We start from the raw sequence: 70,693 nt of genomic DNA, 5'->3' as shown, positions 1-70,693 counted from the left end.
CCACCGGCGCAGTCCAATGAGACGTCCAATGGGTACGTCACCGCCTTCAATGACTTTTTTTTCCACTCTTTAAAATTAATGCAAAGTTGAACTCGATATGTTAGTTCAAGGGTTTGGATAAAAAGTTCATTAAAAAAGTAGGAAATTTGTGCTTAGATAAAAGTTTCTAAAACAACGTGCTTTTTGTCTTAGTATAAAACAAAAATATTCTGTTTTTATTTTTTTATAAAAAAATTTTATCCAGGTATTTCCTTGAACGATCACACAGTGCACGACTCACACTCGCCAAGGCCTGCGAATTGTGTCCTGAAGAGGTAAAGTCTTCTGTTTTGTTACTTTATATCTTTTAACACAACATCGGAATATTGACTTTTAATTGCCTCTGTGCTCTCTCAGGACCAAGAAGAACCTGAGGGAGATGTAGAGGGGGAAAATGGGAACTCCGCAGACGAGGCTTCCCCAAATGTTGAACGCTCGAGTCCTAGACGGAATTCTGAAGACCAGTCTTCCCCGGTCACTGAACAGATTCCACCTCTAGATAGTAGTGATACTGTTGATAATGAATCCACCACCAAGGTACCAAATGAGGAGTCTGACTGAGCACTAAGTGTTTTGGATACTTCTGTGAACTGCAGTAGCCATCGCCGGGCTGTTGTATACCGGTTGGTATCCCCATGGCAACTAGCAAGCCACGACTGCGTGGATACAGTGGCATTTGTCACACTCTGACCCAATCTTATCACGGACAAGAGGCACAGCGTCCGTACTTGGACATATTTACTTTGATTGTTACAATACCTTGGAGTCGAAGTGGAAAATGCTAATTTATTTTTTTATTTAATGTAGAGGGCCGTTTACTTTGACTGAACGACTCAGTTTTGTAGTATTTTCAGATGGTGTTTATATGCGATGCTCGATTGTGGTGTAGTTTCAATCCGTTGTCTTCGTGTAGCCCTCTCTCTTTCAGTCTGATGGTGATAGAATAATCACAAGCCCGATCAGCATTCGTTTCTCAAGAAATTCTCAATGTTCTGTAAAAATTTTAAGAGGAAAAAAAATGGAATAATTCTAGAGCCTATAAAAAGTACCAAAATAGAAGTATTGTCACCTGTTCATGTGTTGTTGGTCTATTTACTTTGTGTCCATCTTTTTAGAGGAACTCAAGTCGCGAAATAGTTGGAAAGGGTTTTGGCAGGTTGTATTTTGGGTAAAGAAGCCCTAGTTCTCGCTAGTTTGGCCCACCGTTGTGGCGATTTGCGTTTGGCTGCCCAAACTAATGCCCCTTTTTACTTTTTAGGTATTTAGCCTTTTTAGACGCTTACACCTCAACCGATAGCTAACAATGCCGTAACTTTACAGGTGTCTCGGTTCCCTTCAGCGTCTAGGGAATAGCTCTTCAGCGTCTAGGGAATAGCTCTTCAGCGTCTAGGGAATAGCTCTTCAGCGTCTAGGGAATAGCTCTTCAGCGTCTAGGGAATAGCTCTTCCGTTGGACTTGAATGGAAAATACCTTGCTTTTTTGTTTTTGTTTTTGTTTTTTTTCTTCTACTTTTCTCGTGATCCATGTGTTCCAGACTCTAGTTGAGTTTCGTCTTTGCGAAGCCTATAGATTACACAAAAGTACTTGTATGCAAATTGCAATCTCCAAAGGATAAAAGGGAAAACTGTTCCGGTTTCAATTTCGATTTTTTTTTTTTGCTTGTTTTTATTTTATAATTTCTCTTTTTTTTTATCGTTTACACCTTGTGGATATCACATGATTCATTTACACAGCGTTTGAGGGACTAAAATCACTTGCGAAATTTTTCGCTTCTCATTGTTAAGCATGACAAGATTTATTATGCAAGGTGTCTGGTGCGAGATGGGTGGTTTGGCGAGCTTCGTGGGATTTTCTCTTCGTTTTCGTTCTTCATTTTCTCTTTTTTTGTTTTCTTCTAGTTCATGCTTTGTGCTTAATTTTCAATTTTGCTCAATATTTTTTTGGAAAATTAGAAAATCTGGTTTTCAAGGTGGAATGTCCAACTTGATGAATTGTAAAGTATGGTTTTCTGCAAACAGCAAGTTTCAAACCACATATTGCAGACTTAGCAACGTTAACGTGCCCTAAAAGTCTCTAACAGAGGGTGCAGAGGAATATCTTTGGCCGAGGCAATTTTAACGCATCGCCAAATGTTATTCTGGTTTGTGACCTCCGATCGTGTTTCTCTGCGGAGATTTACACCCTTTACGCCGCGTAACGCAACCAAGATCACCTACAACCAGAAAACATTGAACTCGTTAGACTGATCGCACCATGTAAACAAAAAAAAAAAAGAATAGCCTCTTGATTAAATGTTTTAGCTGCCCAGATCCCAAAGTGATTCGTTGTTAAAGAGCTTAAAATTTACATATTAGAGAACAAAGGTGGTTAGAAATTCAGCGCAGAAAAACTCGTGGTCGTGTCAATCAGCTGACTTTCCCTCCCCATTGTAACTTCTAATTTCTGTGCTTCTTTCTTATATTGCAACATCGCATGATGAGAAACTTTTGCTACGAGCTGACCGACTGACAGTGCATAAAAGGTGCAGGATTGTTTACACGGAAGTGACGCAAGTGTCTTGAAGCCTGAGCCAAGTCAAGTATGCGTACCGTTGGGGGATGGGATATGCACAAAGCTATTGTATAGGATTTACATGTAAATCATAATTTATCAACCTTCGAGGGAGGATGTTGGAGCATGCAATCAAAATGAAGGAGCGAGTTGGATCAGCGAACAAGCTTCGGAATTACGATACGGACGGTTACATACAGCGGGCCGGCTGCATATGCTTCAGAACAGATCATGCAAAGGAAGTCAGTGAATTTGTGTTGCAACTTCTTCGCTAACTCAATAAGCGACACTTATCCTGCCAATGCGAAATACAGCAGATGAATTAAGACACATCTCAATCTTTACAACAGCTCTACATTCTTCGGGAAAGAAGTCTTTCTCTCCCTAAATGGCGTTAAAATGCCAGAAAATTTTGAAATACGTACAACTGCCCGAAATGGAGAACACATTATTTACATGTTAAAGTTCCTAATTATTGCGACATCTTGCACAGTGCGAGTACCAGTAGGATTACTGTCCTTGCTGTTCGTGAATTGGGAACAAGATAATTGGAATTGAGCATTGAAGCAATTTTTGCCTTTGTATTACGTACCACACTGTACGTAGGCCAGTGTAAAACATTCCATAATGCCAAATATAATTGTTTACAGCCAGCGAAAGAAATTGTGTTACTTTGATCAACTTTTGATAAGTAACCCAATGCGGTGCTCGATGTTCTGCTTAACCAAAGGCAAACTAGAGCTTTAAAAAAAAAAAAAAAAAAAGTCTTTTTATAGGATTACACAATTACTGGTGAACCAGTAGTTTCCAGTGTGGTCCTTGCAAACAAATGAAACAAATGGTCTAAATTGAACATAACATCATTAAGAACATCATTAAGAACCCCAACCGGCCGGAGGCAAATCAGTTGGCTATTTACAAGCGTGGCCAAGGATCTGAACACGGGGCTACCGTGAAACAAATCTAGTGGTCAGAGTGGGACTCGAACTCGGGAGCGGCGGATTACGAGTCCGACACTCTAATCACAAAAATCAACGCAAATGCATCGAAAAGATACGTGTTATGATAATGACAATAATGTTCTTCAATATGATCGGGCTGAATTAGCAATCCTTAGTTTGACAGATGCTCTGCTAAAGCTTGTAGCGTCCTAATTGTTGCTCTGTTAAACATCACAGTTTTGTTCAAGCACATTTGCATTGTATAGAGGCGCTATGGCACGAAAAAGTAATTTTCCGACGATTTAATTTGCTCGCACTGTTTCTTTTGGGTATCCAAGTTCTTAACTTGGTCGAGCCTTTGGCGATAATACGACTTCACATGTATTTCTACTTGCTCCCTGCCACTCGTTGTATTCCCAGTGGACCTGTGGGATGAGTGCACGCTTTGTCTCATCTCTCAGTACCCATTACAAGATTGGTCAATTTAGGAATAGAAGAATAAAGCCGTTTTTTTGGCCAATTTTGCCCTTATTATCGATGGGTAGGTGGCACTTGAGATCTTTTGTTTTCTATAATTTCTGCGTTAAAACGTGCAGACAACTGATTGATGCGATTCTAACCGTTCTTTTTATTTTTCGTTGTTTGTCATTTGAAGCCTCTCCACGTAGCTTAAAACCAATTTTTTGAAACCTACAGACACACGGTAGACATGAAATAGATTTCTTACTTACCTCGTCGTCTCCGTCCGTACTGATGAAGTTAGGGCCCAGGCGCACTCAACAAATTGTTGTTTATTTTGCGAAGAAATCTGTCTCCAGGTCAGTGAGACAAGTGCGCCGGTTATCTTTTATCCTTCTAAATTTTGTAAAGCCTTCAAAGGCGCCGTTGTCCTGCTTCGGAGTAGGAAAAATTTTTGGCTGCGTGAAATCTGACTGATATTTCAATTTGAAAGCCACGAATTGAAGGAATACATCAATCAACACAATTTAATCTCACTTTTATATGCGAGTCTTTCAGGCAGAAGGCCTCCAAAATATCTAATTTTTACGCGGCAATCAAACGGTGAAGATGGAAGATTCGTACCTCGGGATGCTGCACGACAATCAGTACTAAGGATGCTCAGAATACAATTACTATGGTTCCCAAGTTTATGTTTAGCTGAATCCCCAAGTCCTAATATTGCTCAAGTTATATATCCATGAGACTGAAATTTGGTGTTTAACAAATATTTCGCCGGTTTTTCAGTGCGCCGGCCTCGATTGACAAATCAAAGATTTGGCGGAGACAAATTTAGTCGAGATTTTTGCTGGAGAAAAACAAATTTTGTCAGCCCAATGCGCTCGTGCCCTAACGGATCCCAGTTTTCTCCCCGTTCTATTTATGGAAATCAGCACTGCCCCAGACTCGGTGTTCAGAGGATTCTCGGCCTACAAAGTTTGAGTCTCTGTTGCGCAAAATTATCTTCAACTCAAAGCTCTCCAAAATGGTACTTCAGTAAGAAAAAAAAAAACAAAAAACAAATCCAACAGTGAGGAAGAAAGGTCATTAGTGATTTAAAAGATTGCCATGGATTGGAACTAGAATGGTGATGGCTTAATTTCACATTGAAGGCCTATAAAAAGTTGTTGGAAAAATAATTTCCCAAGTTCATAAACCATGAAGTGTGATAAGTACAAAGTATTACTGTGGCATTTGCTGGAACGTTATATCAGTTCCTCTTCTATAAAGATTCTCTCATAGACCTCGTTCTCTACACCTCGCCTTCATCTTTATTATTAACCATTGGCCTGACGTGCACGTTTTTTTTTTTTAACAGATTCTGTTGGTAACAAGTAACAGATATCCAGACAAGTGGATAGTGCCAGCGGGAGGAGTAGAAACTGGTGAAAGATTCCAAGATGCAGCTGTTCGAGAGGTTTTTGAAGAAGTGACTCCATTGTCTCTATGTTTCCCATTCAACCCATCAGGGAATTTCATACTTCTGTTCGCACTCATTAATATTTGAAAGGACGAAAAATTTTCAATTATCGATGATTTATTCATGATTTTACTCACGTCCACACGGCCTTAGCTCCTACGCTGGGAATTGGTCATCTGCATGTCGTACTTTGGCATCTAGTAGAGCTAGTAGTTTTGTATCTTAAACGTTCACCCCGCGTTCGGTTAGAAGAGACCTTCCCCAAGGGGATCAGATAAATATTACTTTCTTTATTTACCTTAAAGGTCAGTGTAACTTACGTTTAATGACAGGCTGGAGTACGTGGAAATATTGTGCAATGTCTTGGAGTGTTTCAGGTATTTTAAATGTACGATTTTTATTAGCTTCCATGCTGCCGCCTGTACAAATTTAGTCAGGAAAGAAAAGTGGCACTAAGTATGTCACTCGTGTTTTTGTTATCTGTCAGTAAACAGTTCAAAGGTAACATGGCTGTCATATACTGCAGAAGGTACAGAGACAAACTTTTGCCAGATGTCACTTTGGGTGTGATAGAATAAAGCATAATGTGTTAATTCCCTTAATCGTTTGATCCGATACACACGTTTTCACCTCGTTCCCGGAAATAGAAAATCAGATTTTGTCGCGAGCACATGCCCTCTATTAGCATTGCCATTTTGTACTCATTGTCCACCTAAGATTGTTGTAAATTGAGTGATTTGTTAAAAAATTTTTGTCTCCTGACACTAGAACGAAACCAGCAAGACAAGAACTATGCTTTATGTTCTGCATGTCACAGAAGAGTGTGATTACTGGGATGACGCCGCAAAAGGTATCTTCTGTTATGTTCTGACGTGGATCTGCCCGAAATCTGATGTACAACAAAAATTTAAGAATAGAGCTATTATGCCGACGACAAATCACGAAATCTGAAATGACTAGTAACATTTGGAGATCTATCTGAGAAGCGTATCTGATCTAGTTTGATCGTCTGTGTGATACAGTTCTTCTAAATCAAAATGAAAAGTACATGGGAATGGGTGAGATACTTGAAGAAAGTTAAAAACAACCCGTCTTCTGAAATGAATTATGCCTTTTTGTCATTTCAGGGCGAAGGAGAGGTTGGTTCTCGATACGCAAGGCCTGGGAACTACTCTCTCACAGACCCTGTCAACAGTTGTACCTGCGTGATGTTATGAACATCGATGAACAGAGTCAGTGGCTTTATGACTCACCCATCACCCATCCGATTTACTACGCCACTCGTAATTAACGAATCGCAAAACAACCAACCAAACGCTGAAATTTCGTTGTAACATGAAAGACCCAAGAAAATGCTCTCAAGGCAATGATCATTATATGCGTGACAGAACTTTTTTGGAATCAATCAGAGATCAATCACTGCACTGGATGTAATTTAGTCGCGAACGGTTGAGAAAGATTTGTGAATACTTTTATCATTCAGTGAGGACCTCTGGGAGGTTCTACACTGGATTGAATGTGATTTTCTTCTCGATAAATTATTTAATAGAGTTTGTTTCATCAATACCGCACTAAGCAGATCCGAAAGTACTCAGAATCACTCATAAAATACTGTTGGATTTAACAAGTTAAGGCAAAGTCGGTATAATTTGTACGTAAGCCGTTCCATTTCTTAATAAACTACACGAATCTCCACTTTGTTTGGTTGTCATTCAATCTTTTTAAAAATGAGAAGTTCCTTCAGAAAACATCTGGATAATCCACCATCACTGGTATTTTCTTAGAAGATGAAAATATTAAACATATCTTAGGTTTACTCCCGTATTTAACGTACATGGTCATTGAATCGACTGTAAGTAGGCTTGGTAAGAGCCACGCACAGCACTATCATGATTTATGTTAAGTCAAAGCCTTAGAACAGTTCGTTAAGCGCTAAGTCAAGCAAATCTCCATTTCAAACTCGTCTGATACGAATTGTACGGATAACTAAATGACTGACTTTTGACCCCCTTCAAGGTGGAAGAGGCAGGTATAAGCTGGAATAGAGAACAAGTGGTACAGAATAGTCGTATTCCAAGTCCTACAGGTTCTTATTAGCTCGGTTGCGCAAGCGCTTTAAAGCATACTGAATGTCGATACAAGGAAGCTGAAAACGGCATTTCGATGAAGTTGTAATCAGACTTCCCACGGCCGATAGGCGGTGGTGGTGAGTAGGATCTGGGGGGAAGGAATGCGTTCGATAATATTGATAATAGTCTAAAACAAATCGAGATCCCCCTTCCCGAATTTTGTCTAGTTTTAAAAGTTTGATTTCTCAGTATTCTTGTAAATGTCGTCAAACTGGAAAGTCAGAACTGTGTGCTGCAAATTGGTATCGAGGAAGTCATTAATCTTTGCAAATTCGTAAAATGTTCCAGGGTGGTGTTCAATTGCACAGCACAATATATGACCCAAAATGACTGACTTGCCTGTGCATGGCTCTTGCTTGGGCAAGCAAAGTTCGAGATATTTCGGAGTCACCATCCTCAGCGAAAGTGGAGAGTGAGAATAACCTGCTGCGACATAACAGGGAAAAGAATAGTATCCGGCCATTTCAAGCTTTCACATTGTAACATGCGAGATCTATCCTATAAGTAACCTTTACTTTTCCATCGCTCTAACGCTGTTTAGGTTAGTTTAAAGTCTCCAAAGCTTTCCCGTTATAATTTGTTTGAAGTTAATTTACAATCTTTATTTTCTTCTGCGACATTTCCTCTGACAGTTAAATACTAAAAGGTAACCGGTTACTGACTTTTTAAAATTTGTAATTTATAAAAACACGGTTTTTCCTCTGTTCATACGCGGTTGCCTAAATGTCTCTTTTAGATTTGTTAACTGTGTCTTTTAACATATCCTCGATCCATTTGCGAAACACGCTAACCCGAGTGAACACTGTGTAATGGTTACTTGACGAACAATCCGGGTCACCCCAGCTTACAATTCCCTGTACTACCCACTGCCCAGCGGTATTTTTGCATTGAAATGGCCCACCGCTGTCCCCAAAGCAGCCGCTTGTCTTAGTGCGCCCTGCATCTCCTGCGCAGATCATTTTGCTTGTCACTATCCAGGTTCGGTTATCAGTATGAAGCCCGCCATTTGGTGAGGTATCCAGTTTTGCTGCGCATGCTCCGTTTGAGACAACGGGCATTCGTGCCTGTTGTAGGATCGTAGCTGAATCGCCCTTACCAAACATCTGTCCCCAACCTGAAGAGAGCGAACAGCTTGGGTGTTAGACTAATTAGTCAGGGCAGGAGCCGCAGTATCATTATTTCCTAACAGAGTTGAAGAGAGAAAGCAATCTAACAACTGTCGAAAGCTTGGAATTGGAATAGGACTTCATTCCTTTGAATTGATAACATCAGAGGACTTACTACAAATGTGTCGACGAGAGAGCACAGGTTGCCCAAGCTCTCTATATGAACCACACAAGGAACACAATATGGCATATCGATTTATATTAAGGATTTGTATGGGATTTTCTACAAGATATCCATGGAGGTAGTTAAAGGTGAAAATAGTAAATATAAATGGCTTACCTTAATCCATACGTGCGTTGTTTGCTCCTGGTGTCGTTATTTTACCGATTAAGCTTGATTTAAACCAGGATTCAAAAACATCGCTTAAATCAAGTTAAATCGGTAAAATAACGACACCAGCAGCAAACAACACACATATGGAATAAGGTAAGCCTTTTTCAGTGAATATTTTCACTTTTAACTACCTCCAGGGATATCTAGTAGAAAATCCCATACAAATCCTTATAAATCGATATGCCATATTGTGTTCCTTGTGTGGTTCATATAGAGAGCTTGGGCTACCTGTGGAGAGAGAAGCTTCTCCTTGTTGTAATTTCTCGAACACGGAAGATCAAACCTGTATCAGAAAACAAAGATAACTATTAGAGTATACCTGTTATGTAACATTCCTTCCCTAGCGGCACTTCTTCAAGAAATTCAGGTAAACAGGCCGTATTCACCAAGTCGCCGCGAGAAGCTGGGCGCGAAAGCTGAAAGAGGGCGATGTCGTTCTCGTATGGAACTGGGTGCGAGAATAGACGATGTTTGATAATACGTTTCACCTCAAATTCTTGTTCTGAGCCTTCATCCTTCTTACGATCGATATCCCCAAGGATCACCTTGAACTTTTTGGGATCATCATCAAGTACGCAATGAGCAGCGGTCAGTACCCACTCTGCCCTGATCAGTGACCCTCCACATGTATGGTGATGGTTGAATTCCAAGCGAACCTGCCATGGCCATTCTCCAAGAGAGGCATCATCGCCATTGATAACTCGTGAAGAAGAAACTGAACTGCGACCACAACTGTCCCTACCTACATGTGAATGACAACAATGGATGGTTTGTATTTAAGATTAATCAGCTACGTCATGATATTTTGCAAATGACTTTTTTTAAAGAAAAAAAACAGTCTAGAAATTGATGGAAAAGTACAAAATAGATGACGAGGTTTGTTAAGAATTAAGGTGAAACAAATCAGCCTTCATACAATGACAGGCCGAACCGAAATTGTTTAAACTCATTAGAAATTGTAGCGTACTGAAATAGCATTCCTTTTTTGGCAAAGATGAAGTTCACTCAAGAATTCCGTCGGATTTAAGTCGTTACTAATGCACAATTTAAGAGAAAACAGCAGGGCGTTTTACCATCGTCGAAATGTTGTGCCTGTGGATTGATTTCTCGGATAGGACCATGAGGTGGTGGCATCTTAAAGGTTTTTTGTCCTCCACTGTCTCCCCGCTTTTCCTCTGTAAGAGAGAAATGCACCCGCACAGGTTATTTTTCAAACAGTTGTGCTAAGCTAGATGGAGGCCTCTTCACAAACAAATATTCTCTATACTAATCACCCACCTTATGATGTCTATGATGTTAGAATGTTACTTGATAATGTAAGAACGTAGAGTTTCAATTTTTTTTGCTTTTGATTGAATTGAATTGCTTACGTCAAGACCGTGAAAACTTCCGTGTAAAACTGTGTAACGGCTCGTGTAAAAAGTCTTTTAGTGTGCTAAGGTTCCGCGATTTTAACCCCTTAACTCCTAAGAGTAACTGGCATCTCATTTCCGCTTACAACATCATTCCCAAATCAATCATTAAGGTCAGGAGAAAGAAGGAAATGATCATTTCACTCATTTTCCAGCTTATATGAGAGGTATGTTTTCACTTAGCTTCGGTCCTCTTCTTATAATCTTCGCGGTAATTACATACTGTCAGTTAGAAAACCTAGAACAACTAGTTATGGCCTTAATTCATTTTCATACTTCTCAGCTAAGCTATGGAATACACTGCCTGACTATATCCGCATGAGTGCATTTAAAGACTCTAGAAAGATAATCCAAGGCCGTATCTTTGTATAGTCGCTCCCGCTTATCTTCACTTTTCTGTTAATTTCTATTGATATGTTACATAATTATATTTCTAAATACTGTGTGTTTTAGTATATTTTAGTATAGTTAGTATTTTAGATCTTGTACAGATATATGTATGAATATATATAGATAATCTTCATTTTATTTTTTCTCGAAGATATTAGCTCCAACAAGCTACTCTATTTTTCGAGATGAAATAAAGTTTATGATGATGATGATGATGATGATGATGATGATCGCCAACTCAAGTTCCCGCTTGTTGAACAAATTCTCGTTGCCAGTACTTGAGGTAAAGAGGATAGGCATGGTGATGTTCGGGTGTAAAGGCTCATTCAGGTTTTTCCTTTGTCTCTTCCCAGTCCGGGACGTTTAGGACAAGGAAGTATTTAGTCTGCCTTTTCCAATTATTAAAAAGGAACTGAAAAAGAGGCAGCTCAAAACCAATTTAGCAATTTTTACGATGATAACCGGGAGGTATTACAAATTTTCCTACACGTTTACGTGACCGAAAGTTTTTATTTACCTTCTTTAAGGTGAAGGTCCCTGATAGGACCAACAGGAGGTGGCATCTTGTGGCTTTTTGTTCCTCCACTGACTCTTCGCCGTTGCTCTGAACGAGTGAGTAAATAAATTCATGAAAAAGAGGATACAATCTTTTGACCTCGGGATACCTTTGCGCTTGTCTAACAGAATAAGATCAGTTTAAGCTAGAGGTTTGTTACGTAGGCTTCAATGTCTCTAAGTTTAAGTTTAGAGACAAATGAACAATTTCCCAATCCCATAGTTCTTTCTACTACGCAAATTATTCATGTCTTAAAATATGCATGATTGACGTCAGTGCACTAATGTAGAAATTGTGGAGAGTAGGAGTTCACCTAAATGACCCTGGGTAAGGTGTCATTAGCAATGTGTTGCCTCGTGGGTCAGTTGGTAAACAGTAGTGCGTTAGTGTTATTGACGTCACGGCTTCCGGGTTTATTGACTCAAAAAACCTTTAAAATCTCATTTAGGTATCTGCAGCTTATACCCCTAATTTATTAAAGCTATCTGGTCTGTGAACACACCCTCTTGGTCACCATAAAACTCTATGTCATATGTTACTCTTAGTAACAGTTTAGGGCACATTTTTTCCGAACCGATTCAACCTGGTATTCAGGAATTCTGGTTGTTAAAATCCATAACTGAAAATAACTCGATTCCCAATACTGAAGCAAAAGTGAAATTTGCTGTGAGTCCATTCCATATTCATTGCAACCATATCTAACAGCTTCCCAAACCACTGATTTATTTACAATTAGTGGAAAAGATACATGTCCGAGTCTTGAACTGCTATTTACGCAAATGCTGTACTTTGTTACATCGCTACTTTGTTGTGATTGAAATTCTTACACGTTCTTCTTCTCGGTAGACCCGGCTTAATAAGGACAAGACATCATCGGTATAAGAAAAACAAAAATAATGATCAAACTCCTAGTGCACTGCTCTCTACGACACTGCTTACCCTGCTTCAAATCAAGTTCATCTGGTTCTATATCCTCTGTAGAAAAGGCCGGTTCCTCAAGAGGAGACTTCAGATGTCCACGGCTAATTATGTGATGCCGACCTGGTCACAAAAACAACAACAGAAAAAACAAAATAACGTTTAGCCGATCATGAATCTTAACTCCTCATTGCTTGACTGCGACAGTTCGCTTTAAGAGCTTCCAACTCCCTTTATTCACATGTAATAGAAGAAATTAAAAAATCGATAAAGCCTTTCACGTTTTAAAAGTAAATACACAGTACACAAATAACACACATTGATCATGATTCTCCGTTCAAGGAAGTGGTATCTGAATAAAAAGAATAATTCCCCTTCCACAATTATACGAAACATTTTTTTTTTATGTAAAACGAAATGCGACTTAGAAGTTCACAACATTAAACCGCATGACCACTATTTTATTATGATCGCCGATTGATCAGCAATTTCCATTGCAGGTGATCCACAGACTCATGAAAGTTGCCTTCTCTTTTCAAAACGACACGAAGTTAATATAACAGTCTAGACATCGAACTACAGGCCTGCGGATTAAGTTTTAGACAAGGCATCTTCATTATAAACTTGTTATAACTGCGCAATGGTTGGAATAGGAAATAAATTACATTCGTAGAGTCCAACAAGCGAACGTTGTTTTTGTATATTCAGTATTTGAATAACGCGAGAAAATAATCAAAACATGGACAGAATTTAAAGCAGAGAAAAGAATAACTTGAACGCAAGAGTTTCGCTTTTTTAGAACGAAAACGGTGGGCTCTATTAAAATCATGCTTTGAGTTGCCTTCCTGAATGTGTCTCAGTGAAAGACACAGACACAAGTTTAAAAAATTTCAAGTTGAGCGTCAAGTAACTCCAGCACTCGATGTTAATGATAAACAGCAGATACTATACCTTGGTTTGAAGGCATTGAAACCACAATAACCACAGCGATATTAAGAATGTTTATCATTCTCGGCTTTTTTTCGAAGAAAACACAAGAACGAAACATAAACTCTCTCGGCTTTGATGGCTTTCGCATGAACTGATCTTAGCCCCCCAGCAAAATCAAGCTTATGAATTATTGGTCAGCCAATCAATTCATTATAAGAGAGTCGCTCCTCTGTGAAAGGAGAACAGGTGGCGGAAAACTACTCACTTCCTTTGGGCTTTTTCACTTCAGTTCCGAAAACGTCTCGGCTAAGTTTCAGATTACGTTTTGTATTTCCTACAATAGTTTATTGTAGTAAGGATATCAAAATGGAGATGTAAAATCCTATCAAAAGTAACTGATCGGTGAGTTCACAAGCGAAAAATCCTACTTCAGTTTCTACCGCAGGTGTTTTACTAAAACTACTTTGATATGCAAAATTCGTTCAACGATCAACAAATTTCGGTTAATGCGTGTTCAAGTTTCATTTTCATCAAATAGGTTTCCGCATAAAGAGAAGTTTAGTGAGTCGATATCAAATGTAGGGGAAATAAGAGTCGATATCAGACTTAATCTAAGTGCTTTTGCGTTGAAAACTGACGCCGTAAAACCTGCAGACTACGATATGGTCCGTATTTTGAAGGTTCTTGGCGATTTCTTATCGAGCGGGTCCGGGATAAATAGAAAAATTAATTTGAATATCGATTGCCAATACCGATCTTTAGATTTAGACAATTTTGACATATATTATTGAGTCTTCAACTCCGAGAAATAAATAGTAGACCCCTTTTTAAATTTTCTTTTCGAAATTCAGAAAGGCTGCGGACGTATAAAAAGTAAAAGTTAGGTCTTTTAAGGCGTATTAAATCTTGCCTCCCCCTCAATGCTAGAATTATGTTTTTCAATAGTTTCATTTTACCTATTTTTGACAATGGGGGTATCATTTGGGGAGATCGCGGAAATGCGTCCTTAATGTCTGAGCTACAAGTGTTGCAGAAAAAGGCCGCTCGCCTCATTTTAGACTTACCTGTTTATTTTTCCGCAACTGAGGCCCTAAAGAGACTTGGCTGGAAACCATTATTGCGTCGTGGAAAGGAACACCACGCCATCTTTATGTATAAATTAATTAACAACCATTCATGTAATACTATTCCTGTCACATTTAATCGTGACTTTCATGGTTACAACACAAGATCGAGAAATGACGTTCGAAAATCCAGTGCCACAAGAAGATGGGGTCATTGGTCGTCAGTTAACTTTAGCGCAGATATATGGAATGGTTTAGACATCTCACTAAGAAATGCAAACTCACTGCCTGCCTTCAAACGTGGCCTGTCAAAATTTAATTTTGAATTTTAATTGACTTTTGCTGGTATTACTTTTAGTTAATACTTTGTGATTAGTATTTTTAATTAGTTCTTAGCTTTAGCTTTAGTTATTTGTTGCTATTTGTATTTTATCTTTGTATTAGTGTTTGACTTAAGAGGACCCTCCTGTAAACCACTTTTGAGACGTTGGCATCCTCATTAAAGATTATAGTATATGTATAGTGAAGTATTATAGGTTAAAATCACGCAACTTAGTAAAAATACGGAAGTAAGATATTCGTGACAAATTCCCAATCTTTTTCTTTTTTTATTTTTAGTACTCAATGAATTGGAAGACCTCATCATCAGACGTTTTGAGTTTGAAAAACAAAAGGTTCCGGATGATTTCCAGATGGTATTTCACGACTTATAGAGTTTTTCGTAGCCACTGCCTCAAATAATGCGTCCTATTCATTCGCGGGCTGAAACAAACAAGCACGTGACACAAGTAACGCCGCTTCTAGAATGCAGAATAGGCCTTTTCTCTTTTTCTCTTGCTCTTTTCGGGTAAGTTGTGCTGTAAGACACTCAATTTCACTCGGATGATTAGCATGACTTAAATCTCGATGAATTAAAGAGATTAGTGTTGTGAAACCCCTAAAAAAATCTTAATCTTAAGAAGGGACTTGCAAGAGATTGGACCATATAAAAAACTTATTACAGATTAGCGAAGGAGAACAAGCTGGGTAAAATTCTCGTTTATTGTCTCCCTGAGGATTATCACGACCGAGTTTTTTTTTTAATAGGGAGACGACAATACAGTGAGGCCAGGACCAATTCCATTTCCTTTAATGTCTTTCTTCTGAACTTGTAAATTACAAATTACAATTAGAGTTACTCAATCGATACTCCACCCAAAATCGACCGCGACGACTTAAGGATCAGAGTGACAACATGTAGAAATTACACCCAAAAAAGTGTTGCCACATGATATCATGATGATTTTTTTGATACAGTACTGTACCCTTTTGGTATACTTGGGTGCTATGGTTCGTATTTCGGCGAGACACAGTCGACAGGTAAGGCAAGATGACCATAACGAGACCAAACGAGCCTTAAATACCTCAAAGCAAATTCAGGCAGAAACAGCCTACGAACGAAATTGATAGCTCTTCCTCACCGATACGACACACAATAATTCGTGATCTCGGGCGACACAACTCTAGTTTCAGGCGACATAACTTCAGGCGAGAATGTCCTCATTCTCTTGAGGGACAATCTTGATTTAGATCAAATACCTCTCGATTTGCTTTTGGCAGTTTCTACTACAGGTGACACCGATATCCAGCTGGGTTAACGTATTCCAATTAGGATTCTGGGCGGAGGGAGATATCTGCAGATTTCCAATCCTCTTTGAAGGATTTAGGTAGCCAAAGCCTCCGAAGAACTTTAAAAAGGGGTGGGATACCATAGCTACATTACAAAACTCAAATGCTGAGAAAAGCCAACGTCTGATTTATAGGTTTTAAACACGCCAGCGAAGTGAACTTCAGGAACATTCTGATCACTCTAACGAGGATTTGGCAAATGCTGTTCTAAAGAAAATGTATGGTTTGAATACCCATCTGAGAGAGAGTTGGAAATTCATTGTATTGTACCAAAAGCTTAAGGAAAGTCAGAAGAAAATCCAGCAAATTTCACATTGCTCTTCTTGATAGAAAGGTATGAGTTTTTTTGGAAGAATTCATTTATAATAAATACAATCTCCTAGAAATGTTTCTGTGCACCAAGTAAAATCCTCATATCTGTGAGAATTTGATTCAGGATATCATTTCCACCAGTCGAAAATTTGACGATCTTACAGGGAGGCTTCAAAAAGACTAGCAAGACTGAAATGGGTCAATAGTTAACAAAGAGATTCTGATACCAGATTTGAATAGAGGTATAACATTAGCATCTTAAGCTCTTTGGGCACGACTCCTGAGGCTATGGATAAATTGAAAATATGTGCTAAAGGATCAATGTTTTGTTTTGTGACATCCTTACTAATATCGTTCAACACAGCAGCTGTGCCCAAGCGTAGGCTAGCACAGATCTTAATAATTTCTTGGTGATTTGTGGTCTAAAAAACACCGAATTAACTGCATCGTTTTTCAGAGAGCTGGGAAAAGATCTGCTGGAGGTTGGAATTTTTTCAGCTAAAGTTGGTCCAAGGCTGGTGAAAAAAGTCACGAAAACCATTTTTCAATTTAATAGAATTACCAATTTTATGATTAGTAATCTTAAATGCAGAAGGTAAGCAATTAGATTTAAGACGTCGGTTAAAAATCATTAAGGATTCCTGGGGCGGATCCGGGACTCAGTCAAGGGGGATTCGGGGAATTGTCTGCCGAAGGCGGACCCTTATGGAAGGTCCTGTGGCATGCTCGCCCCCGTGAGACTTTGAAAATAAGGTCTTTGGAAACATAATTCCCAACGTTCATCGGGATGATCTAGGGGGTTCAACCGAACTACCCCTGGATCCGCCCCAGGATCGTTCTCCATGTGTGGAATAGGTAAGTGGTCTGACACATCCGAAAATAGTACGCCGCTATTACAAAAGCTTTTCAGATTGTTAATGAATATTTCGAGCAGCAAAGTTGCGGTATGCGAAGCGATTATTTTAGGGCGCGTAAATAGAGGGAAAAACATTTTTTAAGACATTACATCCAAAAATTTCGGTTAAGCGATGTTGTTCATGCTTCATTATCTCTAAATTCCAATCTTCTAACAGAATGCACAACCTATTGCATTTAGAAAGACATAAAACAAGTCCAACTAATTCATCACAGAACTCGCGCAGATGTGTGTGAGTGGTGTATAAATCACGCCTGCGATTATATCTTTACGTATGATGTGCGATCCTCGCAGTAGATAGCGCTATTTATGCAATAGCGAAAATCAGACCTGAAAAAAATCAGGCCTGTACGGGACTCGAACCACTGACCTCTGCGATACTAGGGCAGCGCTCTACCAATTGAGCTAACAAGCCAACTGGGAGCAGGCCGTTAAGTTGATTCGTAATAAACCCGTGAAATTTCATATATTCATTGCATCTCATTTATCATTTTCACGGGTTTATTACGAATCAACTTAACGGCCTGCTCCCAGTTGGCTTGTCAGCTCAATTGGTAGAGCGCTGCACTAGTATCGCAGAGGTCAGTGGTTCAAGTCCCGTACAGGCCTGATTTTTTTCAGGTCTGATTTTCGCTATTGCATAAATAGCGCTATCTACTGCGAGGATCGCACATCATACGTATCTAATACCGCAGTTCAAAATATATGAACTTCATATATTTATTGCATCTCGATTATATCTTTCTTCTGTTGTCAGACTAATTCAACAAATAACCCTTTTGCTGTATTGTTGTCAAAGCCTAATTTGGAGCGGCATTTTAACTCAAAATCCACATTCAAAGATAAACCAACACCTCCCCCAGTACGAGTTTATATTATGCTCGTAGATAAAATTACAGCCTGGAATGTCACAAAGATGATCAGACTCTTTAAGCCATGTTTTAATGATTCTACTGCTTGAAAACTCCAAATCCAAAGTCGAGAGCAAATTTATAACCCAATCAAAATTGCCTGAGAAGCGACGAGTTCTGGAATGTAGTAAAGACAAATGTTTCTCCGCTATCTCATCCACTAGTTCATCAAATGTATCCTCGATAAGATAATCACAAGGGCAAGATTAATAGAAATCATCAGATCATTATCTAAGAAAAAGTTAGCCGATCGTTTGCTTTAGAAATTGGTTTGACTCGAGGCTCTCTAAGTGATTAAGATCATACCTGATAACACCATTTAGCTGTTCATTACCTGAAGTTACACACTATTTTCCCCTTCCAAATGTTTTTAACTGATCATTCATTTCATCATTGATGTCACATAGTATCGTTTTCAAACTAAAGTACAAGATAATAATATAATAATACATAGCTTATATAGCGCAACGCTTCTCAAAGATCCAGCGGCGCTTTACAATTGCAATGATAGTGATAGAAAAATATAATCAATTAAGAATTAAAGTGACTTAAAAAAACTAGTGAAAAATCAATGAAGGCAAAAACTACAACTGCCTAAATAAATGGGTTTTAAGTTTAGACTTAAATGCTGTTAAAAGGTCCACTTTCCTAACATCATCCGGCAAGTTGTTCCACAAAGTAGGAGCTCTATGAGAGAACGCTCTCTATCCATATGTTTTAAGATTGCATTTAGGTACCATTAAGAGTTTTTTCTTTGAAGATCTTAGGTTTCTATTAGGAATGTGCAAGAGCCTACTTGTTCGGTTTCATTTTGGCTGATCATAGCTTTGACAAGGGAAGGACGTTGAATCTCGTCAGCTACTGAGTTCTTGCTACTCAATTGTTATTGGTTCACGACTGTCCGATTCAAGCTGTGTGACCGATGCGGTCAAATCTGACAGTTGATTGACGTTGGTCAGAACCAATCAAAATGGAGCATTTTGTTATTCACAAAACTATTTATGTATTGTTACGGTATTTTCACAACCGACAGAAAGATGCAACTCGTACAAACTCAACTACTTTATTGACTGACATAATAATCCGGCTTACTACGAAGTGATACCAATAACCAGTACAATAACTTTCCTCTTATCCTAGAGCCTTCTATAAAACCATAATCTCAGTGTACTACTGCACAACTCACAGTTCTCTTCAAAGATCCTTGTAGCTTATCGATGTCCACAAAACTTTTCTACAACGGTTCTACGTGTTTTCTTATTGTAGCAAAGGCTAGGAGTCGCTTGTATTAGGTCGCAATTGCAGCCATATTGTTGACTGGTGCGTGCTTAGCCTAAATCTGGGGTCTCACGATGTGGATTTCCGTATCGCTCGAGCTTTGACGTTTCATTGTTGAAAATTGCAACTCATTCTAAAATTCATGGATTCTTTGTAAACTTTCAACACTTGAGCATTCCATCGCAGAAGGCATTGTTGTGGCATTGGACTAAAATTTTCCTGAGATTTTTGTTGTGTTGACTGTGCCGTGATACCTTCCATAATGGCAAATAAACATTGTTAAGCTTCCTTGCCAATGAAATGCTTCTGCTTTTAAGTCATATAGAGGTAAAAAAAAAACCTAAAAAGTTCTGCACTTGACTTGGTACTATGTACATAAAAGGTATTGAGCCTTTCGGAGCAACTTTAGAATACCCGTTCACTTTTGACCCCTATTAATCAATTGCTCCCGTGGTCGAAGAATAATCAAAAGAGAGGGCATTTAAACAGTGCTCCCGCATTCCAGCGCTCTCGAAGTCAAAGAATAATGAAATGATAGGGCAGTTAAACCGGTGTTCCTGAAGTTCTTTTAAAGACCACCTATCAACTGTTTCAAGGAAGGTCTATGCCAAGATCGGAGCTCTGAGACGTCTTAAAAAGCTTGTCCCAGCTGATATCTCATTAATGCTGTTCACTGAGGCCTATATACTTCCTCACCTTGAATATTGTAGTCCATTACTATTAAGAATTAACAAAACCTTGAACAAGAAACTTGAATCTGCAAACTATTATGCCCTAAAAGTCCTTTTAAATTTTGGAAATAGCTCATTTGATTCAGTTGATTATGACTCTATATTGTCTGCTGTAAATATGCAATCACTGGAACACAGACGATATTACCAATCTCTTGTCCTCCTTTTTAAATGTGTAAAAGTTAATGGGCCTGACTATATTTCTGATTTATTCGAACCTCGTATACTGCGCTACAATTTAAGGAACGGCGATCACAATCTCACTCAACCGTCCTACAATAATCGATATTATCACAATTCCTTCAGTTATAAGGCTTCGCATATGTGGAATCAGCTTCCCTCTGATATTAAAGGATCAACCGATTTGAGTGAATTTCGCAAGCTTTTAAAATCCTTTAATCTACCAGGCTTAAGAGCCAGTTGTAAATGTAATTATTGTATATCGTAGGGTTTTTCTAGAGTTTCCCAGTTTTTTCATTAATTCACTGGGTCGCGGGTGGGTGCAACTTTCTAAATTATCCTAATGTTGGTGATTGTGTTTTAATTTACTTCTGAATTGTATCGTTTTTAAAAATCCTATTGTCAAGGGTGCCTTAAACAAATCGTGCAGGGGAAATTTTTTTCCTCCCCTCCCTCCGGTTATTTCTAATGGTCCGTTGCTAACACTCCATGGCTTCCAAAAGCGTGATAAAAATGATTGAGATGTCGCTGAGGTTTGAACACAGAGAGTATGAGAAGGAAGAAGTCGAAACCTACTGATGCATGTGTCCAGTTACTATGAGGTCCGCTTCATACAGGTTTTACTGTAATCAAAAATCTTACTCATATAATGTAAAAGGGCTCGTGTGGTCAACCCGCGCTCGCTTGCTCGACCAATCTGTCGTTGTTAGCTATGGAAGGTTACATGTAGCCCGCGAACTCGACGGTTGTCGCCTTTCTTCACTCCTGCGAATCGAAAACCGCTGAAAAGTCTGCGTTCCCAGACTGCTTTATGAGGTAGAAAATTATCATGATGGTAATAAAAGAATAATACGAATGAAAATAACGACAATAGTAATAATGATAACGATATTTACAGGAAATGAGAACAAAAACCGCTGACCGTATACTGTGATTTCGTCGCCTTAATGGGAGGGAGTAATTTGAATATATCAACAAAGGTGATAAATGGGAGGGAGACGAGGGAGGCACGTGATTGTGTCAGAACAACACATTTGAACACATATTCTAACTGTGTGCAGGTCAGTTGGTGCTGTCCTTGGCTGTAGTGAGTATTGACAAGTAGTATTTAACTTTTAGATGTCAGGATAAGCTAGATTTTGTAAAGGAAACTTCCGTTATTCAGTTCATAGCTCGTCTTGCACGAACATGCGGCGGCAACATAGACTATTGCGTTGGACTTCAAAAAATGATCCTCAGTAGCTTTCGAAATCCACTAAATGAAGTCATTTGAAATATCTGTGTTATGACTGTTTCTATTTTTTTCAATGCGTGTGTCCTAATTGTAGGTTAAAAGTCCCTGAAGTTTTGGAAGGAAGAAATTCTATCAAATGCTGGCGGTTGGAACTCTTGGGACGCAAATTGATCAAATCAAACATCACGCTTTTCAGGATCAATGCTTCCTAAAGGTTTGCGAACCACTTTCGTTACGTTAGAGTTGTTAAAGTTTCAAACCTACTGTTATTCCAGTGCACTACTCAGACCAAGCTTCCTTTCTTTTTTCAAGATATTTTGATGATTTCTACATCTACATTTATTAGTCTTGCAAAGGGGGGCCATCACGCAAGACATAAAATAACAATAATAATTAACAAATGAGATAAAAAATGTAAAATTAAATGATATATATATATATACATATGTTAAAGGTTAAATTCCCCTAATTGCATCTTTAAAATTAATTAATTTATCAATTCCTAAAACACTATTTGGTAAGGAGTTCCAGTCTTTGATTGTTCTACAATAAAATGAATTCTTATACGTTTCGGTGTTCGGTTTTATTTCTATGTATTTATCCTTATGATATGATCTTAATTGATGGTTTTTCTTCTTGATATAATTTGGGAGTTCCATCTGGACTTTGCCATGGAGAATCTTGTAGAACATGGTTAAACGGGCAGACTTTCTTCTCTTCTGTAATGGAGGCCAGTCCAGATCATTTAGAAGTTTTGATATAGTCCCTGGTTTACGCTCCCAACAATTTTTTACAAAACGTGCAGATCTTCTTTGAACAGCTTCAATTTGATTTATGTGTATGTCCTTCCAGGGGTCCCAGACTGTGCTTGCATACTTGAGATGCGGTCGAACTAAGGATTTATATGACGGTTCTTTGATAGATTCAGGACATTTTCCAAGATTCCTTTTTAAGAAACCCAAAGTTCTGTTTGCCTTATTAGTCTTCATATCAATATGATGACTACAGTCTAGTGAACTTGACAATTCCACCCCAAGGTACAGATAGTGTGACGCAGACTCCAAAGTATGACCCATTAGCTTGTAATTGAAAATTATTGGATGAGATTTCCTGGTAACTCTCATAACAAACCATTTGTTGGGGTTAAATTGCATGAGCCATTTTTTTGCCCATTGTTCGATTGTAGAAAGATCAAGTTGGAGTTGACCAGCGTCCAGAGTCGACTCAATGATACTATAGAGGATGGTATCATCAGCAAATAATCGTATAGCAGAATTGCAGTTATCCCCAATATCATTTATATAGAGAAGAAACATTAGGGGACCTAGGACTGTCCCCTGGGGAACACCAGATGACACATGGACTGCAGGAGAAGATACTCCATCTACTACAACAGATTGTTTTCTACATGTTAGCCAAGTAGTAATCCAGCTTTTGAGATTACCCCTTATTCCATAATAGTCAAGTTTACTAATTAATCTCTGATGTGGGACAGTATCAAATGCCTTGGAGAAGTCCATAATGATTAGATCTGATTGATTTCTATTGTCAAGGGCTCTTCCAATTTCTTCTATTGTTGTGACTAGCTGGGTTTCACAGGAGAGTTTCCTACGAAATCCATGTTGAGATTTGATAAGGATGTTCATTGAGTCTAGATGGGCCATAATATCATGAAAGGTTACATGCTCTAGTATTTTACATGGCAGAGCTGTCAATGAAATTGGTCGGTAGTTGGCAGGTTGATGTTTATCACCTTTTTTGAAAACAGGAGTGATATTTGCTTTCAGCCAGTCAGCAGGCAGTTGACCAGTAGCTACAGATTGGGTGTAGAGAAATTGGAGAAAAAGGTGCAATTTCAGCAGCCGCTTCTTTTAAAACCCGGCACGCCGAATTCAGCGCATATGGTTTATTTGAGGTTGACATCTGCATGATTGCCACAAACCATCCCTCTGAATTTGCCGATAAGTCTCAATTTTTAGATTTTCTGTCACTGGCGTACGTGTTCGTGAGATCAGTCTTTGAGAAAGGTGAACAAAAGGGGTTGATAGTCCTGTTTGGTTGACTGGTCAGGATATTTAATCGGTTTGTAGGTTGGTACAGAGATAGTTTTCAACCTGCTACAAAGTAACACTGATGTACATACAGTAACAAAGGACAGAAAATCGTACAACTTCATCACAATGAGTGCTGACGTTTTGTTTTGTAAAGAATTAACCTTTATTTTGAAAATATCGGCCATTGTATACAGTTGTTGTTATCGAACTTTTCACAGTAAAATCCGCCATTTTGAAAATGGGTCAAGCTCTAACGAAGCACCCTGAGTATTTCCTATTTTGTGCGGCGAGTGTGGCAGTGGTTTAGTCGCCGTCTTACCTTCTTTTCCAACAGAACTCTCTCAAGGTTAAAAGCCAATTATTTCTTCATATATTTCGTTGGTCAATGAATAAACTTTTCATTGCTTTTGCTGCTCTAATCACTCAGACTCAGTAGCGTGTGATGTTACACACATGGTTAAAAAACTTAACACCTAGTGTAATTTTGTCATAGTTTTACTGGGATATCTAAAAGATGGTAATCCTGCGGCACATCCTATTGATAGTTTACACAGTGATTCATGACCTTTATTTCTTATAGAAGTGTCAAATTGTGGGGTGATAATAATAATAATAATAATATGCCATCATTATGGATGTCCTCGGGGGGGTGGTCACGGGAGCTGGATGTCATGATGCGCAAGCTGTTGGGAGGCAGAAGCACAGACGTACTGCGAAAGATGCAGAGGGCAGTGCTCTTGGGCACGCTGAATATTGCCCGGACTTTCAAGGTGGTAGTTTGAGTTCCTGTTAGAAGGAGGACCGTAGACACAACGGAAAAGCTTTTTAGGATTAGTTAATGTACATTTATTTTTTACTCCATGGCTCTCAGGTTATGGTTTTTGCCCTGTGCTGCACCTGATTAGAATGTATCATTCAGTTGATTTCTCTTCGGTAATAATAATAATAATGGTTTATTAACAATCCACAAGGTGGCTCTTCCCTGTTAAAATACATCAATTATGATTAAAATAAATGAAATTAAGTTATTCACAAATTGTGCAATATGCAATTAAAGGTAGAAGTAGCATTAACTGAATAGAAATTACAGTAAAACTAACTAATCACTCTGTACTCTATTACATAAAAAATTCTTTGAAAGTCTTAAAAAGGTTCTGTAATCTTTACAGTTTCTAATAGATTCTGGTAGATTGTTAAATAGCTTCAATGCATTATCTTGGAAAGTGCTGTTTTTGGTTGGGACCACTAATCTAATTGAATTGCTTGAGCACAGTTCCTTGCAGCATTCCTGTTTTATTATTTTAAGGTAATCTGGCCAAGTCTCGGTGTTATGCAAAGCTTTAAAGCATGATTTCAGGAGGTTCAAATCTCTTCTCTCATTGATTGGAAGTCATCTGATTTTAAGTACATCCCAAAAGTTCTTAACATAGTGACCGAGTACAAAACTTGCGGCAGCAAATTGACCTCATTGCAAACTGCAAAGTAAGAATTGTCGTAAAGGGTAAAAAACCAGATTGGTATAATCTAGTTTTGACAAAATCAATGTTTCTACCAGTTGCTTTCTAAGTTCACATTTGGCAAGGTATTTCAATTTTCTTAGTATCAATAGAGTGGCATAGCATCCAGATACCATGTGCTTGAGGCGATCGTCCCACTTAAGATGTTCATTGAAACTAAGATTTAAGAGCACCCTTCTCACCTCAAACAATATTCTGTCTGAGCACTGGATTGTGGGTATAGTTGTTATTTTAAGATGAATTTTTTTATCTGGGGATCATAATTAATGTTAAAAACTCTGATTAGTCTATAGGCATTAGTTTTGATGGCCTGTTTTCTAATTGCTTATGATGTGTGAAATGTGTCATTAGAATGCACAAACTTCTCTTCTGCTCATTATCAATGGTAATCACAACATTTCAAAGTCAGTGAGGATTATGTTAGCAGTTGAAAGAGTTGGCTTTGAAAATAAACAAATGATGGGAGAATGTGCAAAAAAAATTAGAGGGCATTACTGAAATTAATGAATCATTGCCATGGTAACATCTTATTTATTTTTTTTTTGCTTTGAAAGAAGTAAAGCCAAAAAAAGACAATTAATGATGGCTTTATTTGAAATAATTAACATCAATAGTTGATTGCATGGCAGTCCTTAAATATTATTTGTTAAAGCAGCAAGGTATTTTAATAAAAATGGTTATAAATAGTTCGAAAATTAGTTTGAAAATGGAAAAATATAGAGTGAACTATGTACAGAGAGAGACAACTAATAGAACTTCTTAAGTAAAACAAGTGGCATTTTCCACTTTTACCTACAAAACAAATAATTCTTATTCATCAATAAAACCAATGGTTGAATCAAGTGTTGGAAAAACATTATCACTACTTCGCAGTTTTCAGGTGTCACTGGTTGCAAAAACCATTGTGTTTCAAATTATTTGAAAATTAATGTGAATTTATTTTTAAAAATATAATTCTAACAACTTGCATAGAATGCAGCTAAGAGAACGTTTGGAGTAAAAGAAAATGACAAATTTAAAGACCTATTATTTTAATTTACATATTGGAAAGTAATTATAAATTACTATAAGCCCATAAAAAGAGATTTGTTTATGATATATACTTATTTGATCACCTCTTTGGCATTTTTGTCATTGAATACAACTGTTGCTTCAACAGTATAGTAAGAAGCAGTTCAGTGATATCATCATTACTAAGGTCTGCAAATTCTTTCACAAATTTCCTATCCTGTTCTGTTTTAATAGTATACAGTTGTTTAATTGTATGGTCAAATATATTTAGGGAAGTTGTTTCTTTCCCAGTGATGGTAAGAATACTGGCCATTATTTTACTGGGACATTTGGTTGTCAGTTGCATTAGGCCACATTCAGAATATTTGAGGATTTTCTTGTCACTGTCCATAACTTTTGAGTGGCACTTGTTGTGGGTTCAATAAGATTGAACTTAGTTAATTCCTTCTGGTGGGAATTGCTACTTCAATTGATGTTTTTTTTATCTAATACAACATCTCAACCTATCCTTAATCTGTCAGCCTCATTTATTGTGCTGTTTTTCATTAAAATTGAATAGTTTGCACCATTAAATTCTTTAATGGCAACATTTGATGTTTTGTAACATTGCCCTGATTTCATTTTACTTGTGTCCTGTTTGCACAAGACCAGCCATAGAGATCCACTGTTATCTATAAACAGGACTTTTTGTTTACTCAAAGTTTTTCTGTGAACATTCACAGTTCCTGCAGCACCATCAAATAAAATACAGCCAGCGATGTTGACCAGGGTGTTGTTTTCTCAACCTTGAATTGTCTCTTCTGAGCTGTCTGTTGCTATCATGGTTTCTTTGTTTATTTGCTGGAGGTCAAAATCCATCCCACTTCCATGGGTATCTTGAATTTTTGTTCTTTTGTTGAGAATCAATTCTTCCTTTTTGCTATCTTATGGTTTTTCTTTAGTTGGAACTTCTGTATTTGAACAGGTGATGAAGACTGGAATTTAGGCTTGAGCACTGATTGCTTCTCTGGGGGAGAAGTAGACAGCATTATTTACTTTGATGTTTATTTGGAAATTTAGTGAAAAATATTGATTCATGTTTTGGCTGGTCTTTTATAGGTGCCAGGTTATGTAAATAACCAACCATGCTTAAGTCTGAAATAAAACGACTAAATTATTGAATTTGATTAGATCAAAAGCATTGAATACTGGTATACCTCGAATTATGGCATATAAAAAACAGAAGCCAAGGGATGAAATGCAAAAGAGTCATAGGCCCCATATTAGAGCAGCTCACCAGTGGTACTTGGATGAAAATAACAATGCAGATTAAAATATGGTAGAAGTAGATATAAATATTAAACAATAAATACACTAAGAGAATGAACTAATCCACGAACTTTTATTTATTTATTTAGCTTTGCCTAACTAGAATACAATTTGTAAAAATAAAAGAATTATTAGGCAGGGAGACCACTACAGCCTAACCAATTTCAACGGATCCCTCTTTAATTATTTAATATATATAAAAAATACTTTTAAAATAACAAAATCTACTAATATGTAAGCAGAAAACTTAGGAGGAAACAAAAAGGAAGTCCAAATTGCTAGAAGCAGCACGTTGGTGGGCAAAGGAGAGACCTCGCTGTGTTTTACCTCGGACAGATTGTTCTCCAGGTTCTAGTGTCGACCACGTCGTACAGGTTCAGAGCCTTTTTGTAATATTGAACTAATAAACTTTTAAAAGAGGCTGGGGAGATGTGATTTGTGTGTAGCTCAGTGGGAAGAACATTCCGTATGCAGCACACCCATACGAATAATGAATGTCGATAAGTAACAGTTCTACTTCTCTTAAGAATACAAGTAATAGCACTGCTGCTCAGTGACGTAGTAGATCTTGTAAATTGCCTGCTTACAGGTAAAGCTTCACTATCTATGAAAACTAAGTTATTAACAGCTTTGTAGAAAAAGACTACATCCAAAAATTCATGCCAGTACAAGATGGGCAACAGATTTGTTAGTTGGAGGCAGATCTTGTTGGTGACATCGCAACGGAAGGGGAACTTCAAAATTAGTTTTGTTGCACGGTGCTGCACTTTTTCAACTTGCTTTAGTTGGCCAATGGACTGTGGTGACCATACTTGGGTTGCGTAGCAGAGATGGCACCGGACAATAGAAAGGTACAGTGTATAGTGCGTTTGGGTGCTTTGGATGTACCTAGAAACTCGGCGCACAAACCCGAGGAGTTTGTTGGCTTTCACACACTGTTCAGATACTTGTCTGTCTGAGGTAAGATTGCTTGACAGCCACACACCAGGTCTTTCTCTGTGTCGCAAGATTCCAAAGGCGTTTCGTTGATAGTATGGGCAGGTTGTACAGGTGAGTTTTTGCAGGTGATGCACTGGTATTTACACTTGGACTGATTAAATATGAGTCCGTATGTTTCAGACCAACTGAAAAGATTGTCAAGGTTGGATTGCAAGGTGTTACAGTATGTGATGGAATCGATGTTCTTGAAAATCTTAATGTCATCGGCATAACAGGCAACTGTCAAAGTCTTAACAGCATTTGATAGATCATCCACAAGCAGCAGAAACAGTATCGGCCCTAGTAGGAACCCTTGTGGTACCCTGGATGTAACCGGCAATTCTCGGGAAATAGCTGCAAGAACTGTAACCTGTTGCTTGCATCCCTGTAAGTACGTACTGAACCAGTCGTGGAGTTTGCCAGTAATACCGCATTGGTGCAACCTTCCAAGTAGCTTCGTGTGATCCACTTTGTCAAACGCCTGTCAAGATATATAATGTCTGTTTGTTTACCAGTGTCGAGTTGACTGCCAATGTAATGCAAGACACTGGTGAGCTGAGTCACAAGATCTACCAGCTAAAAAGCTATGCTGTTCACAGCTGATGAGGTGGGATATGTGATCTTGTTCTTGTAGACCAGCCAAAACACAGCACTCAAGAACTTTGGACATGGCAGGGAGAAGGGAGATAGGGCAATAGTTCTCCACAAAGTCTCTTTTTCCTTTATTGAAAATGGGTACTATATTCGCAAGTTTCCAGTCTTCTGGAAAAATGCAGAGCCGCAAAGATTTGTTGAATAACGTGGTCAGGGACAGTGCGATCTGGTCAGCAGTTTCCTTCAGCAGGTGCACTGGAATTCCATCGGATCCAGTTGCTTTGTTTATATCAAGCTATTTGAGAGATGTCAAAACCATTTCCACCGGGATCTCTAGCTCATTTAGTGTGGGGTGTGAGGGCGTGGAAGGTATCGATAGAGTGCGGACCTCTGAGGGGGCAGTGAAGACTGACACAAAGTAAGAGTTGAACAGCTCTGCAATCTGTTGAGGTGTTGATGCTTGAGGGCTCTGCTGATTATCATCGCCAGAGCTCATCATTTCAGGGAAGGTCCGCATTCTATTCTTGAGCTTAGAAAAGGACCAAAAGTGTTTAGGCTGCCACGCAAGATCTGAGTTGAGCGAGCTGAAGTAAATCTCACAGCTCTCATGTATAAGAGGCTTGGCCTTTGCACACAATTCGCAATACTTCTGTTGTTGATGGTGAGTAGGAGATTTCTTCAGCTTTGAGCGGGCAGCCTCCTTTTTCTGCAGAGCATGGATGATTTCACTCATTATCCAAGGTGGGGAATTTTTTCCTTTGAACTTTTTGGTTGGGATAAAATCCAAGACTAAGCTCACAAATGTGTCCTTCCAGAAAGTCCAGTCAGAGTTGATGTCATCGCTGTCTTGAATAAGATTGCATAAATTTAAGGCTTCGAGAGCTCCTCGAAGACTGTCAAAGTCACCATTACGATATAGTCGTACACTGTTCTTTTTACTCTATGGGTAGCTTTTGTAGAGGCGTAAAATTCAAAAGACACCATGCCATGGTCCGTGAACACATCCGATTCTTTTGGACTGAGCACCTTGTGTACATGAACAAGTGTTAATTCTTTAAAAGAACTAATACTTGTTGCCTCGCTGGTGGAAAGGGCAAGAACAAAAATGAGGGCAAGAACATTTGTTCTTGTATGTCTCATCTTTAGAGTTAACTTATCATTGTGTCTAAACAAATAGTGATCAATAATAGTAGATAATACTGTGTCAATTTTTTTCAGTGGATTGATATAGCACAATTTGTGAGAGGTTATGGTGGATTCATATAAGAAATTCAAGTTGCTTAATAGTTTCAGAACAAGTAGTGATCAATAACAGTAGATGATACTGTGTCAATTTTTTTAGTGGATTGATATAGCACAATTTGTGAGAGGTTATGGTTGTTTAATATTTACTTAATTATGTTTGATTTCAACTGCATAAATTTAGGCTAATGAACATTTACTTGACTTTGTATAGCACAGAACTTCCAAAAAATGTTATTAACAGTGTATGATAACATTTCACTCAAATTCAGGTGAAAATAAAGCTATTAGTTTGAGAAATAGAAACTCTTTGATGAAAAGTGTGGGTTAATTCTCAATATTGTTCCATGGTTTATCTTGTTGACTATTTAGCAAATGGTAAAAATGGAATACAACATACCACTTGAATCCTTTATACTTGGGTCACTTGAAAGGAAATTATTTAGAGAGAATTACTTGGTATTACTTTTGATGACACATAAATGCTGTTATTTTTGTTCTTTAAAAAGGTTCTTTGTCATTTGAAAAAGTTGATTCGATCATTGTTCTAACTGTTTTCTGTATTTCAAAGTGTTTGATTTTTTTATACTTTTAAGTCTATCAAAAGTCATTGGCTCTACTACTAATGAGGACCACCATTTAACTCTACTTAACCAACATATGTGATCCTCAATGTTTGTTCAGACTTCCCACTATCCCTAATGCAGTGGTTTTGTCACCTTCTATCACTTTCCTGTTTTGGCTGAGTTATGTTTTCCTTTCTATAAGGAAAGTGTTCAAGATTTTAATTTTTGCAAAATGACTTAATAATATGACAGGAAATTTCAATGCAACACTGAATCTGTTTTTCTGGATTACCGGTAGCTTTGCAAAGTTTTGTTATTGTTTTGCAACAATAGGGATAGAAAATACTGGAAGACAAGTTCTGTCATCTTCTCGAGCAATTTTTTTTCTGGAGTTTGCAGCTTCTTGTCACTGACTCCACAGAGGTTATGGCTGTCATCAGTGCTAAAGGGATGTAGTCTGCTTAGTGTTAGATCAACTGCTTGATCCTTCTCTGCTGGAGAAGATGTACATGCCACAATTGCAGTAAAAGGCTGTGTTAGCAATGAGTTGGGCAGTTACTATTGCCTGAACTGCATCTGGCACATGAGTCTCCCTGGTGCTGCAATGAACAACAATTAGTGTGTTTATCCACTTGAGAATTTTTCCAAGGGTCCCTTGGATCTTTTCAGCTTTGTCCTTCATGGTAGACTGTTTGGTGCTGGGTAATGAAGTTCGTGTTGCCAGAATGACATCCAACAGACTAAGGGAAATGGCTCTCTTGTGCATTAGTATAGAAGAGTTGACCAGTGCAGGTTGGATTACCAGAGGACTGCAAATCATGCTTATGTTTACTGAGCTGGCTGGAAATGAGTGGATAAATAGTGATGATGGATTTGGAGATACTGTAGGCATACATAAACTGGTGAAGATGACAGTGCATGAATTAGGAATAACACTGACATTGGAAAGTATAGACAAAGGTACAGTCATCTAATGTCTGTATTGAATGTCCTGAGCCAGGCCTGACCAGGTGATTCTCGAGCTGGTTGGATAATCAGCAGCTTGTATTTCATTAAGACTGGCTAGTGGTGGGGATGTGAGGTACACATCACCATTTGAAAGATGGTAAAGGCCTCCGTCCAGGTGAGGATGTCTTCATCTTTGGCCAGCCGCCACTTTTTTGAGGCCAGAAGCTTGCCTTCCAGGAATGTGTAGGGCTCCTGATGACCTGCTCACAGATTTGCTGACAATAAGTCAACCAGTTCAACAAACTCACCTTTTGTAATCTTTTTAACCAATTTTGCCGGAATAGGTGCATGGCCCAGGTCTACCAGAAAAGCTTTTTTGCCAAACAAGGCTAAACTTTTGCTTCCCAAAGGTCAGCTAGAAACATGTGATGCCATAACTGGGGCTACAATTGAGAAAAATTAGGACAGATAGAATTATAGCTAGCATACCACGTGCTTCTGTCGTGTTATGTATTGTAAATTGTTAAGTGTTCATTGAGTTTGGAAGAGAACCATTTACTTATAAAAAATAGCACATTTGTTAATTTTACTGTGTTCATAAAAAGGTATCCATCCCAGCTTATTAAAAGGTGTCGCAGAGGGTGCTAGGCAGTCAGGATATAAAATGATTCTAGCTGCACATTTCTGTAATTTCAAGACAGTGTAAAGTAATTCCTTGTCACATGATGACCAAGTGAGGTCAACATAGCTCATTACTGGGAGAATCATGGCAGTAAAGAACAACAGTCACTGTCTAAGTGACAGAAAGGCTCTGATTTTACTCAAAATACCTATATGTGAGGCAAGCTTATTGCAAAGATTGTCAACACTACCATGAAATGAGATTCTCAAACTCGTTATTAATTTATCAAGTTACAAACCAATCACGATATGCCAATTTGGCCACATGTGTGCGTTTAGAAGCCCCAATGAAACACTGGACAGAGGCTTTTCCACTATACTTTGATGAAATATTAAACCAATGTCAACCCCACTGATGCCAAAATCAGTCCGAATTTTTTCATTGTTCTTGGCTAATGATGCACAATTGAGAAGCAATTTCAAAAACTCGTGCTTAATGTTTCATAGGGGTTTTCAAACACTCGAAAACAATAAAAGCACTCGACCTATGGCCTTGTGCTTTCATCAGTTTTGTTATGTGTGGAAACCCCGATGAAACACGAGCACTCGTTTTTGAATTATTACATGAACTATAAATTGTTAAACCTAAAAGTGTGGCACTTTTTATATTTACGAGCCTTTTGTTCTCAACTGTGACAAGTTCATTGCTGGAAAGCGCCAGGTGCTTTCCAGTGATTGTTGATACTTTGGACTTTGACTTGTTGATTGGGAGTTTATTTGAGTTGGCCCAGTGACATAATTCAATTCATTTGCGGAGGTATTTAAAGAAAGTCTAAGTTCAGGTCAATTATTGAAGTGAGCAGATGCTGTAAGGTTAGTATCATCAGTGTAGAGGTGTACTTGTGAATTGACTTGCAGTTGTGACAGTGGTGTCATATTGGTAAACGATATCTCTGTTTTCTTTGAAAATTTTGAGCTTAATATGGTTTGGTGCCATTGCTGCCATTATTTCAAAAGTAGGATCCAATACAGCTAGAAGGTGTTAAAGCTGTTGGTGTGGCAAAGTGAACCAAAGCTTTTTGGCCCAAGGAGATCCAAGTTTGCCTTTAAAGAATTATTCTTGTGCTCAAGGAACAAATCCATGGAAACATTTCTCCCAGCTTTTCCATGAATGTTACAGAAGCTGTTGGCAAGTATGCTTTTTGCTTTCTCCTCTGACATGATTGCTATCATTTTGGTTTAGAGGAGAAGGGTAGTGTGTATATAATACAATACTTTTTTAAAAAAAATAGCAAGCACTGTTAAAATAAGAACTGTTATAAAGAAAAAGGAAGCCCAGAGGTTCACCTATATTAAGGATCTCCTAAATAAAGAAAAAACTATAGAAATATAGCAATAAAAAATAAAAAATGTGCATTAATATAAATGCAAGTTCAAGAAAAAAAATATATAAAAATCACAGAAATACTATTAAAAAGGTATAGAATGTCCATTCAGTAAATATCTATTTGATTCCTCAATTTTAGTTTAAACTTGTTGATATTTGGACTATCATGGCAATAAATTACATTACTTGGACCAGATCAAATCTCACCTAAAGGTCTTTAACTGGCACAGGGATCTCCTATCCCAGGCTTCTTTGAGGTCTTTAAAAAGAGCAAGGATTGTTGTAAGTTCCCCCAGCAGTGGAGAGAATCTTCAGATATACCTATCTTTAAAAAAGGGAATGGACTAGACCCTAACAATTTTCAACCAATATCTTTGCTTAGTGCTCCAGGGAAACTACTTGAAAGGGTTGTATGCAAGTCTTTAGATGATCATATTATTTCTGTGAAAGTGTAATGTGATTGTCCGGGTGAGTGTAGTCCTGAGAAGGACTGTTGTCGGTGCTGGTGACTGATGTTTCGACAACCTTTGTAGAAGTCATCCTCAGAGTCGCGTGAATAGTTGTTGTCAGTAGAATGTTCTTAGTCCAGTTCGTGCAAAACGATTGGACCGTTTTTCCGTGATGTTATTGGCTGTAAGACTCAAGTGACATAAGTTGGTCGTGGTTGGTCTGTTTCGATCTATTGGTAAAGTTAGGTCATTCTGTTCGGTTTGTTTGTAATGTTAATGTCGTCAATGGAGCCGGTAGTAGTTGACACCTGTTTAGGGGAGTCTGTTGTAAGTTAATAAACCAGGTTTCTAGAGTTAGACATTGAAAGTAGTTAGTGCTGTAGGTTTAGGCATTGCGCAAAGTCCCAGTCAATATTGTGGTTTGTAAGTGGATGATGTTCAGCAATGTGATTGTTGACATCACCTATCCTCGTGGCCCGTCTGTGTTCAGTCAGTCTTGTTGAGAGGTTTCTGCCAGTCTCTCCAATGTAGGAGCTTGGCAGTCAGAGCGATTATCTTATAAATCGCTCCCTGTCTGTTCCTCGGTTTGTCCTTGTCTTTAATGTTGGTTAGTAACTGAAATAGTGCGGTGATGGGTTTGTTAGTGACGCGGATATAAGGGTTGTAAGATGCGTAAGACGTTTTCAGACATGCCTTTAATGTACAGTATGGTTGCTGTAGTCGTAGGAGTTGCAATATCATTTGTTTCGGTAGTAGCAGTAGGTCGCTGAGTGTTTCTTCAGGTGAAGTATTCGTTGTAGTTGTTTTTTGGAAAAAACACGGTAAAGGTATTTGGTCACGTTGGATAAGCTGTCTGTCGTGTTGCATACTAGTTTCACAAGTTGTGTTAGAGTTCTGATACTTGTGGCTTTGTGTGATGTAGCGTTGTAGGATGACTCGTCTAGTAATCTGTCGGTGTGTGTCGACTTCCTGTAAACCATTGTCCGTAGTGAGTTGTCGTCATGGCTTACCAGACACTCTAGAAAAGGAAGTGTTCGATTCCGTAAGCGCTAACACGCCGACAAGAATCGTCAAACAACTATCTGACTCCAAAGAAACATCAAATAACTTTATCTCAACATCACAAAAAGCTTAATACAAACATTATTTGTTAATCTCTCCCTCGCATATGTTTGTAATGCAAAGCAAAAACAACTGTCACGGAAAGGTCTGCAAATCTAAAACATTCTCAAAACTCTCTACTTTCGACATTCTCCACCTTGCAACTTGCATTAGCATGTTGCAACTACATTTTTGTCTTTAAAGCGGTGAGGACGAACAACTTCTCTTCCACTCCGAGTTCTCCTCGGAGGCGAAACTTCACATTCAGCTGCATCTTCTTCGTCCCGCAACTCATCCATATTGATCTGTATCTCATCATCATCATTCACATCAGAATCCTTGGGGGGAGACTTGTGACCGGAGGGAGCTTGACTGTTTCCGCGCAGATTTCTAACTTATACAATTTGCGAATTGGTCTTTTCAATAATCCGGAGTTAACTTGAACAACAGCCGCTCAGCATCTTCCATCATGACCAATAACGAGTTTTTGAACAACACCCATTTTGCAATTAAGGCGTTTGTCTCTGTCATCAGCCACCAGTACAACTTCTTCAACGGGTTTGGCTGTGTAGCCCAAACCTCCCCTTGGGATCCCAGCACCTTGTGAAAGTATTCTTTCTTCCAAAGGTCATTCATAGAAGACAACCTTGTTTTTCCTCTGTTGAAATTCTTTTGAGGTATTCAGTTCTCTTTCTTCTTCTTTGCCACCAGTGCGGGGTGGCAGCAGGAACTGCTAAGGACACAAAGGGATAGGCACACCACCACCAGGTTCACTCGATTCTCATAGATAGGTGATAGGTCGACGGTTGATGACCTTCTCCATCTCAGTTTGGGCAGTTACGAATTCCTCCCAGGAAAGCACAGCTTGGCCTAACGAGCGACGAAGAAGTCCCTTGACAACGCCCACTAATCTCTCCCAGGCTCCTCCCCACCAAGGACCTCGTTTGACCACAAACTGCCATTCCATGTCTAGATTCCTCTCTCTCACCTATTTGGCTGCGGCTACGAAATTTGTTCTATGGTCACTGATACATAGCTGTGGAACACCTCGTCTGTTCATAAACCTCTGTAGGACCTGAATCAATGCTTCTACAGATAACGATGTGACAACCTGCAAATGTATGGCTCTCACTGACATGCATGTGAACAAAATGAACCAGGCCTTGCAATTCTCCTTAAGGTAGAGGGTCCTAGATCCATGCTGGTAGCTTCTAAAGGGCGTCTGCAGGTTACACGGCATCGAGGGAATGGTGGAGTCTGTTCGGACGCAGGAGCAGCCAGAAACGGGCTGCATTTTCGGCACTTTCTTATAACCGACGAGACCGTCTTCTTCGATTGCAGGATCCAAGTGCCTTGGCACTCCGGAGATAACTGACCCATTACCGGCATGTTGCATCTGTTCATGAATATGAAGCGCCAACTGATCGTCGACACCACACTTCAACTCTTTTGAGGACAGAAGTGTTTGAGCGTCCTTAGTGGAATCGCGCCAACGTAATATCCACGCTACACTCCTCAAAGTAAGGAGGTATTTGCTCGTTCGGCGATTGCAACCGAATTTAGTGGCCCGATGTGCGGTTTCCTCATCAACAGCATAGCTTCACACTTTGCCGAGTGAGGGTTTAAAGAGTTCTCTAGACAACAACTGTTCAATTCCGATAAAGCTTTCTTCAAAGAAGTGACAGTGTTGTCGACAGTGTCCCCGATGCATGTGAACAAAACGAACCAGGCCTTGCAATTCTCCTTAAGGTAGACAGTTGTCGACAGTGTCCCCGATGCAGTTAACGGTTGTGTCATCTGCGTACATGTAAACAAAGCCAGAGGTAACAGCACTTGGTAAGTCATTGGTGTACAATGCAAACAATCCAAGTACCGATCCTTGGGGGATCCCGCAGGTTACATTTAGCACATTTGAGTGTTGGCCGTTTACTACCGTGAATTGAATTCGATCAGTTAGATAATATGTCAGCCATAATAGAAGAGAACCTTGTACTCCAAATTGAGAATTCAACTTATGCAGCAGGATAGCATGAGATACACAGCTTTTCTGAAGTCGACAAATGCCACAGCAACTACTTTACCAGCATCAATAGCTGTTCTGTTCTGAAGCGATATAGGTCTATAGTTTTTTGTGTCAGCTTCGTCATCTTTTTTATATACTGGAATCAAACGAGCCTTCTTCCAGTGGTAAAGGTTTCTCCTAGGTGAGCGCTGAATGAGAATAGATCAACCAAGGGAAAGACAATCGCAGGCTCAGCTAGTTTTAACAATTTAGGTGCAATGTCATCAGGACCCGCAGATTTATTTGGATTGATGGCTTTCAATTTACGTCTGACACAATCTTCGCAGATGGTAATTTCAGTCACAGAGGGCCCTAAGCAACTGATGCGGTCGCCCTGGTGTGGGAAATTTCTGTTGGCTCGTACAAGTCTAGTGTCGATATTTGCAAAGAAGTCATGTTAGCCTTTTCTACGTTGTTGACGGCAAGGCTTCCATCCTCCCTCTTTAAAGGTCCAATTCTATTTCTTCTGACGGGATTTGTCGCATCTGCAATTAACTTCCAGAAAGCCGCTGCAGATTTAACGTCAGCTAACTTTTCCTTGAAGAACTGCGCCTTCGCGTTTCTTATCTCAGATGTAATCTCATTTCTAACTTTCTTGTATCTGGCATAAATTTCTTGATTTTTAGTGCTAATTGCTTTCTTAAACAGCTTATACCTTAGGTTCATCTTTCGTCTGATATCATTATTTATCCATGGAGAAGATTGACTCCGGATCTTAACGTATTTTGTCAGTGCACGTAAATCACAAATATCTTTAAATAACTTGTTCCAAGCCCAGAGAACATCATCCTTGTCCTCAAAGACTCGAGCGACGTGAAAAGTCGCAGCTGCAATATCAGCCCGAAACTGATCAACTTGAAATCGTTTATAGTTTCTTAAATTTATCACTTTTGGCGGCGGCCGTTTTTGCTTGAGTTTAAGAGTTGCATATATTGGGCAGTGATCAGAAATTCCCAAAGGTAGAACACCTTTACGGTTGATTAGGTCAGGCTTTGTTGTTACTATCAAATCAATTAACGTGCTTGAACCAGGTGTGATACCGAAAAGTTAGAACAACGACAATAGTCTTTTGGTTTTAGGTTGCATTTCTGATCCTGTTTTGTCTTCAATACCTTGAAGATCGCAGTTGAAGTCGCCAAGTAGGATGATAGTAGAGAGCTTAAGCACCAGACGTTCTTGACAACACGAACGGCAGAGAAGCCGCGTAAGACTGGATCGAGGCCTTCGTTCTTGGCGCGAAATAGGAAGGTTAAGCAGTCGACGTTTTTCAGACACAGACTTCTACCCGTGTTGACATGTCTTCGCTAAAAGATGCTAGAGATATAACCTTAATAAGCCATAGCCAAGGCCTAATTACGGACGAAGAGCTTTTACTACTCCTTGAAGAAAACACTTCCAGAAATCCCGATTTTTCCTATGATGCTTACCATCGCTTTGATTTAGAAAACATGGAAGAAGCCGAGTGCAAATCGGAGTTCAGAGTGGAGAAGCGCGATATTCCTCTTTTAGCCGAAGCTCTTGGCATGCCAGACACCTTTACCTGCCCCCAGAGGTCAGTGGCCGATGGTATCGAGGGTTTATGTATGGTTCTAAAGCGAATGAGTTTCCCTTGCCGCTACAGTGATATGATATACCGCTTTGGAAGACCAGTTCCCGTTCTCAGTATGGTCACAAACCAAGTACTGTTAACAATGGTCACAAGAGAGTCCATGCTCTCAAGTTTCAATCAGTGACCTTACCGAATGGATTGATAGCCAATTTGTATGGACCTGTAGGTATTAAAGCAGGCACTTGCATTTATTTGCTTATTATTTTTCACCAAGTTTATCACCGAGTTGTACTTTGCACCAAATTATGTGCACTTTTAGAAGCACTGGGGAATTAAATGCTGATGTAAAATGCTTTGTGAAATGAGATATATTTTCGATTGTAGAGTATATATTGAACACAAGTGGCAAATTAAGGTGGGGTGGGCGGTGGGGTCCAGGAGTAAGAGTGAACAGGAACAAGCACCATGCATGGTTAATGTTGCCCACCCCTCCTCCAAATAACTAACGAAGTTCCTCTTGTAAGCTGTACACTTCAGCTAATAACATATTCCTAAATGCTGTTTCAGTGGGTAAACGTCATGACGCCGGCATGCTTAGAGATTCTGGTCTCATGGATGATTTGGAGAACCACGCCCATTCTCCTACTGGTCAGAACATGTGCTTGTATGGGGATCCAGCATATCCCTTGAGGGTCCACCTACAGGCACCATTTAGAGATGCAAGATTAACCCCAGGAATGGAAGCATTTAATTTGTCCATGAGCCGAGTGCGAACCGCAGTTGAATGGATCTTTGGAGATGTAATCAAATCTTTTAAGGCTCTGGATTTTAAAAGCAATTTCAAGATAGGTCTGAGTAAAGTCGGTAAAATGTACCTAGTATGTGCTTTAATGAGAAATGCCATAACATGCATGTATGGAAACCAAACATGTGATTATTTTGGTCTGGAGCCCCCAACAGTAGATGAGTATTTTTCCTGCTTATCTTTCTTTCAACTGAAACACATGTCTTAGAATAAAAAAATTAAAACATTCCAAAATACTAAGTATGGGATCCCCAGCAGTTAACAAATTCTTTTCCATAACTGTGTATTTTTTGTCAAATACAACATGTTTTACAATCACAAGTATTGAAAAACAGTCCATTCTATATGGACATCACTGAGAGTTTTTGGGGGGCTGATACCCTCACAGTACATAAATATTTCTCTTAAACCTGAGTGATGCCTTTATTAATATAAGGTTTATGCTAACATGTTTTGAACTCTGTTAAGGAAAACTGTCACAGAGTCATAACTGATTTATAAGAGACAAGGAATAATCCTTCAAATATCAACAACTTCAGTACCTAAAAGCAAACATGTACAGCAATAAAGAATCAAGGATGAAAGCTGACATTTTCTGAAGCATACGTTCTTATGAGCAATTTTTTAAATCCCTAGTTGAGGAGTTAAGATGTAGGGCAGCTTGTTGGAGATAATTCTCAGTATCGTCCCTCGGAATCGCTTTATCCTGCGAAGCAACAGCATTGATGTTGGACTCATTTTGAACGCTATCTAACTCTATTAACGACTCATTCCCAGTTAGGTCGAAGAAGGAGTCACTGAACTTGGGCAGGGAGCAAAAAGCACACTCCCAGTCAAGGTGATGATTTTACAAGTAGTATTTAAAAACTTGCTTGCCCATGCCAACACATCTCGCATGAAACCATTGATCGCACACAGCACACAAAATGGCGTCTTGATTACTTCGGACGGACTTCTTACATTCACCGCAAGGAAACTTAATACGCCTCTGAGTTGGGCCAGGGTTTGGATGGACATCGCCGGGGAGCTTTTTCATTTGGAATGAACATATTCCTGGCACGTCGTAAGGAACTCGGCAATTCATAAACGTTCTTCTGTTCGTTCTTCTTTTAGGTACGTCCTTGGAACTCGGAGGTAAGATAAAAGCTCTGTCGGGTTCTGTCATCTTGCCAGTCGCTGTCAAAAGCGAACACGAAAAGCGGTAGCCAAATTTGTGATATTCACCCTTGCGAGCAGATGTAAGAAGAAAATAAGCGAAAATACGCTGGAGCGTCTGTCCGCCATGTTACCTGCTCTCGCCTACAAATATTTATTATCCTAAGTAAAACAATAAAGCAACTAAAAATAGCGACAACACAATGAACTGAATTATTTATCCTAATTAATTTACAGAAATATGATAATTTAAACTACAGTACACTAAAACTATTTACAAGAGTAATTACTATTAAGATAAAAAAAAAGCTGTTTGTTTTAGTTCAGTTCCGTTCACCTTCGCGTCCTGTGCTTGACCTGTTCTTAACAACCACGTTACACCAACAGACGACACATAAACCAAACTCACGATTCACAAACCAATCTTCGCGTTTAACAACCCAGACTCGCGTTTAACGCAGCTAAACGTAGTAGTTTCCAACTTAACGTAACTCGGTCCTCGCCCAGATTTTTCCTTCACTTTTCTTGTCTTCACTGGCTTTCCCTTTTCCTTCTTCTGATTTCAGTGATTCCATTTTAAAATGGTGATAAACTACGTGTTCATTGAACCTATTCAAATTTGATATCAGTCGGTGGGACCCATCTGGTTTTGCAAAAATTGTTGATACAAATTTTACAGTTTCATGGGAACTTGGGAACTATTACACCCTTTCCCAGTAGTCTCTTGATTTCAGTGTCAATAAACCCCGTTTCCACATTTATGAATTTTATCTCTTTTGGAGGCTTCCTTTGATGCGGGGTGTTACTCTTAAGTTCTATGACACCCTCTGACAATATCCAGTATATTGCGGTCAGATGATGTTATTTCCCATTCTTTAAAGTAATACTGAATTCTACCAGCCTTAAATCGTAGGGCTTGTGCAACACTAACTCATAAGCAGTGGAACCCACCTGAGACCCTTGGTCTACTTCTGGGCTCTCCCCTCCTCCTTCTTCTAGGAGGATATGGAATGTTCCTCTGGTTTCTTTGCCATTTCTGTTGATGGGTCTGGAATCTTCCTCCAGACCGTTGACCGTTTTTTTAAAAAATACGTTCGTCGGACATCTTGGCCACCTGAACGATGCGGCCGCGTGTGTTTCCCATTTGGGTCTGTCAATGTATTGCCCACCTTGTTGGTTATGATGATATCTTTGATGTTTTGGGGAAGGTCATCCCCAAAAAGGTTTTCTTTTAGTTCTATCTGCTCTGAACAGAGTTGCTGATAATACCTATTGAGGTCTGGATTAACGAGGTCACGGCGTCTGTGATTAAGGTCACAGTGGGCATGTGTTATCAATGCAATCGCATCAAAAAGTGATTTTGTCTCTTAATTAAGCGAGCTCTTTGACTGATCTTTTGACTCTAAGAACTTATCAGTGACTTCTACGAAGACCTTCGTTGCTTTCAACAACGTAGTTTGGATTTTTTGGAGTTTTAGATCTCGACTCCGAGTTGCAGGGCTGATCTTTGCCCAGATCTCGTCGTTTACTTTCGTTCCCACTAGTTTCTCACAATTCTTGAGCCTAATATACTGCGTTAGCTTCTCCTTCAACTTGTCATCAGCAAGCTTTGATCGCGCCATTGTGTTTACAATAGTGGCCAGCTTTTCATTTACCGAAGGTCCACACTTCTCCTCCAGATCGTACTCCTGAACAATTGCACAGAGAATTTCGTTTTCCTCGCCAAGCGAGGGCTCTGGCAGGGAAGTGGATTGCCGAATAAGTGAGTTACGGTAATATCTCCCTCAACATCGCTCACAGGACCTGAGTTGCTCAAAGAATCACCGCTAACGGGGGAGCACTTTGCTTTGATTGATTTCATCTCCCCGGAGTGAGACATGTCGTCGCTATCTCAGGTTAACTCCCCAGAGATTGCTGGCCTTTTCCTATTTGTTTGAGCTTTCTCTTCAAGTAAAATATTCGTAAGCTGATGGAAACCAGCTTTCATTGTTGCTACTAATGTGTCGTGCAAAGAAAACTTCGGGAAGTCGCCAGTTGCTGATGTCGGCTCAGATCCAATTTTGGCGCCATTTATACAGTGCGCTTTTTCGCTGGAGCATGTACTCGCCGTATCCTGCTCGTCATGCCTGCCTTTTTGCTTTAGCTCGGCTTTAGGTTTTTCAGTCACTTTGCTGCTCTTAGGCCTAGTGACTTTTCTTCACGACTGGGAATTTCCCTTTTATGCTGACAATTTCTGGCTCTTGGGACACGGCTTCAGGTTTTCCCGCCAGGTCTTCGAAATCTGTACACACTGTAGCACTGCTCGTCGTTCTTTGGTGATTTCACCAATATCGACCACGCTTATATATATAAAGTTTCCGATAAGTCTTCCGTTCTTACGGTATAGCTTTTGTAGCCCTAATGTTCTCCTCAATTTCGAACACAGACAGGGAGGTGAAATAACACCTCTGTTCGCTTCGTTAAGCAAGAACGAACTGAGCTGAGCTGGCAGGTCGCGCAATCTCACGTGATCCCTGAATGACGTAACGGTGAGGAAGAATTCAGTAATAGTCTGGCTGAGGTGAGATTTCTCTATAGAGAAGAGTTAAACCAGCTTAAACATATAAGCACATGCATTATTTTTTAGATGCAGTGGTTCAACTAGTCTCCTTTGCAGCCGCTCGGGCCGGAATCACGCAACGCTCCCCGTTCCCACGCGGCTGCTTCAAATCGACATACATTCCTTTCTCGGAAATAAACCAATCAATGTGCTGCTTTCATTTTCTTGCGAATGTTCGCGCCTTAAATTTCAACCAATCACCTGGCTCCTTTTATGGATCGGATAGTGGCGGATCTCAAAGAAGCTTTCAATCTTGAAGCGTCAAAGTTCGGCATACAGGCTTTAAATTCGCATCAGCAATTAGCAACATCGAAGTTAATTGAAAGGGAAAAGGATATTTTCATTAATTTTCCGACTGGCTTCGGAAAATCTCTGATTTTTCAAGCTTTGCCGTTAGTCATCGACCACGTATCAAGTCAGCTAGGCCACATTTGTGTTGTTGTGTCGCCTTTGCTCACTCTAGTGGATGATCAAGTGGAATATTTGAGAGGCAAGGGAGTAACAGCGGCGAGCATTAGCTCTTGCACTGAAGAAGAGGCGACTTTGATAGAAAAGGGAAAGATTTCTGTTGTCTTTGGCTCTCCAGAAGCTTGGATTCAAAACGAACGGTGGAGAACAATGCTTGGAAATTCTGTGTATTCCAAAACATTATGTGCTTTGGCCATCGACGAAGCCCACGTAGTAAGGCAGTGGTAAGTGGAATCTGTATATATATAAGCTTAAAGTTTCTGCTTAGCACTCCACTTATAAAATTTTATTCTTGCTTTGCAAAGCAAATTGATCAAATACCATCCTTTTCATTGTTTTGCTGCAGTTTAAATTTTTGATGGTTATTGGTTTTTCTTTTACAGGGGGACATCCCAAAGCAATGAGATGGCTCCGTTTCGTCGTTGCTATGGAAAGCTGTATGAGTTGTGGTCCCTTGCTCCAAATACCCCAATGGTTGCATTAACCTGCAACAGCAACAAAGGTAACTGAAGACACCATCAAAAAAGTTATCCTAATGCAGAATCCATTTGACATTAAAGAAAGTCCAAACAAGGTAAATCTTACCTATTCAGTTGCCTAAAGCCAGGGTCTATGAAACTGATCAGAGGCCTTAGTGATAAAACAATCTTAATCCATCTAAATTTAGGATCTGTATCAAATTAGATCCTTTGTATTTTGCAATTTTATAAAATGTTAGTAATCATGTGTTCTTCATTCTAATATATTGTTTTTTTTCAATAAAATCTTGATCTTATTAGTCTCCTTTCGCAGCCGCTTGGACTGGCGTGGACTAATATCTTATCGAATATTATTAATCGAAGGGGTGAGTGGAATAAAGCCCTAAGTGACTTTGGAAAATGTTGAGGTAGCCAGCAGTTAATGTATGGTCCCTTGGGAAACTAGTTAGTTTGTTTTCCCTTTAGTTCAGATGTTTCCCGAGACAAAGGACTCAGGGAAAACAGAAACTGTTTCCACGGGAACCATACATTAAGTGTATATTATTACTGTTCTATAGTCAAAGCCATGAAACTGCTACTCTGGGGAATACTTTGGGGAAAGGATTGGGGCTTTGAAAGAAAGATTCCTCAATAAAATGATTCATCTAGCACGTGAGCCCAATTGGATATTCCTATTGTGCTTGTTGATCCATTTATACAGACTTGATAGATTCAGGTCTTCAAGTCTGTCCCTCTTAAAGTCATTGAATGTTTGGTAGTGTCGCCCATCAGTTTCTGTGAAAACATCCAGGTCAACAGCCCTGTTGACAAGTTCTTCTATGTCTTTATCTGGTGAACCTTCTGGATGCTTGCCTGAGTGGGTTTGTCTGTTCAAACTGCCATCAAGTTTGTCTAAATGGTGCGTGTTGCATTCTTTGCTTTGCACACTCGCGAAATTGCGGACTCTGTCAAATTAGGCCCCAAATTTCTTATCCCTTGCTTAAAAAAATTGTTACTGTGTTCCATATCTTCATCAAGGGGGATATTTCCCCCTTTCACACCATGATTGTTCACAAATCGGTTCCAAATAAACCTCTCCCTGTCCCTCTTTGACAACAAGGCATGAACTAAGAAGAACTGGTATAAAATCTCAAGTGCATATTTGGTGCTTCTTGATTCATCAGCTCTAGAGTAGAGAAGAAAGTATTTATACTGCCGCATGACTCGTGCACCATCACCTTCCTTTATGGCATCAAGGAAATTGAAAAATAACATGGCATCAGTCATAAGAGCACAGTTATAACTGTAGACATCATCAACATTGTGTTGTTTGTCTAAGGATGGTGAAGGCATAGCAGTGGTAAGCTCAACAGAAGGTTCCTCAGCAACAAATGGTGGATCATGAGAAAGTTCATGAGTATTCCTCCTCCTCTTGTATTTGTATTTCGCGTTACATACAGGAAACCTACATGGAAACTTGTCATCATCTGTCAGCTCTTGCTGTTGCAACACCTGCTGTTTTTCTTCAGCATTAAGGATGCGGTCCACCAAATGACTACTGTCTTGAAAAATAAAACCATCAACCACCTTGGCTGCAAGCTCGTGCAGGAGTTTGAGTTTGTTTGATTCATGGAGGTTTTCAATATTGGGAAGAAGAACAAACTTGGATGGTTTCCCTGTTTTGTTCTCAAGTCCCAACACATTCATGGCAGCAGCAATAACCCTGGACTTCAACACTGATAGGAAATCCCTGTCTGCCCTGGATGCTGCCTTGACTTCACTGCAAACATTCCTCCGGTTTATCGCTGTATGGTCCGCAAACATGGTACACTGGTCAACAGCTGAAGAGCCACTATAGAATCTTGAATAGATCAATTAAAAACAACAAAACAAATAACCTAATTAGAAAATAATGCTGTCCATGGTCAAGACATGCTATTACAGTCTTAGCCATTGTTCAGTTCACTTCATTTTATTCACACTTTAAGATAAATGAAGTCTACAGAGTATTTCCTTAAGTAAAAAAATATTGAGAAAGTGGAAGGTGAATTAAGAGGACCATACATGTAACTTTTGAGCTAAGCACCCCAGATGTTGGATAAAAGATGTAGGTAAGATGAACAAAGCATGGCTTTAAACAATAGTTGTTGGGGAATTATCTTTTTATGAGAGTTCAGCAGAAGGTATCTGGATATTTGCTTCTTCATTTACAATTAGCTCTGAATTTCAGAAGTTCACCTTTACGTTGTATATTCCCTCATTAATTTGGTAAGTAAAAAATGAGAAGTGAAGCATATCTGCTGATGTGCATACCAGATCATAATAATTGGCCCTCCATCGTGTTTTAAATGGACTTGACTGTAATTCAAGTACACCAATATGGACACTTACACGTAGCAATTTCACTGAGGCATGCCAATCCCCAAGTTGCAAGTGAATCCCATCCAAGCGATCCTGTGGTGTTAGTCCATTTGCCACTGAAGCTATTACATTGATAGCTCTCTCCACAGTCAACTGGTCACCTGAAAACAGCTGTCCATCCACTCCAATGGCTGCATCACTAGAGTTGGGGAGATAGGTGTGGAACATTTGCAAAATTTCCAGCATGTCCTCCTTAACATTCTCATCCTTGAATATCCAAGGGAACCTGTTGGGAGAAAAAAACATCGGTTGGAAATAGGGGTGTAACGATTCATGTTTCTTTCGATTCGATTCGATTTCGATTATTGCCTTTCGGTTTCGATTATTTCGATTCGATTATGCAAAATATTAATGATTTTTAATTCTTGCAAGATGATACACAATGTAACAACATACAACCCTAAACTCTCAATGTGAGGATACAATAGTAACAGGAACATTGTTAATCTATTTCAAGGATGCAATAACAAATAAAAAACATGCAATTTGTCAGTGTTCTTTTTTGAGTTCTTTCTAGAATCTAGATCTAGTGCACTCTCATATTTTTCTGTAAAAAAAGTAACTTGTCTACATGATCACTATGCAAACATGACCTCTGAGCAGACACAATGTCCCCTGCAGAAGAGAAAACCCTCTCACTGGCCACTGATGTGGCAGGGACACATAGATATTTTTTGGCCAACTTTGACAAAATGGGATATTTCAGCTCATTTGCTTCCCACCACAACAATGGATTAGAGTTCAAAGGCATGGTTTCTTCAACTTTGTAATTAGCCAACTCTGACTCAACTAACTGAAACACTGACTTCCCAGGATGAACTTTAGTTATAAAAACATCTCCAAAAAGATCATCCAAGGCAGATTTCCTTTTCTTTTCTGGTGGGGGATCACTTGTGAGGACAACAGTTGTGTCTCCACTGGAATTTGAATGTTCACCCTCCAGAGTTGGTAGACTTGGCAAATTGGGCAGCTGTGGCTGTCCCTGCGCACTAGGCTGGTCTGCTTCAGTCTTCACCTATGAACAGAAAAACACTCTATCATCATTTAATATGTTTGTAACTCAACTCAGTACCGTCAGTACAAGCAGTAAATGTTGGCTGTTAAAAATTTCCAATTTTTACGAACCTGAACTGAATTTTGTTGTTGCTCATTCAGTGGGACTGCTTTCAAGGTAAGTGCAGTGTAGACATCTAGTTTCTCGGTTTCATCAAGATATGGCATGGATCTAAACCTTGGATCTAAACAGGAACTCTCCTTCAGAAACTGCAATGTGTCAAGGTCTGTATATCTAGAATATGAGAACAATTTGTAAACTATATTTTGCGACTCAAATAGCACTGCAGCATGTTTATTTGCGACAGAAAGCTCTAACAAAAACCTTTATTGGGAAGACTCTTTATAATTTGGATATAATAATTATTATTTAATCTGTAGACATACTAGACAAACAGTTGTTTCCAAACCTAGCATCCAAATCCTTTGCTATAGCTGTTTTTACTTCTTTAACAAGCATAATGTCATCATCTGAAACTTTCAACTGCTGAATCAGCATCTCCTTCAGAGGGTGAATCATGGATACTGTAGGCGTCTTCTCATCACAAAGGATAGTAGTAATGGTCTTGATTGGTCCCAGTACATTGATGACACTCTCTGCTGCAGAGATATCATTTTCTGACAGGAAATGAACATCTTTGGCATTTTTCTTGACATCCTTTGTCAAGAGGACAGCTTCAATTGCTGCCTGTTGCTCTAAAAACCGCTGCACCATGTCATATGAGGAGTTCCACCTAGTTGGTACATCATTTATCAACTTGTGTTGTGGCAATTCCAATAAAGCTTGTTTTGATTTCAAAACTGCCATAGCTGTTGTGCTCCTATGGAAAAAGCTTGCTATGCGCCTTATCCTTCCAAGAAGCCTGTCCATTTGAGATACCTTAAGTCCTTTTTGGGTTGCCAGATTGATTGTATGGGCCACACATCCAACATGTGGTGAAAGTTCAGCTTGCTTTGCAGCATTCACTATATTGCTGGCATTGTCAGATGTCAGAGATGGATTCTGTTCATATCTTTGTAAATTCCACTCAGATATAGCTGAAGTCAGTATATTTGATAAGTTTTCCGATGTATGTGACACATCCATTCTTCTTGTTTGCAAAACATAGTTTTTAATGTTCCATTCTTGGATGAAATGTGCGGTAACTGTTATGTAGCTTTCGGTTGATCTAGATGTCCATCCATCACTTGTTAAAGCCACGAACTCGGCACTTTTAAGGTCTGATTCGACTTCTGCTTTGACTTCTTCGTAAAGTTTAGGTATCACCTTCTCAGAAAAATGAACTCTGCTTGGTAAGTCATACCTTGGCTCCAGAACGTTGATCATGTGTTGAAACCCTTTATTTTCCACAACTGAATAGGGCCTCATGTCCTTTGCAATGAAAACTCCAATAGACTTCGTTATTGCCGTTGCTCTGTTGCCCGACCGCGGCAACTTATTCTTCATAACATCCTGAATTTTTGACTGTCCTGTTCCAGTACTGTTTTTGGTACCCGGTGAAGTTTTTGCCGTCTTTGACTGCAACACTTCTGACTTTTCATCAATACTGTGTTGACTTTTTAAGTGAGCGCTCATGCTTGAAGTCGAACCGGCACAATACTTGAAAGTTGCGAAGCAAATTTTGCAGATAGTTTTAGACTTGTCTGTTGTTCCGTCTTTAGTCGGAAAACCATAATATTTCCACACTGCGGATCGAAAAGAAGCAGGCGGATTCACAATCGCTTGGCCATTCGTCGCCGTGTTGTCCGCCATGTTTGTGAGCACGCACATGGTTTGCCTTATTTGGAAATTCTCAGGGGGTGGTAGAGGGGCAACATTTTTACCCCGGGATTTTTACCAAGCAACATGGCGCAAGAACTGCAAATTAGCGTCTTTGATCGATTGTCAATGAAAAACGAACATCTTATTGAGATCTGGATTCTAAGTTTACAATATAATGACTCACTGAGGGCACTTTTGGAAAGGTATGCAAAAAATCGGTCGGTATGAGAGTCGGACGTGTTTTAGCTCGCTCTCTCCTATATCTTTTATTTTCGACCTTTTGGGGCGTTAGTGTGTCGTCCAACATTGCAATATGCCCGCCGATATTTAGTGTCACTTCTTTTGGGACTGTTGGCGAGTTTTTACGCTGTACTGAAGTCCCACTTTCGAACTATGTTTTAGTCAAGTCAAGTTCGACGAGCGGCCATCTTGGTTTGCTACACAAGCGTAGGAAGCATTTCTTCCTTCGTAAAATTAGCTATTACAACAACTCATCTGCCTCTTTCCAACTGAACAACTTATTGTTATGTGGGGATATTCATCCAAATCCTGGTTATGGCTGTACTTCGGCACACGACAACATTACTCGTGCTGGAAGAAAACCGCCCACGTGGAAGCATCCGTGTGGAGTTTGCTCCAATTCTGTTCGCTCTAACCAAAAAGGAATTCTTTGTGATGGCTGTTGTAAATGGCACCATATCAAGTGTATCAACTTGGATATTAGAACATATATTGATTTGGGATCCTCAGATGAAACTTGGTACTGTTCCGATTGTACTTTTCCATTTAATTTCACCGATTCGTTCTTCGAGGAATCTACTATGGAAGATACCAATGGCAGTCTACAGTCATCACTTTCAGGTTCTACTGACGGTGTGCGAAATATTTTTCCCAAAGCTTTATTCTTAAATGCCAGAAGTATACGGAACAAAGTTTTTGACCTACAAGCATTGCTATTTATGGATTCGTTTGATGTTGTTGTCATAGTTGAGACATGGCTGGATAGTAACTATCAGGACTTTGAACTTAAGCTTGAAGGCTATAATATTTTTCGGAAGGACAGATGTAATAGGCGGGGTGGTGGAGTGCTTATAGCTATCAAGAATCATATTTCTTGTATTCGCAGGACTGACCTGGAGGTTAATTTAGAGATGATAGCTCTTGAAATTCGTCCAAATCCTACTATTTGTGTACTCCTTTCTGCATTTTATAGACCACCGGACGCAGATGAGTTATTTTTGTCACAATTCAGAGAGTTTTTGGATAAATATTCAGGAACTGGTCTTTCAAATCTTGTTGTAACTGGGGACTTTAATTTTCCACACATTGACTGGAATCTTGGATGCCCTATAAAGTCAGACCCTGGAATTAAGGATTTTTGTAGTATTTTGGATGATTTCTATTTGGTACAAAAGAACCTACATGCAACTCGAGATCTAAGAAATCCTGGACCTTCTGGCAATATTTTGGATCTGGTCCTAACCAATAATGACATCTTGGTTGAAGATGTAGCGGTGCATCCGCATGCATTTGACTCAGACCATCATCCCCTTACCTTCAAGTTTCGTACTGAGATGAGAAGGCCTAATAACATTCAGCGTAAGGTATATTGTTACAAAAAGGCTGATTTTAAAGGTTTGCAGGAGACCTTACAATCTATTCCCTGGAATCTAGTTACATGCGATAACTGTATCGATACAGGTCTGTTAAAGTTTCAGGATCTTCTGTTTTCTGCTGTCAATCAACATATACCCCGGATAACACTCAAGCGTCGCTCTAGGCCTCCTTGGATTTGCAATGATATAATGAAACTAATTAGGAAGAAGAGGAAATTATGGAAGCAAGTTAAATCTAATGGTTCACCGGACATATTCTTAAAATTCAAGGAGCTGAGAAAGAAAACAAAGAGACTTATTAATACAAGTTACTACAATTATCTTCAATCTCTGTCTGGAAAACTTCAGGACAACCCTAAACATTTCTGGAAATTTTACTCCGTTAAATCTAAAACTAAGAGAATTCCAGATACTGTAATTTATGATAATGTTTGTTCTACAGATGCGTCTTCCAAGGCGGAACTTTTTAATAAGTTCTTCCACTCAATTTATTCAAAGGATTCAGCTGATGTTAGCTGTCCGACTACAGATGTTGTGAATCCAAATTTGTTACTGAACGTTACAACTACACCATTTGAAGTGCAGGGAATTCTAAGTAGGCTCGACATCAATAAATCACCCGGTGTGGATAATATACCATCAAGAATTCTACAAATCTGTGCGAAGGAATTGTCGGTTCCCTTGTCGCACTTGTTTAACTTATCCCTAAGCTCAGGAGTCATGCCCACCTTGTGGAAATCCGCTAACATCACTCCTATACATAAGAACAATGATAAGGAATTCGTGGAAAATTACAGATCAATTTCCCTGTTACCTATTCCAGCTAAATGTTTAGAGCGTCTTGTGCATACTGCTGTTTACGCGCATATTTCGCCCTATTTATCTGAGTGGCAGCATGGATTTGTGAAGGGGAAATCTTGTGGGTCACAATTGGTTCTCACTCATTATCAGTGGGTCACAGCTTTGGATGAGGGACGACAGGTGGATGTTGCTTTCCTGGACTTCTCCAAGGCTTTCGACAGAGTGAATCATTCAATTTTACTGCGGAAGCTCTGTAATTTCGGAATTTCTGGCTCCCTACTACAGTGGTGTGAGAGTTACTTGAGTAATCGTTGGCAAAGAACTGTGTTGGATGGCGTCTCCTCCACTTGGTTAGAAGTTCCGTCCGGTGTCCCACAGGGCTCCATTCTGGGGCCGCTATTTTTTGTAGTTTTTGTGAATGACTTGCCCGATGTTGTTCTCCCTGGAAATACCATTGCGCTTTTTGCTGATGATTGTAAAACTTCAAGAGTCATTGATGATGTTAGTGATCAATTCTGTTTTCAACGGGACCTGGATAATCTTCATCATTGGAGTATTCGCAATGCCATGGCTTTTAATGTCAAAAAGTGCAAAGTTATGAGATTAACAAAGAAAAGGCAACCTTTAGTCTCTAATTATTCCTTGGACAATTCTCTCTTGGAAGAAGTTAGAGAATTCAAAGACTTGGGAGTTACAACTACTGACAATTTTATCTGGAACTCGCACATTGATATTATTGTGTCGAAAGCAAACAAAATGTTAGGGCTAATTAAAAGGACTTGTAGAGGTCTGGATGATACTACGACTCTGAGAACTCTTTACTGCGCGTTAGTTCGATCGAATGTTGAATACTGCTCTGCTGTATGGTCACCCTACACCAAAAGGAACATAGAAAAAGTTGAAAAAGTACAAAGAAGAGCAACCAAGTTCATTTTAAAGACTGAGGACAATTATGAGACTCGTTTAAAGAAGCTAAATTTGATGTCACTAGAAAATAGGAGATTTCTAGCTGATGTTACTTTTTTATATAAAGCTCTCAATGGAATAAGTAACATCAATATCGATTCATACGTAGATTTTTATTCTAATGCGGATCATTATTCATTTAGGAAATACGATGATTTATCTCTTAAGAAGAAATATGCAAGAACAAATCCACTTAAATATAGTTTTTTTCACAGGATAGTTGACTCCTGGAATCTTTTGCCCTACGATACTCGTAAGGCAGCAAGTGTTGATGTTTTCAAGCGGGGAGTCAAGAAATGTTTACTGGATCGTGCATTAAATTAGTTATTATTGTTGAACTATTGATTTTATTTTGATTTTATACTTTACTTTGTAACTTATTTTAGTAGATATTCATTGGTGATCTGTTCTTTATGGGGTCCTGGACTCCTTTACAGATTATCCGTATGGCTATTTATATTAGTTTTGTTGTTATGTATTACTATTAATGCCATTAAATTGTAATAAATAAATAAATAAATAAAATCGAAACGTGGAATCAAATAATCGTGAATCGAACCGAACGGTCATAATCGCGATTAATCGAGAATTCGATTAATCGTTACACCCCTAGTTGGAAATACAATATTTTAGAGTGAAAGAGAACAGTGTACACTTTGTTAGGAACTGTATTTAATAGAGAATATTCCAACAGACATTAAGCACTCACTTTGAACTGAGAGGCATGAAATTACAAACAATAGGTTTATATTTTCCCGCCAGCAAATAGGTTAATTTATGCAGTAAGATCTTTTCAGTGATACTATTAGTATTATTTTTTGAAAGTTTATAGAACTTCAAAAGTAATGACCCCACAATTCCCAAGTTTTACTCCTAAGAATTAACATTTAATGATAAAATGCATACCTTTCTGGACTTCTGAGACATCTCTCTACTGTATATATGTGGTATGTGGAATATGCAGGCATCCTGCAGTGGCTTCAAGACTTCGAAGTATGATACTAAAATTCTTGATATCAAAATTATGTAGTCCAAACGTTGATTATGCTGATTGTACAAATTGGGAAGAAACCTGGTGTTTGGGATATTTACAATATCTTCAGGATCAGGTTTTCTGACATCAAGGGAGTTGTCAGAAACTCAGTTTTCCACCATTTGGTGGTTGACCCAGTGGTAGTCTTGATTCTGGTTATCCTTAGTCATATTCCTCCTCTTAACCTGAAAGTCAAGGTTGTCAAAGGATATGACGAATCCAGGATGAAAAGACTTTTTCAATTCATGCTCCTCCCGTGTGGCAGCCAGCAATGCAGGTGAGGTGATTACAGCCATTCCAAGGTTTTCCTTAATTGTTGAAATCCTCTCCTTTACTCTCATTAGGGTGGTATTTTCTTCTGAAATGTGGTCTCTGGTAGTGATTAGATCTGCATCGTGATCCTTCCCCAGTTCATCAAGCTTACTAAGTATGCTTGAGTTGGAAATAGTAGCCTATCATAAAAGAATATCAAGTGCATGTAAGGGTAGAAATAAGATCTTTTTGCTCTTGCCACCTAGATTACATGTAGCTGTGACTATTTGCAGCTAGGCCAAAATACTGTCACATAAAGTTTGAACTTGTTAAGTTCAATTAAGGCAGTCAATTGTGCCAATAACAATATTATTAATAATGACCTAAGCACACTTTGAGTGTTTGTTAACACAACCATTCACTGTACACAAGGGGCAAGACTAAATGAATGTTTTAAAAATAACTTTATCCTTGTGAGATGAAACTGTTTTGGCTTGTACAGTGTATGTGGTTCTGGGTTGACAAACATTGTAAGAAAGTTTAACAATATTGGAAAACAGAGATATTAAGAGTTCATGTTGTTTTCCAATTTTATCCTTATGGTTTCCTTTGTTATCAGTTTAAATATCTGGTGATGAATTTAAAATCAAAAAACACTATGAACCAAGGATACAATTAAAACACAAATTTTTACATAATTTTACACTGAAAACCATGTATAATTAAATTTTCTAAAAATACATCATCTTCCCCTTCCTTCTGATTCCACTGACCCACTTCGATTCTGCCCGATAAAAACAGTATAGACGTTATGGAATCAAATTTACCTCAGCAGCTTTGCTCTTTAGCAAAATCCCCATCACAGCGGCAGTTGCGTTCATTTCACGATTTCTTTGTTTCAAGAGTATCGATCCTGCAAGTGCAACACTTCCAAACCAAGTGCTTTTACGGTTTGCCGGCTTTGGTCGGCTGGCACTGTTCAAAAGGAACGCGTAAAAATATTGGCGCTCTTTCTTGCCATCCTTCGCACAACTTTTGAAGATCAAAATGGTGCTATCAGAGCATTCAGGTTTTGACGAATGGAAGCCCGTGGACACGTTGCGAAGATCGCCATGAACATCACCCTGACTGTCAGAAAAAAGCATTATTCTTGGTTTGAATGGGTGAAATTCCGGTAAAGAGGAATGCTTGTCTGCTTGATGGAGCTAGCGGTGTAGCATAAGAAGTACAAGCGGCAGGATGGGAATAAACATGTGAAGTTTCCGTAGAGAACCGAAGACTTTTTGCAGCACTCACTGCGTTTTGCGGCATCCTAAGGAAACCAAGAAACAACAACTGTCCCTAACCACGCGAAATGGCTGCCAGTAAACTTAAAATATCTACAATATTAAGCGAAAAACACCAAAAACAAAAGTATCAGATTCTTACTTGAACACTGTAGTTAGCACGATGCTAAAAAGAGACAGGCAGATTATCAGGGCTGAAAAGTTATTTGAAGGCTTATTCAACCTTCAAAGTAGACATTTCACATCTTTGCAAACGACAGTGAAGGCGCTTTTCAAAAAGCGAATTTCATTGAAAATCTTTGCGTTCCACGGTAAGTTTGGTACCAAACTAGAGCTTAGAAAGTGGTAAATCGGCGGGAAGCAATCTCATGTCTTCAACTGAATTATGGGTGGAACAAAGATCCTTTTTATTTGGTCCCAAGCCCCAGTGGATTACACGCAGTCGAATTTTTTTCCCATCAATTCTTGTGGCACAATTTCAGCCCGCGTTTGCCCGACGTGTGTTGCTGAAGATTGTGCGGTCTCTTCTATGGTTTGGATTCTTTCATTGTATGGGCACTTGGCCTCAAGAGTAGTTTCATGCTCAACGATCCCATCAGGGGAAGCACCAAGAATATCGGAGGAGTGAAAACAAATTCCAGTTTCCTTAAGCGTTTTCCCTGTCTTCAAGATGTGAAGGCCTTGATAGCTGCTTCTTCATTGTTAACTCCCCATTGTACTGCTTTCACTCTCTAGAGGTCATATTCGTAAAGAGGGCGTTTCAGAAGTGAGGTGTTTGACTTTCGGAATACTACCAAAGCTTCTGGCAGCAAGACAGCCCCTCCTTGCCAAATGCCAGGCATGGTTGTCATGCTGGACAACAGTGCTCGTACAGATTTTCAAGATGTCTTCATCAAGTATTCTGGATTTCTGGATCGTCGAACTAAACAGTCCAGTTGTTGTTGAAGCCCTCCAGTTTGGAGAAACTATTTTGAAAATGTTACATCTTCTATTGTTGGAATTGGTAGTTTACTAACAGGAGATGGCTCTGGGCTGTGCAGCCATCCATTATAATCGGAAAAATCTACCAATAAGCATTCCGTGTATTTTACACCTACGGAGAAGTCAAAGTGATAGCTTAAAGTTGTTAAACTGTTTTTAATGTTATTAGTAATCATTTTAATTTCAACTTTAACAAAAGCTATATCACTACTAAAAGTGTGTTACAGAGCTGTAATCGGATGAAAAAACTCAATACAGTGTTCTTTTACAAACTCAACTGTGTCTCTGAGTAATGAAATCCCTCGCAAACATAATATGAACTGGCAAGTCTTTGTCTCCTCGACTAAAATTTTCTCCCTTAAACAGCACACTAAGTGCTTCAAACACAAAGTACTACCAGCAAAGGGCTCATGTTCTTTCGCAAGAAAACGAACATGTCAACATTACTAGGGCTCCTGCGAGCCCTCTTTTTGCTTACAAGATTTTCTGCCAGGCTAATAGCCCTTTCTGAGGGTACTGATGAGGCTGGTATGGCAAGATATTTTCTGGTAAGATTACCCATATGTGGAAAGAACAGCTGGTTTTTCTTCCACCACAGTGAAAGCGTCTGCTCTTGGTCCATAGGAGTAGAGTGCAGATATCGACTGACTTCGTTTGCCACAACATGTTGACTTGATATCACACTCTCCCCCATGCACATAATACCTTGCAGCCAGTCATCTATGTCAGCTGATCGTGCTTTCTTAGGTGAGGTTGGCTCACTAGGCTCATTAAGGTCGTTAGAATGCTCAATAGGGGTGGCACCTGATTGATCTGAATCAGTAAACGCTGATTGTCCTCCTGACTGTCTTCTTCTGGCTCTTTCTTGGTCAGATTGGTCAGCGGATGTTGGTCAAGACGGTTGTGATTTTTGAGCTCCGCTAAGTTTCTTTATATTCTTTGCTTTTTCTTATTTTTGTATTCTGTATTTTTTTGTGTGTGTCCTTTCGTTTAACCTTTGTGCAATGCCTGGGTCAGTTGCGGCTTTGAAGAAGGAGAATAACATACTTAAAGCGCAACTATCGTCAATGTCGGACGAGGTAGCTAGATTGAAGGAGTTGATACAGCGACATAGCGAGAGAAGCGAAGAAGTTCTGCCCAGCGAAGAAGGTGCCCAATGTGTAGAGTTCTTGAGCAAGAAATACGACGACTTCCATCTCTTTAGCGGCATGGCCAAAGACGAACTCCAGCGACTAAGCACCAAACTCGAAGAGCTGAAAGCCAAGGTAGATATTATTGGAAATGCTATTGACGAAATTCAAGAACATAGTTTCCAGTATAATGTAAAAATTGTGGGAGTGCCTGAGAGGCTGCAAGATGAATCCGCAGCCTCGATAAGCAAGCTTTGCCTAAACATTTTTAAAGAAACGGGAGCTGATCTATCGATGTATGACATCGACACCGCCCATCGTGTTCCCAGCAGGAATAACAATGGAAAGCCAAAGCCGATAGTTTGTAGATTTGTCAGGCGTTTAGCCAAAGAAAGCGTCATGAATCATCGTAAAGATGCATGCAAATTGGACCCGGCTTCCGTTGGACTCCCTGAGGATGCCTCGTTAAGCGCGGTTAGAATTTTTGATCATTTGTCACCCCGAATGCAAACAGTCCTGTTCGAGGCGAAGAAGTTTAAAGAACAGCATTATTACCAGTACTGTTGGTCAAAGGGCTCCTTTGTTTATTTACGGAAAGATGCTACGTCTCGAGCCATCAAGATCAAGAATATTGGTGATCTGCTCAGTCTGGAAAACGGAGACCAAAGCTAAGTATATATCTCGTAATAACAACTCTCAATGGTAGTCCTAAGTGACAGATATGTTTGCCGAGCAAACAAATCTTTATTAAAAAACCTTCCTTTCTCAAATGTTGATATCATCCGAACGCATGGTCAGTTCAATAATAGCCTGAACAGTAACTTGCCAACGAAAAAGTACTTAGATAAGCTCCGTAGCCTCCATGAATTAGATATTTTTAGTTTGAATACTCAAAGTAGTGTCAATCCTGATAGCAACCTAAATAATCAACAAATTCGAAGCCGATATTTCTCACCACATAGCTTTTGCAAGTTTAAAAACGATCTCATGCGAGATGAAAACAAAACATCTTTCTCAATTCTACATAATAATGTACGAAGCCTTCGACGTAACCTTGAAAATTTGCAAGTACATTTACTGGATGAGCTAGACTACCACTTCAGCGTAATCGGAATAACCGAAACTAAAATTACAAACTCGGCCAGAATAGACTTTAATCCACATATACCTAATTACCAATTCGAACAGGTGCCAACTCCTCTTTCTTGTGGAGGTGTTGGTATGTATGTTGACGCCAGTTTAAATTACACAGTTCTCGAAAAAACCTCTAACGAGGCTTTCCAGGCCTTATGGATTGAACTCGAATTTTTAATAGGTAAAAATGTTATATGTGGTGTAATCTATAGGCAACATACTTCTCCTGAACAATTTCAAACGTATTTCGATATGACAATAGAAAGACTAAGCTCTGCTAATAAACCGATATATGTCATGGGCGACTTCAACATTGATCTCCTCAAATCTGAAACCTGTGATTTTTCTCATAACTTTCTGCTGTCCCTGCAAAGTTACTCCTTTTTTCCAGTAATTGACAAGCCTACAAGAGTCCATAATAATTCTGCCACACTTATTGACAATATTCTTGTTAACAGCATTGGCTTTAAACTCTCCAGCGGCAACATTGTCTCAGATATAAGTGACCACTACTCTCAATTTTGCATCATCCATTCTCCATCTTTAAAATCTCGCTATCAGGGGACTAAAATCCGTGACTATTCGAGATTCTCGGAAGAAAACTTTATCAGTGACATTTCTCAAACTGACTGGACCGGTTTGATCTCTAATGGCTCTATTGACAAACGCTTTTCTTCGTTCTACAACAGATTGAATAAAATTGTTAATAGACATGCTCCTCTCAAATTTGTATCAAAACGCAAGGCCAAGCAACTATCTAAACCGTGGATAACTAGAGGTTTACGTAGATCAATAAAAATTAAGAACGATCTCTTTTACTCTGGTGACACGGCTACATACAAGTTGTACAGGAACACAATTTTAAGCCTTACTCGCCAGAGTAAAAGACTTTACTATCAATCCTATTTTAGTAGCAACCTAAATAATATGAAAAAAACTTGGGAGGGGATTAACACTTTAATTAATAAGCACAAAAAGACTAAGCTCGTATCGTCGCTCCAGCTTCCAGACAACCGGGGTACAACACAAAACCAATCAGAAATAGCTAATGCACTGAATCATCATTTCGCATCTGTCGGACCTAAACTTGCAAATAGCATACCATTATCCACCAGGGACTTTAAGGATTACCTAGGGAATTCAAATTACACCAATTCTTTCTTCTTTGACGCTGTCACTTCTACTGAAATTGAAATGGAAATTTTGAGTACTCAATCAAAAAAAGCCTACGGACTTTATTCATGTCCAGTTCGTCTTTTGAAGTCCGCACGTCAAGCTTTATCTCATACCCTAGCTGAACTAATGAACATGTCCATTTCAACTGGTATCTATCCCCACAAATTAAAGCATGCTGTAGTAATTCCAATTTATAAAGCGGATGATGAAACTGACCCAAACAATTATCGCCCAATATCGTTACTGTCCGTGTTTAATCGAATATTCGAAAAACTAATGTACAAACGCCTAAAATCTTTTATAAATAAAAATGATATATTTTTCACATCGCAATATGGATTTAGAGAGAACTGCTCAACTCAACATGCAATTCTGGATATTCTAAATACAATTCAAAACAACATTGATAAAAAATTATATTCCTGTGGCATTTTCATTGACTTGAAAAAGGCCTTCGACACAGTTGATCATTCGATTTTGTTGCATAAATTACACCATTATGGAATTAGAGGATTGATTAATGACTGGTTCTCATCATACTTGTCTGCCAGGATGCAATCAACCCAAATCGGTTCTATTGTCTCTAGCAAAGAGAGAATAGTGTGTGGAGTCCCTCAAGGTTCTATACTTGGTCCGCTTCTTTTCTTAATTTATGTCAATGACATGCATCGTTCCTCTAAAAAGTTTGACTTTTACCTATTTGCTGATGATACCAATTTACTATATGCAGAAAAAGATCTAAAGAAACTTGAAGTTGTCGTCAATGAAGAGATATTAAAGTTGTGTGAATGGCTGAATTCAAATAAATTATCTCTTAACGTATCCAAATCTAATTTCGTTATTTTTCATCCTTATCAACACAAACTATACCGAGAAGTAAACCTTAAAATACTTGATAATAACTCGGAGCAATTGGTATCTCTTGAACGTAAGACATATGTTAAATACCTAGGTGTTCTCATTGACGGTAATCTCTCCTGGAAGCATCATATTAACTACATTTCCACGAAAATAAGCAAAGGTATCGGTATCGTTGCAAGGCTAAGACACTTGGTACCGCTCACTACTCTTATAAACATTTACCGCTCGCTCATTGAACCGTATATTTCCTATGGCCTCGTTGCTTGGGGCCAAGCCGCCAATACTCATCTAAACAAAATCGTCATTTTACAAAAGCGGGTTCTTCGTCTAATGCACTTTTCCGATTATACATCTCACAGTGCTCCTCTTTTTAGTCGTTCGGGAATTCTACCGATAAAAATGCTTTACTTCAAATTAGTTGCCTCTCTGTTACATGACATCAAAAATCGCTGTGCTCCTCTCAATATTTCTGAACTTTTTACTCACTCTGAACAGGTTCATTCCTACTCTACTCGTTTCTCAGTAGCTGGAAGCTTTTATATAAAACAGGCGAGAACAAATCATCAGTTGTTTTCCTTTTCTAGAGTTGGTGCGAAAATATGGAATGGCATCCCCCCTGAAATTCGTAAGCTAAAGAAAGCACCTTTTAAACGTGAGCTAACTCACTTGCTTTTGAAAATTCTTGAAATTGAGGAGATGAATGTTGACTTGCGCTACCTTGACCTTTCTAGCTTATATTTGTATTTCAACTGATTAGCTTTCTCTTTGACCTGTTAAAAACTCCCTTGTGTGACTGGCTCAGTTAAAACCTTTAACATGATTTTACTACTATTATTTATTATTTATTTTTATTTGCTCATTTATTTATTTATTTCATTGTTGCGTGTGTGTGTGCGTGCGTGTGTGTGTGTGTGTGTGAGCCTATACAGTGTCTGTTTAGGTAGCCCGCCTAGAATAGCTTTGCTAACTGCGGGCTACAAAAGCCTTTATTTCTTTCATTTTAAAAAAAAAAAATAAAGTCAATGTTGTAAAGTCAATGTTGTTTCTTAACAATATATTCCCCCAAACTAACATTTCGAACCTTTTCCAACAGTAGCTTATGGGCCAGTTCCTTTTCAGAAGGAGACAGGAATTCTAAACCTTAAGTAAAAGGATTTGAAACACACGTCATCATGGCTAATTATTCGTCTTTTGGTTCTGGAGGCCATTTCTGTCTGGATGATCTGTTTCACTTTCTGAATAACACGGGTCCTCGTTTAGCATTGTACTGTGCATACTAGCAACCTGCTCTGCAGATACAATGATAGTGATCTGAAAAGGATCTAGAATCACAATTAGCCTCTCTGCAAGGCGATGCTCATCAAAATTGTACACACAGTTTTTAATTGTAGTTGTTGCAGCTTTGCTGAGTGTTTTAAGTCATTGGCCGCGGCCAACAAAGCAGTTGTTTACTCCACCAAACAGCTGAGCATAGCAAGGGTGCTATTCCATCTAGTTGGGACATCATTGATGAGTTTGTGTCTAACTGCATCACTAGTAAGCAGCAATTTCTGCTTAACCGTCAAGGCATCAGTAGTACTTAGTGGCTGATGGAAGGAAGTGACAAGCTTTCTTCCTTTAGCTCAAAGACGAGAGACCTCAGGAACTTCAAGACAAGGCCTACTCTGGGACCTTAAGTTGCCTTAAGTCACCTAAAGTCGCCATAAGTTGCCTTAAGTCGCTATTGGTTATGCAATGTTATAAGGGTTCCACCTTAATGACCCCATTCACCCCACTTTAATCAGAGGAAGAGGCATGGTGGCTGAATGGTTAGTGCACTGGACTCGGCATTAGTCCAGTTTTGGTGTCTAGTGTTAGAGCATTGCATTAGGTTCTCGGACAAGATACTGTAAGCTCAAAGTGCCTCACCTTTTCCAGGTGTAAATATGGGTACTGGTTGGCAGGGGGGAGGTAACCCTGCAATGGACTACGAGTTAAGTTATTGTTATTGTGAGGTGGACAATGCTTCTATATACATAGAAACTCCATGTGAAAATAGTCACGCACCTGTCTAGCCCCTATGCTGGCATGGGTAATTCCTACATGTAGACAATACTGATGTAGGGAATATGACAATGTATACTCTTCCATTTTCTTATTGAAACAGCTATCTGTTTCAACGAAATTTCTGTCTTGTATTTCATGATGAAAAAGTTGATAAAAGGGTTGACACTGTGTATTATCATCAGGATATAATAAATTTTGAATCACATAAAACTTACAATACCAGATCAAGATAAAACGATAGAAAGGTATTCTGGAGAAAGGATAATAGAAATTTCGTCGTGACTCGTTAGTTTCTGGATAGTTGTGAGGTAACAATGAATACTTTTAAGCCTGTAATACGGCCACCATGCTAAAAATAAAACTTGACTGCTTGGAAGGTCCTGCTGATCCGATCAATAGTGGAGAAATACCTTAGCATATGGTTCTTAGTATGGTATTGGAGTGTTTTGTCTTAATGAGGCAGGAGAACAATAAATTGGTTGGGTCCCTGAAAAGGACCGCGCAATTTTAGATGCTGTTTGGAAGGCATTAGTCTCCCTCGCAGCCGTTGTTTTTGGATGTCACGCAACGCTCCCCCAAAAGAACGGCTGCTGAAAACCGAACTACATTCCTTTTTCATTGTCCTTGCGGTTTATTCGCGGTCTATTGAACAGACCAATCACCTACCAGAAAATATGAATGACGTAAGGTTTCACGCGAAAATGTGGATGTGGCAGATGATCCAGCTATCATGTCGGGAGAAACACTGAACCGAGAAATTTGTCGATGAGAGCTCAAAATGTTTCACATGGTCATCGTTGTGCCCTGGTAAAGATAGAGTATATATTTTTGGGAAAACTTCTCCCAATTTCGTTGAAATTATAGAATCTACGCTTAACATAGACGTCGACTGCTACGCCAACGACACGGACAATAGATTGTTTGAGCGGTTGTTAAAGTTTCAGCGAGCAACTGAGAAAGCAGAAGAAGCTAAAAACTGAACTGAAACTCTTTATTCGCAATATTTCAACAAATTACTACAGATTATAAAGGTCAGAATATATAAGAAACAGTAAATTACATCAATACTCAAAAGGAAATACAAGACGCCTTTCAATCTAGACCAAGGGCTAAACGCTTGCGCTTCGAACTACAGATGGAGATCAGGAGGAAAAAAGCGCGTGCTTGCCGTCAACAAACTGGGCGAAGGCTTCGAGAACACTGCAATTTAGGGCAAGTAATTCATGGCAGTCTCCATATAGACTCCCTGTTACCCAGTCTCCATATAGACTCCCTGTTACCCATTCTCCCTGTATACCCTGTGTACCCTGTGTACCCTGTGTACCCATGTGTACCCTGTGTGCCCTTGTGTACCTTGTGTACCCTGTGTACCCGTGTGTACCCTGTGTACCCTGTGTACCCGTGTGTACCCTGTGTACCCGTGTGTACCCTGTGTACCCATGTGTACCCCGTGTACCCGTGTGTACCCTGTATACCCTGTGTACCCGTGTGTACCCTGTGTACCCTGTGTACCCTGTGTACCCATGTGTACCCTGTGTACCCATGTGTACCCTGTGTACCCTGTGTACCCATGTGTACCCTGTGTACCCATGTGTACCCTGTGTACCCTGTGTACCCATGTGTACCCTGTGTACCCATGTGTACCCATGTGTACCCATGTGTACCCTGTGTACCCATGTGTACCCATGTGTACCCTGTGTACCCATGTGTACCCTGTGTACCCATGTGTACCCTGTCTACCCTGTCTACCCTGTCTACCCTGTGTACCCTGTGTACCCTGTGTACCCTGTGTATCCCTGTGTACCCTGTGTACCCTGTGTACCTTGTGTACCCATGTGTACCCTGTGTACCCTGTGTACCCTGTGTACCCTGTGTACCCATGTGTACCCTGTGTACCCATGTGTACCCTGTGTACCCTGTGTACCCATGTGTACCCTGTGTACCCTGTGTACCCTGTGTACCCTGTGTACCCATGTGTACCCTGTGTACCCATGTGTACCCTGTGTACCCATGTGTACCCTGTGTACCCTGTGTACCCATGTGTACCCATGTGTACCCTGTGTACCCGTGTGTACCCTGTGTGCCCATGTGTACCATGTGTACCCTGTGTACCCATGTGTGCCTTGTGTGCCCTGTGTGCCCTGTGTACCCTGTGTACCCATGTGTACCCATGTGTACCCTATGTACCCATGTGTACCCTGTGTACCCTGTGTACCCATGTGTACCCTGTGTACCCTGTGTACCCATGTTTACCCTGTGTACCCTGTGTACCCTGTACCCATGTTTACCCTGTGTACCCTGTGTACCCTGTGTACCCTGTGTACCCTGTGTACCCATGTTTACACTCTGTACCCTGTGTACCCATGTGTACCCTGTCTACCCTGTCTACCCTTTCTACCCTGTCTACCCTGTCTACCCTGTCTACCCTGTCTACCCTGTGTACCCATGTGTACCCATGTGTACCCTGTGTACCCTGTGTACCCTGTGTACTCTGTGTACCCATGTGTACCCTGTGTACCCATGTGTACCCTGTGTACCCTGTGTACCCTGTGTACCCATGTGTACCCTCTGTACCCTCTGTACCCTCTGTACCCTGTGTACCCATGTGTACCCTCTGTACCCATGTGTACCCTGTGTACCCATGCATATCATGTATACCCTTGTTTACCTCGTATACCCTTGTATACCTCGTATACCCTGTCTACTTTGTGTACCCTCTACACCCTGTATATTCATGTATACCTAAGTATACCCTGTATATCGTGTATACAGGAAACCTGACAAACATCAGTTGAAATGAATGGAAGCTCACTGGCCGTGCAATCTCGTTTTGTATGTTCACAAATGAATTATGAATAACTTATTATGATTTTATCAGCCCGGGGGGGAAATCCCATATAAAATGGACTGGGATGCTCGTCTGGAATTTTGAAATTAACTCCTAAAGGAGACGAATATATGTAGGGTACACAGGGTACACATGGGTACACAGGGTACACAGGGTACACAAGGTACACAAGGTACATATGGGTACACAGGGTACATAGGGTACACAGGGTACACATGAGTACACAGGGTACACAGGGTACACACGGGTAAACAGGGTACACACGGGTACACAGGGTAGACACGGGTACACATGGGTACACATGGGTACACAGGGTACACAGAGTACACAGGGTACAGATGGGTACACAGGGTACACAGGGTACACATGGGTACAAATGGGTACACAGGGTACACAGCGTACACGGGGTACACATGGGTACACGGGGTACACAGGGTACACATGGGTACACAGGGTACACAGGGAGAATGGGTAACAGGGAGTTTATATGGAGACTGGGTAACAGGGAGTCTATATGGAGACTGCCATGAATTACTTGCCCAATTTAGGTCCGCCAACGTCTCCTACACTACTTGTACTTCTTCATTTGCCAGTCCGCTGCTAGCTGGAGCGAACCCGATTAGTTATGTTCGTGGCTTCTTATCACCGGTACAGGAAATCGGCCCGAATTATCGAGTGTTTCCGCACGTTGGTACAACGCAACAACAATAACAATAATATGATCACTTTCATCGGTAACATGGTCAAACACGAGCGGGAGTGCTTGATATATTAACGATTTCCCGGATCCTGTAGGCAACTTAACAAAAACATCTTTCTCGACTAAAACTTTTCTAATTGCAAGCTTCTGGTGAGCATTAAGCTCGAAAATTTTGAACTTTGACGACGCTTTGCGAAAAGCTCCTTCAAGCACCGCCATTTGTCTTCTGTTTTCAACATGAGGATCGCGATAGAAAACGATATCTGATTGGACGAGTCTCAAAAGGTGGGTCTGGCGCGAAAAGGTTCCTGAAAATGGAACCCGTGCTGTGATTGGCCAATTCGGAGAAAGGAATGTAGTTCGGTTGTCAGCAGCCGTTCTTTTGGGGTAGCCTTGCGTGACATCCAAAAACAACGGCTGCGAGGGAGACTAGGAAGGCATGCGACTTGCCAAACTTTCATGCCAAAATTGACAGTGCAAGTGGCAAAAATATCAGAGACAAGTTTACCAAGATAACAATTTTTATAATTTGTGAGGCTTTGTGAAATAATTAAGTTATTTTTAATTAATTATGTGGAAAATTTATTGATAGTTTTATGTAAATCATGTCTCTTTTCTTAAATGAAAAATGTGTGTCTTTGTGTATATTTTTGATGGGTTTGTTTGATATTGGGCATATAACCCATGATGTTTTCCTAGCTATGTATTTACTAGCTTTGACTGTATGATTTAACAATAACTGTTGTGATAAGTCTGTCTAATTATTTTTAGCTAAATTGGTTTGAAATCTGGATATTTTAGACTATGGTGACTTATGACCATACAAAAGTAACCAAAATGACTGCTATTTATCGCAAGGGATTCTTTAAATATTTTTAAGGTTAGCTCAATGGACTGATGTGCTGGAGGTCGAGGGTTCGAGCCCCGGCCGGACCAACACTCAAGGTCTTAAAATAATTGAGAAGAATATGCTGCCTTTCTATAACATCAAGAAATGGTTTAGATATTCTAGTCTTCTCGGATAGGGACGAATAAATGGAGGTCCCGTCTCCTGCAGGGTTAGGGGTAGGAGACGTTAAATTCCCACGCACGAGATTACTGTGTGATGGATGTCCTCCCGTGGGTTGGGTTGGGTTGGGTATGGTAGCCCATGCGTATAGCCCATGCGTATAGCCCAGGAGTGCCATAGTTAAAAAAAAAAAAAGTAAAAAAGCTCGCGGTCTGGATGTGCCATAGACCAGCATGCATTTCGATTCCAATATGGCGGAGGTAAGGATCAGAAACAGCGATTGGGAAGATGATATCGATTTAAAAAACGACCTAGCTAAGTTTTGTCTGTCTGAATTTAAAGAGAACAGAAATACTGGACTTGATGAGAACAGATTATCCTATGTACACATGGAGACTTAGAAGTCTGGCACGCCGAATGTAATATTTTGGAATTCAATTTACCTTTCGGAATTGTTGAAACATTATAGAACCAGAACCTGAATTATGTCCTGAATTTTTTCAAATTCTTAAAGCCCAGACCCAATTTGATGATGGGTGGCTCTCTTGTTTTACGTCAAAAGCAGGAGGGCTAGGAAGAGGAGATCTCCTCACTTTGATTTAAGTTTAAAGTCAGACAGCATTGCAAAGACGGATAATTTTTCCCGTGGTTGCGCGAGCCCTGTCACATCAATGCGGTGACTCACAATAGTTAAATTTGATTATAACACTACTAGCAGACCGTGGGGGAAGTGATTGACTAATCATAAGCTTCATTGGTGGGGAGAGTAAGCGGTTGCTCTTTTTGGACTTGGCTGTCCAGAGACTTATTACAGGCACCTTGTGTGAAACACACACATATATATATTTTCAGAGTTATCTTGATCTTGGTCAGTATTATCAGTAGAGGCGAAAAATACACCTCCTCCAACAATATTGTTAAATGTCAACAACTTGGATTATTATTTGAGAGGAAAATTGAAAGGACAAAAAGTAACACAATAACAAGACTTTAATTTTTACACTGTTTTATGGCAAATGTAATGATGGTGATATTCAATTATGCCAATTCATTACTTTCGACCAACTTCAACAGCACCACAGGATTCATTTCTTTGCCCACTATAGACCTCAACACATTGTTTAGCAAATCACATGGATTCAACAGAAACATTCTTTTGTACTAGTTTTCACAGTTTTAGATATTTTTCCCCAAGAGGACGTAAAGACAGCAGAGTGACGATAACTCTCAAAAAAGAAACAACAACTTTGAATTTAAATATAAAAGACATGTTTCGACATTCTCATGTCATCTTCAGTTGCAAATGAGCATTTAACTGTTGTACATTTGAATTTAAATTAAGGTACGTTACAAACTACGTGTCAGGGCTTACGTTACATTTGAATGGAAAAACGCGAAAAATGTAAATAGCGCGCGCTTGACTAGATCGAAAAATAAATAAATATAGTAATAATAAAAATAAATTAAAAGACCAAGGAACAACATAATTAAAAGGAAAGAGACAATTCTTGGTGTTTCAATTGGTGATTAAGGATGGGTTTTTCCCACTTAATATGCAATGCCTCTTTGAACTTAATTTGGTATTTTGAAGCGGCAGAATCCAAGATCGTGAAAAACGTATTTCCCCCTGAAAAACATAATTGAGTGATCAAAGTTGAAACTATAACTCTAATTCTTTAACACCAAAACTCAACATAAAAACTTTTCCCCACCCTAAATTCCACACTTATCATGATTGAACAGCATTATGAACATAAGGAGAAATGAAATGTCTGTCACTCTTAGGGAACATAACAGGTGAGATGTTGACGTGTTCTACATGTATATTGAATCCATTGTTGTTAACATGTCAACAATTTTTAAATTAATTAATCAATTAATTTCAATGTTCATTTTAACTAAAACTTTAACTTGCTGGCAAAACACCAGATTGCAACAGTAACTCACAAAATTGCTCAACACTACAAAATAAGTCTGATGTGGCATACCAAAAAAGTGAGCATTTTTCCAACTGCAAATAGTGGGAGCTGACAGAACTGGTTGGACAGCAGCTGACTAAATCTGCATTAATTTGGACAATGTTTTAGTTATCCTCTTCGTGAACCACTTGATCCAGTTTAAGTAACAGGCAGTATTTGTTACATGTGTGTTTGCTAAGAAATTCCTCGATCGCTGTTGTTGAGAGATTTCCGGAACGAAACAGAATCGTATCGTCTCTAGCCATCAGTGTCGAACTTGCTATCTCTGGATCGCAAACTGCATAATTTACACCTTGTATGTCTACAATCGTCAGTTGTTTTGCTGATGTAACGTAGCTATAATGGACAAAGCTTTCAGCTTTCATGCTTAGTTCGCTTCCCTCACCAAAGATGTTACCAGTGTTGTTAATGTACTTTTGAAATGTCCCATTCAAGTAACTCTCCAGGGTTACAAACTCGCCATTGAGCTTCCCAAGATACACTTTGGTGTAGCTGAAAGTTTGTCCAAATTCTGCAGGTGCATCCAGGCCAAATTTCACGGCCAAATTTCGTTCTAGGGAGTTCATTTGAACCATCTTCCTCGTGTGATTCTCAATGCTAAAAAAAAAGCTTTTCCACTTCCCTTTGCTTGCTCTTTCTTAAATTTCTTGAGGACGTACTTATCTCCAGGCTGCAATCCACCAGCTTTAACTGTGGCTTCGTAAGCATCTCTGAATGCCCCGCTGGCAAATTTCTCCTTGCTCAGAGAGACTTTACTTCGAATGGGGGTAGCCATTCCCTTGATTTTCTTGTGTTTTCTCGTGAAGGATCGCACTCTTCACTCGACTTGGGGATAAAACGAATATGAAGGACCTTCCAATTCGTTATCATAGTGACGTCCGTAAATGATGGCCCTCTTTCTCCAGCAAGCAAGTCGCATTCCATTTCCGGCAAACTGAAATGGTTTTTGCACGCCGTCTTGATGTTGCTTAACGTTGGCTCACAACCAAGTGGTACTATCGTTAGCGGCCCGATGCGTGAGTATTTCTGGCACTTCCCTTCCACTGTTGAAGATAGCCTTTGGACTGTTATATAATCGATACTGCCGCTGATTCCCCCGTCATCGTGCTTGCCCGTCCGTTTGTTGGACATTTTTTTCTCTGTATTCATCCCTCTTGGGATTCCGTTTTCTCTTGGACATGATTTTCACA

At 39.5% G+C, this 70,693-nt stretch overlaps 6 protein-coding genes, 1 long non-coding RNA gene and 3 pseudogenes across 9 annotated transcripts in view; 5 read left to right on the top strand and 5 right to left on the bottom strand.

Annotated features, from left to right (window-relative positions):
- Positions 1-1,115, top strand: part of LOC111337228 (ubiquitin carboxyl-terminal hydrolase 9X) — a 47,338-nt gene extending 46,223 nt beyond the window's left edge. For both annotated transcript variants that reach the window (XM_088726523.1, XM_088726522.1), the window contains exons 66-68: positions 1-32; positions 245-314; positions 397-1,115. The exon at positions 1-32 is cut by the window's left edge and continues 45 nt beyond it. In XM_088726523.1, coding sequence (XP_088582649.1) covers positions 1-32; positions 245-314; positions 397-600 — 306 coding nt within the window. In that variant the 3' untranslated portion in view covers positions 601-1,115. The remainder of the gene's footprint in view (positions 33-244; positions 315-396) is intronic.
- Positions 1,116-5,186: 4,071 nt separating this feature from the next.
- LOC111337243 (diphosphoinositol polyphosphate phosphohydrolase 2-like) lies at positions 5,187-7,143 on the top strand (annotated as a pseudogene). The gene is made up of 5 exons (XR_015989193.1): positions 5,187-5,207; positions 5,347-5,445; positions 5,781-5,825; positions 6,217-6,298; positions 6,576-7,143. The product of XR_015989193.1 is annotated as a diphosphoinositol polyphosphate phosphohydrolase 2-like (transcript).
- Positions 7,144-8,153: 1,010 nt separating this feature from the next.
- LOC111337244 (proproteinase E) lies at positions 8,154-13,659 on the bottom strand. The gene is made up of 6 exons (XM_022943514.2): positions 13,305-13,659; positions 12,375-12,476; positions 11,397-11,483; positions 10,151-10,252; positions 9,397-9,819; positions 8,154-8,691 (listed from the first exon to the last, which is right to left on the bottom strand). The coding sequence occupies exons 1-6, from the start codon at positions 13,429-13,431 to the stop codon at positions 8,297-8,299; spliced, it is 1,236 nt and encodes a 411-aa protein (XP_022799249.2). The 5' UTR covers positions 13,432-13,659; the 3' UTR covers positions 8,154-8,296.
- Positions 13,660-26,251: 12,592 nt separating this feature from the next.
- On the bottom strand, positions 26,252-27,017 carry LOC148726996 (uncharacterized; annotated as a pseudogene).
- A 3,404-nt stretch (positions 27,018-30,421) lies between these two features.
- Positions 30,422-40,358, top strand: LOC148726995 (uncharacterized). Its single transcript, XR_015990050.1, has 2 exons — positions 30,422-39,190; positions 39,532-40,358. It is a non-coding gene; the product is annotated as an uncharacterized LOC148726995 (long non-coding RNA).
- Positions 40,359-43,721: 3,363 nt separating this feature from the next.
- LOC148726994 (uncharacterized) lies at positions 43,722-44,774 on the top strand. The gene is made up of 2 exons (XM_088727599.1): positions 43,722-44,215; positions 44,375-44,774. The coding sequence occupies exons 1-2, from the start codon at positions 43,737-43,739 to the stop codon at positions 44,499-44,501; spliced, it is 606 nt and encodes a 201-aa protein (XP_088583725.1). The 5' UTR covers positions 43,722-43,736; the 3' UTR covers positions 44,502-44,774.
- A 132-nt stretch (positions 44,775-44,906) lies between these two features.
- Positions 44,907-47,072, bottom strand: LOC148726993 (uncharacterized). Its single transcript, XM_088727596.1, has 2 exons — positions 46,841-47,072; positions 44,907-46,310 (listed from the first exon to the last, which is right to left on the bottom strand). Exon 2 carries the CDS (start codon positions 46,271-46,273, stop codon positions 45,362-45,364), a length of 912 nt encoding a protein of 303 aa, XP_088583722.1. The 5' UTR covers positions 46,274-46,310; positions 46,841-47,072; the 3' UTR covers positions 44,907-45,361.
- Positions 47,073-47,206: 134 nt separating this feature from the next.
- Positions 47,207-49,898, bottom strand: LOC148726992 (E3 SUMO-protein ligase ZBED1-like). Its single transcript, XM_088727595.1, has 3 exons — positions 48,334-49,898; positions 47,996-48,158; positions 47,207-47,885 (listed from the first exon to the last, which is right to left on the bottom strand). Exons 1-3 carry the CDS (start codon positions 49,692-49,694, stop codon positions 47,397-47,399), a joined length of 2,013 nt encoding a protein of 670 aa, XP_088583721.1. The 5' UTR covers positions 49,695-49,898; the 3' UTR covers positions 47,207-47,396.
- Positions 49,899-57,486: 7,588 nt separating this feature from the next.
- On the top strand, positions 57,487-58,827 carry LOC148726991 (uncharacterized). Its single transcript, XM_088727598.1, has one exon. It carries the CDS (start codon positions 57,625-57,627, stop codon positions 58,420-58,422), a length of 798 nt encoding a protein of 265 aa, XP_088583724.1. The 5' UTR covers positions 57,487-57,624; the 3' UTR covers positions 58,423-58,827.
- Positions 58,828-68,496: 9,669 nt separating this feature from the next.
- LOC148726990 (alpha-protein kinase vwkA-like) lies at positions 68,497-70,634 on the bottom strand (annotated as a pseudogene).
- Positions 70,635-70,693: the final 59 nt, after the last annotated feature.

This window comes from Stylophora pistillata, chromosome 7, assembly GCF_964205215.1.
Source record: "Stylophora pistillata chromosome 7, jaStyPist1.2, whole genome shotgun sequence".
NCBI classification, from domain to species: Eukaryota; Metazoa; Cnidaria; class Anthozoa; order Scleractinia; family Pocilloporidae; genus Stylophora; species Stylophora pistillata.
This window is presented reverse-complemented; position numbering and strand designations above follow the sequence as displayed.

What these genes read in the sequence shown, in the direction of transcription:
- LOC111337244 (XM_022943514.2), bottom strand. Translation starts at nt 13,431, where the DNA reads ATGCGAAAGCCATCAAAGCCGAGAGAGTTTATGTTTCGTTCTTGTGTT. An exon ending in TTCAATGCCTTCAAACCAAG is followed by an intron (nt 12,477 to 13,304) that starts GTATAGTATCTG and finishes TTTTGTGACCAG; the next exon opens with GTCGGCATCACATAATTAGC. An exon ending in GAAGGAATGTTACATAACAG is followed by an intron (nt 8,692 to 9,396) that starts GTATACTCTAAT and finishes CGCTCTCTTCAG; the next exon opens with GTTGGGGACAGATGTTTGGT.
- LOC148726994 (XM_088727599.1), top strand. Translation starts at nt 43,737, where the DNA reads ATGGATCGGATAGTGGCGGATCTCAAAGAAGCTTTCAATCTTGAAGCG. An exon ending in GCCCACGTAGTAAGGCAGTG is followed by an intron (nt 44,216 to 44,374) that starts GTAAGTGGAATC and finishes TTTCTTTTACAG; the next exon opens with GGGGACATCCCAAAGCAATG.
- LOC148726993 (XM_088727596.1), bottom strand. Translation starts at nt 46,273, where the DNA reads ATGTTTGCGGACCATACAGCGATAAACCGGAGGAATGTTTGCAGTGAA.
- LOC148726992 (XM_088727595.1), bottom strand. Translation starts at nt 49,694, where the DNA reads ATGTGCGTGCTCACAAACATGGCGGACAACACGGCGACGAATGGCCAA. An exon ending in GCAAAGGATTTGGATGCTAG is followed by an intron (nt 48,159 to 48,333) that starts GTTTGGAAACAA and finishes CTCATATTCTAG; the next exon opens with ATATACAGACCTTGACACAT. An exon ending in AACAACAAAATTCAGTTCAG is followed by an intron (nt 47,886 to 47,995) that starts GTTCGTAAAAAT and finishes TTCTGTTCATAG; the next exon opens with GTGAAGACTGAAGCAGACCA.
- LOC148726991 (XM_088727598.1), top strand. Translation starts at nt 57,625, where the DNA reads ATGCCTGGGTCAGTTGCGGCTTTGAAGAAGGAGAATAACATACTTAAA.